General features: G+C 40.5%; 2 protein-coding genes across 2 annotated transcripts; one reads left to right on the top strand and one right to left on the bottom strand.

Moving 5' to 3' along the window:
- Nucleotides 1–10132: 10132 nt before the first annotated feature.
- Mmp12 (matrix metallopeptidase 12) lies at nt 10133–20035 on the top strand. The gene is made up of 10 exons (NM_053963.2): nt 10133–10266; nt 11268–11515; nt 12401–12549; nt 12705–12830; nt 15385–15546; nt 15935–16058; nt 17144–17277; nt 17734–17893; nt 19185–19288; nt 19586–20035. The coding sequence occupies exons 1-10, from the start codon at nt 10141–10143 to the stop codon at nt 19684–19686; spliced, it is 1434 nt and encodes a 477-aa protein (NP_446415.2). The 5' UTR covers nt 10133–10140; the 3' UTR covers nt 19687–20035.
- A 6144-nt stretch (nt 20036–26179) lies between these two features.
- Nucleotides 26180–34606, bottom strand: Mmp1b (matrix metallopeptidase 1b (interstitial collagenase)). Its single transcript, XM_039082796.2, has 9 exons — nt 34380–34606; nt 34138–34286; nt 33808–33933; nt 31745–31903; nt 31529–31643; nt 28921–29054; nt 27733–27895; nt 27132–27235; nt 26180–26839 (listed from the first exon to the last, which is right to left on the bottom strand). The coding sequence occupies exons 1-9, from the start codon at nt 34583–34585 to the stop codon at nt 26739–26741; spliced, it is 1257 nt and encodes a 418-aa protein (XP_038938724.2). The 5' UTR covers nt 34586–34606; the 3' UTR covers nt 26180–26738.
- Between the last annotated feature and the right edge of the window lie 16270 nt (nt 34607–50876).

A 50876-nucleotide genomic window follows, 5' to 3' on the forward strand; every position in this document is an offset into this window, starting at 1 on the left:
AAAAGAAAAAAGAAAAGAAAGTATAAGCCAAATAAACACCATTTTTGCCTAAAAAAAAAAAAAAGAAGCCACTTAAGGAACTGTTCTCACTCCCACGTAAAATATACCAGTTAAGAAAATCTGTGAGAATGTAAGCCAATTCATTCTGAGTCTTCTGCAAAAGAGGAAGAGAAAATAAGAAGTCTTCTAACCTCAGAGCATGACTTAGACTTTTTCAGATTATTTGGGAAGGTGTGGGCAGCTTATTTTGCTGTAAATTTTATTGTGGTTTCAGCAATACATTCTGTGTCTGGGAATGATATCATTTCCTTCTTGATGGTCAGTAATGGTCACATTAAAGTCAAGACAGTGAAAAAACAAACTGTCTGCAGAAAACAAATCAACTCTTCATTGCACAATAACATGGGACCAATTTAGTGATTAGTTTTGTGTAATTAGCACAAAGATTGTATTCTCTATGTATCAAATTGCCCCCATATATGATGCCAATCTGGTCACAGAGGCCCTGTTCTATGTTATGTGGTGCCATGCATTATATTAGTTGTAAATCGGGAGCTAGAGATACTGCCGACTGTAGGGTACTTGTCTAAGATGTGTGAGCTCTGCAGTTCAACGCACAATACTCCCCAAAGGCAAAGAAGAGAAAATCAATAAGCTGATTCCATTAATGACTTTCTGTCACTGGATATGACAGCATTGCATTGGCTCCCAATTCCCTGGACCTTATCTGACAAAGTGTGAACTGGGTGGCTTCTGGACTTGAAGAAAAAAGCAGTTGCCTGGGGAAAGGTACAAAAATCTCTGTTTATGCAATGGCTGGTATTAGGATAGCATCAGATGAGATGGGCGAAATTTTTATTGATGAAAAATAGGAACTGGGTTCTTTCCTAAGAGACCCCTCTTAATTTAAATAAATCCCATTAATAACCAATGATTAGGAAAAACCACAGAAAAATTTAAAGTTCCTGATAAGTGTTACTACCTAAAAAAAAGCTTAGTTATGGTTACATGGGCATATTCACCTTTGAAAATCCACTGAGATGAGTACCATGATGTGCATATTTTTCATTCTATATATGATATATAAAAATATTTACCTGGAAGCAGTTCAGTTCCTAAACTAGCTGGTTGACTACACTAAGTTCTGAGTACTCACTGATCTTCAGAGTGTTCATATGCAAAATTGAGACAATACCAACAATTAAGCATCATTAAAGTTAAATGGAATGCGAACAAAACAGTCCATTCCAATGCTCGACATTCAGAAGGAGCTCCTTCCTACTGAGTCCCTGTCATCTCTGTAGCCCTGTTCCACATTTCTATAAGCTTTTCTAGGCTTGAGTTTCCCAGAGTCCAGGCAAGATTTACTGCACTAAACTTGTTGAAGGATATAAAGCAGAAAAGACTGTAAAGTTATCCCTGCCACAGTGAGGAGCTGAGCCAGCAAAGCCCTGGTTCCTGGGTAACACTGAATGTGAGGGATCCCTGTCATAGCTGAAACCTGCCAATCCTGCAGCTGAAGTGCCAAGGATAATAAAAGAGCTTGCAGCTGAAATCACAGACTTTGTTCATCACAGAGGTTCTTCCCATAGGAAAATGAGAGTCAAGTCAAAGCCCAGTAATATGAAATATCAAAACAGTGGGATTCCCCATGGATGGTCAGAGGAGGGAATTCAGATTTTCTTTTCGGTACCAGTCTTACAGGAATATTTGGTTGACTCATTAAAACCCAATCAATGAGTCCTTTCAGATGGGTTGTTTCTGAGTTGTAAAAACTGGAGACGTTGTGAGGTGGGTAGCAAACGGCACTGGCTCGTCCTTCCTAAAATTACATTCCCTGGAGTTCCCCATTCTCCACTGTTTTGTGGTCCAGGAAATCTGCTTAAAGTTCATCTAGGGAGAATATTTTCTGTGATCAATAGCTCTAAAGCTATAGGAAGACGTCTCCTCTCCTGGCCCTAGCATCCAACCACAGGTTTGCTTTTCTGTGCCCTGGCAGGAGGCATAGACATGACTGACATGACTACCTTTGAGATCCTTCTTATCACACACAATCAGTTCAGTGTTCCCCAAGAATACTAGACAGCACTGGGCACACTGTGGTTTCCATTGTATCCCTCCAGGCATGTATTTTATTCTCCTTAGAATTTTTAACATGCAAAGTAACAATCTCATCTACCTGCATTTACAGATCATGACATTTATCATTTAAAGCAGTGTATTTCTTAATCTCAAAAGAGTCTTGCCTCCAATGTGAAACTGCATATGATGTTAAGGTCTAGCCTTGACACAACAGAACATCTGACTGTGTCTGCCCTGATGCCTTGTGGTGGGAACCAGCTTCTAACTGTTAGGTTACAGAAAGCAGGGCAGATGCAGGAAAGGCTAAACTCTGTGCATCCAGTACCTTGAGTTTGTTTCTTTATAGTTGCTGGTGTTCAAACAGGCTTCTAGATCTTCACCTATCAGTGTGTTGATATGGTACCATGTTTTTATTTGTTATCTGTCTGCTTTTGTAGCTTGTGCTTGCCTTGAACATGCTACCATGATACATGATATACTGTGTTCCTAAACCCTATAGAATGTTCTTTCTACGCCATGGAACATAGCACAGCATATGTGAGTGAGTGGGGACAGGAGTGAGGAAGGTGCTCTTGGCTGAAAATTGGACTTGATTTCTTCCTTTGTTTCTATCATTGGCTGAACTAACAAGTATGATGCATGTAGAGGAGTCTGAGAAATTTCTGTAAAGGGATTCTGTTCTAAAGAGCAAAGCATGAGGGACGTCCTTACTTATTACACACATATGTGTGTGTATACAATTGCATGACTATGTGTGTAAACAGAATAATCAAGGAGAATCCTGATCGTAATTAGATAGTTGATGAAGAAGAGGCAGAGAGCAGAAGATAATGAGTTATTCAAGGTCAGGACCGAAGGGGGAAACTAGAACAAACAACAGAAGGATCTACTTTGTTGGAAATGGAAGGTGTCTTCTGTAAGAATCATAGATGTGATGTGAACTTTGTGCCTCTGAAATAGTGACATGTGTACATGTGCATAATGTAGTCATGGGAGATGATCCATACACAGGTGAGGGATCTCACAGCTAAATTGCAACTGCGTTTCATTCTTTTTTTTTTTTTGTGGTTCAGATATTTTATTGATGGTGTGCATTATTTAAGCAATCAAAGAAAATATTTAGAAGCTTACAATGAGAAAAAGAAAAAGTCATAGCAAGATAAAGGAAAAAAAACCTCATCTTAAGGTAGCACCCCACATTCTCCATGCATAATTCTAATTACCCTCAGAAAAGAGACATGGAAAACGTGTGAGCTGCACCCCTGTCATTCACCCTAGTTGCAGACTCAGTGAGGACATGGCATGCATCACGTACATGCTGAAAGGGGTGACTCTGTGGAGCTGTGTGGTGAAGTTAGGCCTTCAGCGTGCTGCTTAGGGTCTCTGGTGCTAATGCAAGGGACACAGAGACAATAGCTGCCTGGATGCTACTTGAAGACAAGAAGTGGTCATGAGGTGAGTTTTCATGGGAGTTAGCATGCTGAGACCCTGGAACACAGGCCATACTTGGACCGATGGATGGCAGGATATTCCTTTCCAGAAGTAGGGAGAATGTGCATGAAGACCCTGTGAATTTCCTTGAATTATGTCTGGGATAGCCCTTAAACATTTGAGACAGTTTGCATTTATAAACGGACTCTAAAGATGACTCACTCTTCTCTGAAGAGCTCATTAATCATCTCACTAACTTGGTGTGAAGAAGGAAGTTTCTGATTTTCTCCTCAGAGTGAGTCCTGTAGAACTGACTTGGGTTGGAAAATCCCAAAGCTTTGCTGTTCCTCCTGAAACTAAGTGAGAAACCCGAGCTCAAGAAAAGGCTTGGTGCTCTAAGTAAGGGTGGGCCTCTCTGTTCATCTGTGTGTTGTCTGAGGTGGGTGAGGTAACTAACTGAGGCAGACTTTGCTTGTGATGGGTGGCTCAGCCCCACAGGTTCCAGTCTCCTTCCTCATTTGTGCTTACTCTTTGTTTCCTCCCTCCTCTTCTTCGAGTCTACCAACCTCTCTTCCTTAGCATAAGACTAGGTGCATCTTCTTTTGTGGGAACTGCATGGTCTAGATCTGGTCAAGACAGTTGCAAAGAGGCAAACTGGGACAACAGACTGTTTGCAGTGAAGAATACTTATTTAAAGGGTGGTTTGTGCCTCAAGTATTCACAATATTCCTGGATCTTCCATTATCGTCTGAGAGCTTCCAAGTTTTTCAGTAGATGGTGGCACCTCAGTACCCAGAAGCTTTGTTTTTCTGGGTTCACTACAATTGTGAATGTGCTCATGGCCCACACAACTTGGGGAGCCATCGGGTAACCGCTGAGTGCAGCAGAGAGAGGTTTCAGAGGGTCTCCCTGAAAGCGCAGGTTTGCTTGGGAAGGAAAGACACACAGTGAGCCAATGAACAGTGGGCATTTTATAACTTTACCTTAGATTACTTGTGTACCTGGTTTGACTGTGTGTGTGAGAATAGGACCTGGATGCCCAGATGCATGTGTGCATGGCTGGTCTGGTACATCGATGCCACATCTATCGGGTTTTTGTTGTTGTTTTTGCTTTTAGCTCGTTTAAAATCAAACAACTAGTTGTTGCTTGCCTACTGGTACTGTTGCTTTGTGTCTTTGAAGGCTAAACACTTATTTACCATCATATAAGTAAATCATAATCATATAAGTTGAAAAAGGATGCACCTCGGTCACTGTGGTATTTTGCCTCTTCCTGCTGTTCCTCCAGCCTCTGGGGAAATTTTGTCCCTGTTTCTGTGATTTCTGCTTCCTGTCATAAATGCTTCGAGAATGTTGGCTGCACTGGACCTCTGGACCTCACTTTCTTGCTGCCTCCTATGGTCATTCCTCTGTGGTGACTCCACGTCCTCAGGTACTGCCATGGGAGGTGCTCCTTCATGGTGCCGGAACCCAGAGCCCCTCCAGTATGGGTTCAGCCTAGGAGGACTTCCTACCCTCCTCTCCTTTCTCCCTCCTTCCTTCCTTTTCTCTCACCCTTCCTCCTTCCTCTTTTCTTTTCATCCTTTCTTCTTTCTTTTGCCACATGGGCAGTTGAACCAGGGCCTAGTGAATGTTAGGCAAGAGCTTTGCCACTGAGTTGTATCCCCAGTCTCTAAAAAGTCACCTTTTATCTAAAAATGTAGATTAAACACCACTAGATTCAGACTCCTGGGAAGAAGATTGTAAATGTGCTCATGGTCACAATGTTAAGTAAGATATAAAGAGCCTACTAGCTGCTTGTGAGCAGATTAAAGAGAGAAAAATTGTATGAAAAATTAACTCAATTTAAAACCTATCTTGGTTCATTCTTATGGAGAACTTTTTATTTCTGACTTAGTCTCTCCTCTCTAGCTATTGCCTTATTTTCTGAGTCTATCTGACCAACAGATATAGCTGGCCAGTCCTTCCTGAGAAGAATGATATTCTTCAATGACATAACCCAGATTTCATGGCAACATAGATATTGTCTCAAAACTTTTAAATTATCCCCTAGAGAGAGTCTGCTTAAAACAAGGGGTTTTAACCTGGGCAGTAGCAGAGAGCCAGACATCCTCAAGAGGTCCACATCATCTTTGGTCAGGTAAAAATTGATCATTAGAGGCCAAACAATTTAGTTCATTCTGCCTGAAGGAGGGAGCACATCTATCATACCACCTGGGCATTGGAGCAATAACTAAATGTTTTAAATACCATTTATGAGAAGTATTAATAAAAGAAATGTCAAGAAACACTGCTCCATGTGTAACAAGGAAGAAATGGGTCAGACACAATGCTGACCAGTGTCTTGTCTTCTCTCATCTAATCCTCATAATAGTCATGTATAGACAGGGAAATTGGCCTTAAATAACTCAAGAGAAACCACACAGCTTGCAGGTTACATAGCTGAAGTTTGAGACCAGATCTGAACCCAGCTGCAAAGTCAAAGTCAGTCCACATATATGAGTCATGAATCAGTGCCCTTATATGGGCACAATAAAACTTCTTTCTCTAAATTATAACCCCAGTCCTGGTATAAAATTTTTTCAATCTTCTCCAACAGTGGACACTTGCATATATATCCACATCTCTGTGTTCTTATGACCACTACTTCCTGCTGTATTTTGTCTCGTAGCTTACATTTATTTGCAAGCAAGTCATTTACTAAGGAAGAAGACACATGGTGCTCTCTGAATCTTTCCACTTCTGTCTATTTTATTTCTGTGGACTACAACAGTGTGAGTCCTAAACTCTACACATTCCAGATTTTTCCCAACACTCTTTAACTTCATATATGGGAAGACTGACTTCATACTAAAGAGCTCTCTGGTACAGTCTTGGGAAGAGGCCTTATGCAGAAGGCAGTAGATGTGCCTTTGAAGTTGGTCCCACATCCTATCATTTACAAGGACAGATTGAGGAGCATGTCCAGTCCAATCCATTCCCTCAGAAGGGCTACAGGAACCACAGCCAGCAGCAGTAGCTGCTGTGTGCAGAGGCGTGCTGTTCCCCTGTTGGTGACAGATATGCTTGTGTTTGAGACAAACTCAGCAAGACTGGTTTTCCTAAACTTTTCTCAAAACCTTCCTGTTAAAGAAGGCTTTAAATAGTTATATTTAACTTGTTATTTTGAAGAACTTTTCTCCATTGCAAAAAAATTTGAAATGGATAAAGAAGGGAACAGTAGCAACAAAGTGGACACAGTGAGGTGACCCCCAGAACGCCTCACGGAGGTACACTTCCTTTTCCAAGACTCCTGTTTCTTCATGCATTAATGGGGGAAGATGAAGCAACTGAAGTTTTCTTTCTGTATGAATAAGTCATCAGTGTGTGAAGGAACAACAAAGAGATTTGTCTGTGTATTTTGGGAACTTAGCTCCTTTCTGGTCCTTCCTGCAAACCATTCTTCAATTTGCCTCTGGATTCCTGGGGAATAACACTACAAATGGTTACCGATGTCACTGGTACACCCTCAAGTGTTCTGATGTCTGTCTAAAAACGAAGAATGACTATAGACTCATTTGGCAACTTTATGCTATAAAATATGCCTTCTACTTAAGAAAATCTGATGAGCATGAAAAACATAGGAAGCAGCGTTTTGTTTTTCTTTTTATTTCATACACATGTTCTTTGCATTGCACATCATCGATAGCCACTAAATTCTCACTCCCTGTGGTGTCTCTCCTGTGTTCCTCAGCTTTGAAGCTGAGCCTGGATCAGGATCTTATTATAGCTCCTTCTAGGAGGAGCTGAGCTGCAGTCAACCTTCCTCTTTGTCGTCATTACTAACTTTAAAAAAAAAAGTCTTACGTTCGAGTACAGTAAGAAACCATGAAAAAGCATTGCAATCACAGAATGTGTGTGTGTGTGTGTGTGTGTGTGTGTGCATGTGTGAGTTTGTATTTGCGTGTGCATGTGAGTGTACATATGCATGTGTGTGTGCACGAGCGTGTGCGTGTTCATGTGTGTGTGTGTGTGTGTGTGTGTGTGTGTGTGTGTGTGTGTGTGTGTGTTTAAGGATGACAATGACAAGCTGAGATTGGATAAGGTATCATGGGATTCATCCCCAGAGAAAACGTATTCTTTTTCTTTCCGCAAACATGAACTAGCTTTTTACCTAGAAGCCTCGTGGTGTTCCTCCACCCATGTTGGCATGTCACTGGTGTAGAAATTACTCAGGTCTTGCTTAGGTGACCATATTGTTGAGCTTCCATGGGTGCAGCTTTGCTGTCCCATATAGAAGGCACCATCTCACAGCAGGGATCCTGGGCCTCTGACTCTTACAATCTTTTTACTCTCTCTTTTGTAATGGTCCCTGAGACTTAAGTATAGGGGTTGCTTTGTAGGTAAGCTTTAAAATGTTCCAGGCAGCTGACTGAGTAGTTTTCCCTGTTATTTAATGCAATATTTATAACCGTTCTTGCTGTAGAAACCATTTTTACTCCAACTTTACAAATGAAAAGCTCATTTTGAAGAGATTGAAGTGACTGCTTGAGGTCATAGGACACCATAGCTTGACGTGTCAAGTGAGTCAGCCTGCGTATAGGAATTGACTTAGCAACCTCTGTGGTGCCTTGTAGTTGCCCATGTAGCCCTTTTCTCCTTACACTTGACCAGATTGGAGCAATTGGGGAGCAACTGGTGAGCTGAGACACAAGGAAACCAAAATGTGGGTGTGGCCATTTATTCTTCCTTCTGCTCAGGGCACTCTCTCACTTCTTATTGTCTGTGTCATCCCCTTACATACCGTATTCTGTATTCATGAGACATTTCCTGCAAATCTTCCAAGAACTGAGTTCTGCTTTGCTGTGGATGAGACCACTCCTTGTTTTCCATGAACCAGGAACAAACCCTCCTTTCAGTGCTATCGCTACTACCAGGGAGGTTCACTTTCAGAATCCTTCACGTATTCCAATCAGACTCCAATCAGACTATTACTTACTGAGCACCCACTACCCTTTAGGTAGTTTTCAACTTGAGGAATAGTTCCAAAACCTCTATTTTCCCACTTTCTAGCCCAATACAGTTGTGTTCTTCTTATGATTCCTGGGCTGTACTCAAGGTTTGAAAGGATTACCTTACAATGCTCACCACATGATCATTCTCTTTTTGAATTCTTGAACTTCACCTACTTACAAACTTAATGCTTTTTAGTCCCTGTTAAGGACAAAGGAAGGGACTGCATAACAGTGAACAGCTTTTTGTCGCTAGCACGTGTAACCACTGTCTCATTTAACTGTCACAGAGCGTAAGGAGGTTCAAGAGTATTTTTCTCATCTCAAGTGGATCACGTAGGGATCAAACCACAGACACAAAAGGGGAAAGATTTGGTAAATATCCAAGGATATTGCACAAGGAGGGGAACTCCTCTTCCTAGCTGAACAGAGTCCAAACCCTAAAGATCTGTAGGAAAAAAGAACAAACATGCAGGAACCACAGGACACCTATAAACCTTACTGGATCTGTTGTTCTGCATGATAACCTAAAAACAAGTATTTGCTTATTTGCTTCTTTGTTGTGCATGTCTTCATGTGTGCGTGCATGGCATAGTAGGCCTGTGGAAATCAGAGCACAATTTCCACTCATCTGTTCTCAAGTTCCATCATGTAGCTTCCTGGAGAGCAAACTCAGCTCATCAGATTTGAGAGCAAGTGTCTTCGGCTGCTGAGTCATTTTGCAAGCCACTAAAAGATTAATTAAAATTAACACTAGGAAGTAGCCAGCGTGTCTGAATCCAGGGAAATTGGATGTCTAAATTATAACCCACTCGTACACCCATGCACTAGGCTTTTCATATAGACTCTGCTTGTGGTGGGATTAAGTGAATGCAGAATAGAGCCTCTGCCCACACAGGAGCCTCATTCCAAAATTCTACTTTGGGAGTTTTAATCCTTGATTTGTGAATGTTCCTATTCTTTAAATACTTCCTGGGGAAGGAGATGAGAGGCTACAGAAGGGAAATCTTTCATCACATAGCAGCAAGTGCTGAGCTCAGGCAGCATGAAAGATGAGGAACTGAGCTCCAGAATATCTCCAGACAACCAGTAGGGATTGGATTTCAGCTCCCGTGTGTGAAGGTCTCAATCCGTATAAGAACCTAAGCTTGCACACAGAGAAAACATCAAAGCATGCTTGTGATATGAACTTTCTCTGGTATTTAAACAAATAAAGGATTCGTGTATTCTAGCAAGACAAAATATTTCCTCCACGCATTCTTTTAAAATTTACTTTAAAGTACTTCATCTATATTATAAATTATAAAGAGCATTGGCAATACCAAGCTTTTCAAAACTCTGCTAATGGCGTTCTGTTTGTAATGTTGGTGGCTGTGCTGTTGGTGTTGTCTTGTCTAGCCTTCATATAGACGTAGGTAGAAGTTAAGGCTCACTGGTGATGTATGGGAAACACAGAGGTGCAGAGCTGAGTGATGACTTAGACAATGGTTTGACCCGCTCTTCACGTGGTTCTGAAGTACCTCAAGGGATGACATCAACAGTGAGTCATATTGAGGATTTCACGTTCACATATCCTGGCTCTAGGGTTATATAAAGTGGGACTTTAAGGGAACTTGCAGTGGGAGGGAGCAGGTTGATGAACTGGACTCTGTTGCTGAAAGGAGCTGGCACAATGAAGTTTCTCCTCGTGCTGGTGCTGCTTGTGTCCTTACAGGTATCTGCCTGTGGGGCTGCTCCCATGAACGAGAGCGAATTTGCTGAAGTAAGTATGACAGGGTTGCTCAGGTCCAGCCAGATTGTGTCTTTAAGAGTTGCTGAATTTGCAAGTATTATGTTGAAAAGGGTGATTTGATTTGAAAATCAGTAAAGATTCTCTCTTATTATGTTTTGTTTTCTATAGAGGATTATAAAAATGAAAGAATGTCATTAAACTGGTGAATAATTGTACCATCTACAAAAAACTCAATGTAATTAGCTTACATTTCTGACAGAGTGTTGCGTGGTCTCCCACCCCATTTGTCTTTTATTTGTGGTAGTAATTTAATGTCCATTAATGATGTGAGACTTGGGCTTTGCTTAATCCCTGTGACTACTTCAAGATTTATTTAGCATGCTCCCTCTCTACTCATTTATCTCATATATTTATTCATAAGTATTTTAAAGTAAGATTTGAAAAAATCTTGCATTTCTCTAATTAAACAACTTGAGCACCTATTTTCTAAAAATATATGCATTCCTTTTTGAGAGAGTCCTACTGTGTTGTCTGGTCTGGCCTTGAACTTGTGGGCTCTAATGATCCTCTAATGATAGCACCTGGCTCTATTTTCTAACATTATTTTTACTTTGAATTCATCCAAGTTTTCTACTGTGTCAAGATTTTCCCCAGTGTTGGGGACTAATTCTAGACCTGCCAAGATGCTAAGCAATTGCTCTACCACTAAATTACCTCCCCCGATAAAGTGCCCTTAAACACAGAATGATAAAATGGCTCTTAAAAACCTAGAAGCAAGTCTGAAGAAACAGAATAACAGATAATTTTTCCTCTGGAATTTTGGTAATCTGACTAATAATTTATAATGTTTTAAATAACATAGGAAGTTATTTTCTCCTCCTTGTAATAGACTCTCTAGGTAATAATAATAATGCAGCCTGTGATTAAAATACCTGGCTCAGGAACATCAGTATGCTACTGACCATGTTTGCAGGATTCCCAGCAGAAACCTGGCCGCATACAACTGTGTGCAATGCTTGTGTTTTGTCTAGTGGTACTTGTCAAGATTTTTTGACTATCAAGGGGACAGAATTCCAATGACAAAAACAAAAACCAATAGAAACCTCCTAGAAGAAAAACTCCAGGAAATGCAGCAGTTCTTTGGGCTAGAAGTAACTGGGCAACTGGACACCTCAACTCTGAAAATAATGCACACGTCTCGATGTGGAGTGCCTGATGTACAGCATCTTAGAGCAGTGCCCCAGAGGTCAAGATGGATGAAGCGGTATCTCACTTACAGGTAATGTCATTGGAGAACTCTTCTACTTGCCTATGAGTGTAGCCTCTAGAACCCTAGAACATTTAGCTACAACGAAATTCTAAATCCAAGAGTAGCCTCTGCAAATTGTTAATACAAATGTGTTCATTTTCTCCAGACTGGGTTGATGGCTCAGTGGAAAAAGCACTTGTCATACACTATAAGGGCCAGAGTTCAGACCACAAGAAGCCAGGCATGGCGGCTGCCTATAATCCCAGCACATGGGAGGAAGAGATGGGGATGCCTAGGGCAAGTTGGCTAGCCAGATTAGTAGAATTAGGGGTCTTTGGCTTTGGTTGAGAGAACTTTCCTCAATAATGAAAATGGTTTGGAGAAGACACCCAAATCAACTTCAGGCCTCTACACGCGTACAAACACACATGCACACCCACACACATGTGAACATGCATATATACACAGTCAACCCTCCCCTCCCCACACACAATTTATTATCTCTGTGAGGAGAGTTGCTCACTGAAGGAAGACTTTAATTTACCTTGTCAGTACAGATTAGAGAAGCAGCAGCAGATAGAATAAAACTGAGTTAACACAAAATAGAAGGCAGAAGTCTGTACAATATTAAAGATACGTAAATGTGAAATTTTGGCACAATGGGTCTTTACATCTGTGAAAGTAAATGCTTCACTGTAATTGCTAGTAAATTATAAATAAGAGGAAATTAAATTACACTGTGATTGATAAAAAAGTTTCCAAAGGAAAAATGGTTTTTGAATTTCAACACATTTTTCTTCCCTAGATGGTCTGTCTGTGAGGCAGTTCTCCTATAGGCATGGGTGCAGAACTGAGAGACTTGGACAAAATTAACCAATGACATAATGCTTGTTTCCCTTCCTTTCTCCAACATAGGATCTATAATTACACTCCAGACATGAAGCGTGCGGATGTAGACTACATATTTCAGAAAGCTTTTCAAGTCTGGAGCGATGTCACTCCTCTAAGATTCAGAAAGATTCATAAAGGCGAGGCTGACATTACGATACTTTTTGCATTTGGAGGTATACAACTTATGTTTCACCAGTGTAATTCATCACACTATATGACACCATCACTCACCATGTGATGCCATGATGTATGATGTCCTGTGATGCTGTCATTTGTCATGTCTTGTGACAGATGCAGGTTACTAATGACTTTCTTTCATTTTACAAAGATCATGGAGACTTCTACGATTTTGATGGCAAAGGTGGTACCTTAGCCCATGCTTTTTATCCTGGGCCCGGTATTCAAGGAGATGCACATTTTGATGAGGCAGAAACCTGGACTAAAAGTTTTCAAGGTAGGAAAGAGAAAAGAAATAAAACTAACCTTAATGAAATCTAAGATAGGTCATGATCTCATAAGAATATGTTCTGACAAAAGATTACATTATATTCTGAAATAACAAACTCTGATTATATTTGTCTCTAAATCAAAGTTAAAATTTTGAATATGTAGTGTTATTTTCCCCTTTGTACATCAGGGATGTTGGATGTGATTGTGATAGAGGTCATTTCCAATGACCACTAAGATTCTATGAGTACTGTAAACTCTTGGAAATGTAAAAGCTTTTAGTTGGGTTTTGGCCAGGAAAATCTATAAACTTAAAAGAAACCACTAATTCTGTGTGATCCATCTTATGTTGGCAATTTCTTAGTTTCACAATGACCCAAAAAGATAACTGTAGAAAAATTAGAGATCCCTATGGATCTCTGTGTACAAGCTCATGTGTCATCCCAAAGCCTTGTGTGATCTTGAGTTATCATTTTCAGAATGTCCAATCAATTAGTTGGGACTGTAACTCACTATCCCACTCAAATAATGGGGAATGAATGTACATTATTATTATTATTATTATTATTATTATTATTATTATTATTATCATCTCATCATCGTTGTCATTGTTGTTGTTATTGGAAGCAATCCCAAGAATAAGAACATTTAACCCATCATCTCAGTAATAACTCTTGAAAATCTTCAGTTATACAATTTATTCATATGGAATACATAGGGAGAAATTTGAGAAAGTGGTCTACCTACTCTGAATCCTCCTTCTCTGACTGATTTTTCATGTGATATGTAGCTATGTAATTTGCATACCCCATGTCTACCAGAAAGGCAGACACATACCCTAAAGCTTATCAAAATTTTGATAAGGACATCTGAAGGCTGTAAGGTGCATCATGTTGGATTTACTACTTGCTGAACCACAAGTTCTTAATCAGACATGTCCATATGTCTGAGGTTTCTCCAGGGTTATTTGGGGATTGGTTGTAAGCTCTTCATCTCCTGAAAATGTTTTAGAATCTAATGGACCCTAGAAATAAATGTACATCAGTGCAGCTGCTCTCATCTGAGCAGGAGAGCAAGCAAAAGTTGGTGACAAGCTTCTACAAAAAGGCAAGGACTAGAACACGTTCTATTGTCTCCTGGCCTTATTGTAAAAATTAACTTGACTCTTTTTCAAAAAAGTTGGCTTTGAAATTTTTATTAATGTGGCCCTGGCCTTGATCTCATGGTCCTAAGTCATCTTCCTGAATCAATGAATGAATGATTAAAATAGTTTCCAACTCCCAGCACTCCATTCTAATTTTACTGTTTATCAGGTTTCCAACAACATAGAAAATATTTTGGAAGCACCTTTTACTAAACTCAAGGGTCATAAACACTGAGAAATGAACTGTACCCTGTGTTCTCCTCATTCAGCTGCACAGAAACCACTGTGCATTTCACAAGTGAGGAAACAGGATCCACAAGGTGAACCAAACAAATTAAGTGGTTGAACTAATATTCATATCCCAGATGCTTGGCTCTAGAGTTCATTCTTTTAAATTACACATTATTAAAACTAAAGTGGTACCTTCAATCTTATTTAGAATCAGGTGTAGAAATTTTCATACCAGAATATATTTGTCTGCCAGTGAAATGGTCCATAACTGTAGACAATTTTGGCACAATTTTCAGACACTTTTAGTCAAAAACAGAATTGGTACTTATAAAGAGTGGTGTGACTAGAGATCCCTACCTATGAAATACGATTGCTCTGACAATACTTATCTAGCCTATAGTATCAACAAAATTGGGCCTGAGAAATGTTCTTTGAAAGAGTGGGGGAAATAAGTAAAGGATTCTCAAATGCTCCCTTTTAGTGTGTTAGACATTGTATCATCTTTTTCAATGACAAAGCAATGGGTTGGAGAAATGGCTCAGAGGTTAAGAGAGCATGCTGATCTTTTAGAAGATCTGAGCTCTGTTCCCAACACCAAGGTTGGACAGCTCAAAACTGCCTGTAACTAGCTCCAGGCAGATCCAATGAGTCTGTCCTCTGCAGGTGCCTGCACTCATGTGGCACAGAACCGTGACATTCACAGTGGGATGACATTCAACCACTAAAGGTTAGACTCCTATGGCATGGATGGAACTGTGTTCTGTGTAAAAAGGAAGATCTGTACCCCCATTATCTTATTCAAATTGAGACATGAGAAAAGTTATTCTCACAAATATTGAGAGCAGAGTGGTGGTTGAGGAGAAAGGGGAGGTGAGGTGGGGAATGGTTAATCCATTGGTACTAACCTACAGTTAGGAGCCTGGGATTCTGTTCTTGGCACTGTGGTATAGTAATACACCTATAAGCAATAATAGACATTCAAAGAAAGAATGTTGAATGTCTCTGCCACAAAATGGTATATATTTGAAGAGATAGATATAGTTATCCTATCTTGAACATTGCACAATAAGTGTAGGCATCAAAACATCACACAGTACACCATGAACATGTAAAATTTCATGTGTAGGTTAAGCAATATGTGATAGTCTATTTCACAGATTTATTCTTTTTCCTTGCTACCTCTTAGGCACAAACCTGTTCCTTGTTGCTGTTCATGAGCTTGGCCATTCCTTGGGGCTGCCGCATTCCAATAATCCAAAATCAATAATGTACCCTACCTACAGATACCTTCACCCCAACACATTTCGTCTCTCTGCTGATGACATACACAGCATTCAGTCCCTCTACGGTAAGCTGAACCTCACCATTTGCCATGCACTTTTATAAATAATCTCGTGTCTATATTTGGAAAATGTTACTATCTCATTTTGAGCCCTGTATGCATGCACTTTGTGAGTTAATCATCATAGAACTATCTTTACTTTGTATCACACTTGAAGTGTTTTCTAACAGTGGCACTGCTGCTCTGTTGGGGGAGTGGCCTCCAGAGAAAGAAAACTCAATTTTTCCCTTCTGTGATGCTGCAACTAAGTATGCTAAACTCCTCCAGGCATGCTTCTCCTGGATTTCACAGGAAACAGGACGGTTTTGTTTTTTTGATTAAGAAACAATATTTAAATTGAATAGCTCTTCTTCTTACAAAATTCTCCCAAATGAACATCAAAATGTATTTTCAGGAGCCCCAGTGAAAAACCCATCCTTGACAAATCCTGGAAGTCCACCATCAACTGTGTGTCACCAAAGCTTGAGTTTTGATGCTGTCACAACAGTGGGAGATAAAATCTTTTTCTTTAAAGACTGGTAGGATTATTTTCAATCTAACCAATGCTATGGGCTGGGTGGTTAAACTGTTCATTTGTTGAAGATACTTGAACTGATGTACAACAAATCTATAGGGCAGGCACTTCAACTCGATTCCCAAGGTTTGGAGAGATCTTAGACTTTTGAAGTAGGAAATTCTGTGATCCTGCTTGTGTTGACTAGAAATTCAGTCTGGAAAAATCAGTTTGTAGTGGGAATCTGGTTGGGGAACTCAAAGACAGGAAATGGAGAAGCCCAGCTGTTCTGTTTTTAGGTAAAAATGCTAAGGGCTCAGGGCTTGGTGAGATGGTTCTATCGGCAAAGTTCTTGGTGTTCAAACTTGAGGACCTGAGTTTAAATCTCAGCAAACACAGAAAGTCCAATGGCAACTGCACTGACCAAACCTCTGGGCAGCGAAGGACAGTGTGGTTGCTGGGGCTTTCGGAATCCAGTGTAAGTGAATCAGAAAACTCCAGGCTCAATGAGAACGCGTGTCTCAAAAGATAAGGTGGGTGGTGACTGAGGAATAGGCCTGAAGCCTCCACCCACAAGTGCACACATACATATATACATGTTCATACACACACACACACACACACACACACACACACACACACACACACACAGTCTAGAGTTAAGGCTTTGAAAGCTCCTGTGTAGTCTCCCTTGAGGACATGGAGAATTCCAGAATTACTCCCTGTCTTGGAGCAGAAATGGAGACAGGTGTTGGTTTAGGGGAGGGCAGTGGAGAGGGTTAATGTGTGGGAAGTAGGACAGATGATCCCATATTGAGATTATAAAACAGTAACTTCTTCCATTTACAATCCAGCTTGTGACACGAGACTTGAACTGTAGATCCATGGGGCCCAGACATTGGGCAGTTCTTTTCTCAGGTCTCCTGAGGAAGTCACTCTAGTTATCTGAATTCATTAAGGTTCTCTTGCATGGTGCTGTCACAGAAATGTGTGGAACAGAGTGTGAAAACAGAGAAATACTCAACCACTTCCCAAGTTCTTCCCATTTGCAGTCCAGAGAACACGAGTCAACAGTGATTTCTCACATATAATAAATGTATTTCATGTCAGGTTCTTCTGGTGGAGGCTGCCTGGGAGTCCAGCCACCAACATTACTTCAATTTCTTCCATGTGGCCAACTATCCCATCTGGTATTCAAGCTGCTTATGAAATTGGAGGCAGAAATCAACTTTTTCTTTTTAAAGGTAATGACAGTACTTAGTTCTGCCACTGAGAATGCTTTAAGGAAAAGGATAAGTAAAGGAATTGGTACCACCTTTATAAATAGAGACTGAAAACAGCACTCTGGACTTCCATAACAATGGCTCTGAGCTGTAAGTTAACTGTATAAGCCCAACTACACAGGAAATGCACACCTTTAGGAAATGTATATGAACTATGAAATAATAGTAGTTAAAAAAGCTGTAGAGCCACAGGAAGTAAACCAGCGACTGAGGACAAAAACAAGATTGGGTGACATTTCTCAGTGACAAAGACCCTACTTACTATGGACGAGCCTTTGTTTTTGCCCCCAAACTCCAGTACAAACAAAGGAAAATTAATTTTAGAGCTCTGCTCAAGAGAGATGTTTTATGGTAAATCATTGTCTTTATTATCCTTTTGGTGTGACTCTATTGTGCCCTTTCTGTTTGTTCTCATAGATGAGAAGTACTGGTTAATAAACAACTTGGTACCAGAGCCACACTATCCCAGAAGCATACATTCTCTGGGCTTCCCTGCATCTGTAAAGAAGATTGATGCAGCTGTCTTTGATCCACTTCGCCAAAAGGTCTATTTCTTTGTGGATAAACAATATTGGAGGTAAGGCTTAATGGCTGGCACTTTGCTAAGATTTGTAAAATGGGCACAGGATGGAACCTTTCAGAAGGCAGTTTTCTATGAAAGTTTCAGACACATTTGTCTTTATGGGAGAGGCAGCAGGAGAATATAGGTCTGAAATAGTTACTATCAACCTGCTTCTTTTCTCTGGACCTTCAGTTTCTGATATAATTTCATTTTAGAAAGTATCCGGACTCCAGAACTCCTTTCTACAATTGGCAAACCCAAAAGGCAAAATGAGGAACCTATTTTTTGAGTGACAGAGAGCCAGAGGGAGTTGTCATCAAAGTGGTTGTCTGGTTCTGTCTTACTTGTCTCACTTGTCTAATGTTGAAGGAGAAGTAGATCATCCCTATCCCCTTCTGAGAAAAAGTCATGAGCCTCAGTGTTTGCACATGTGACACAAGACAAAACAGAATATGCTAAGAGCCTTTATGTTTCTTGAATATTTAAAATTCAACACATACTTTCAACTGAATGCCGCATGTTTGTGCTATAAATTGGGCTGCCAATTTTAATCTTGTTTGAGAAACAGAACTTGTGATTTCAGCAAATAAGATTTTCTGGAGAGGTAGAAAACATGTATTTAATGTAATCTGATACTCTTAACATTTGTCTGGCTACTGGCTCCCTTTTTACACTTCCGACCTACAGAGGAATTTTCTTTTCTTCAACTCCAGAGTGTTGGTGTCAGGCAAGCAATGTCTGCAGAACTAAACTGAGTGAGAAATAAAGTAAAAAAGCATGTTCAGCTTTCCCTTGGAAGTCTAGAGAAAACTGACTCTTTCCACTCAGTGGTACGGAAACACAAGGACCTCACTCTCCAGCATGGACGTGAAGTGTTTTATGTTTCCTTTCTCTCTAGCATAGATGTTCAAAGCCCTTTCATCCCATAGCTCTTAAGTTGCCCTTCTTTTCATCATGGGAGAAACTTACTGATTTGTCTCTTGCTAGAAAAAACATTGAAAAATGATGATTAAGTCAGAATGGCCAGTGAGGGTTGTCACACGCCAAATCTTTTCAATGCTCGGCTCTATGGGAAAAGACCAAGCAGCCTCCTAGCTGGGAGGAAGTCTGGGAAGATGCTTGACTGGAGTCCACAAAGTTCAAGTTTTCTGATTCCTGTGGTGTCTTAGTAAAAAAATCAACCAACTGTTTATGTCTTTGAATTTTTCACCAGGACATTTAAACACTTTCAGGAACGATGAGTGTGTGCTTCATGTTGTGTAGTCCATTTTCTCACTGTGATTCTACTGGCTGTTTTCTCCCACAGGTACGATGTGAGGCAGGAACTCATGGACGCTGCTTACCCCAAGCTGATTTCTACACACTTCCCAGGAATCAGGCCAAAAATTGATGCAGTTCTCTATTTCAAAAGTAAGTAGGCTGGGAACATATTGGAAATCACATTTTAAAGTACAAAACTGTAGACTGGAATTATGGGTGGGGTGGAAGCTACTCCAGTTTATAGTGTGAATATGATCAACTTCAGCACAAAAAAACTTGCCTGTCAGTGACACAGCTGCACTGCTGTGCATGTAACATTCAACAAACCCAAAGTACTTGGACCTCTGGAATTACACCTTTTGTAGTCTTGATAATCTTTAAAAACAGCCCCGAGTTTTAAAGAAACACGAGGTAAGAATTAAAGAATTGACTTTGTTTCCCTTTTAGGGCACTACTACATCTTCCAAGGAGCCTACCAATTGGAATATGACCCCTTACTGCATCGTGTCACCAAAACATTGAGCAGTACGAGCTGGTTCGGTTGTTAGGAAGAATGTAGTGAAGGATGCTTGCTGGTTTTTGTTTCATAAACATTTATTACATATCCACTGTATGCTCAGGGTGTAACTACATGGCAATGATGTAATGTGAAATGAGGCGAGATATACAAGCCACATACACATAGTTACACAGAAAAGTGCTTTTACAAAATTAAAGCTCTTTTGGTAAACTTTTTTACTTGATTCTCTTCTTAATTTTGAAAGCAAATGCCTCCAAAGGCCAACTTTTTTATCTGTAAGTTGTTTCTAACAACCTTCAAGTAGGAAAATTAGAATTACTCCCCTATCTTTACTGAAATATACCATTTTTCTTAAATAAATTTAAAGAAAACATTTAGCTATTATTTTTTCTTTAAAAGACGTGTGTGTGTGTGTGTGTGTCTGTGTGTCTGTGTGTCTGTGTGTATTTATGCACCACATACATGTAGTCCTGGTAGAAGCCAGAAGAGGATGTCAGATCCCTAGAAATGGAAGTTACCTGGTTATGGGCAGCATTGTGGGTGCTAGGGATTAAACTTCGTCCCCTGAAAGAGCAGCCTGAGCTCTTAACTTCTGTATCATCTCTCCTGTCCTGGTTATAATATCTTTCTTAAAAAACAATCAATTTTGAAAATAACTGTGGACTTCCAAATACAGTCTTTCTGTGACTGTACCAAGGACTCAGTAGAGATGTGATAGGTAGAAGTTGGAGCTTGGAGTCTTTTTGATCACTTGTGTATGAACAGCAGTCTAAACCCAAGACAAGAAAGCATTTTCCAGCCTGCACATGACCCAAAGGGTGACTGCAGCATATGACCACAAGACTGAAGAAGAACCAGGAGGAAATGGGACTTCTATTCTTGTTAGATGAGTTGTGTGGCTCATTTCACATCAGTAAGTGTCTTGTGACTTTGCTATATGACCTTACAGGACATTAAATTGAAGCCTCCTTAAGCACAAGCAGAACTGTGAGTAGCACATTTCCCAGTCATGGGAGAGTCACATTAGGTTTTGTTTGCTGTGGGGGGTTAAAGAAGGACAACATGATGAACCTGCCATGACTCTGTCCTGATTTACCTACCTTTTATCAGTTTTATTTATTGTCTGACATCTTGGCTCTCTATCTTCCACATTGTGTATGCTGTAGAGCTCTCACTTAAAGCTTATGGGTTTGTGAAGTATGTCCAATGTTAAAACCAAATGTGTATTGTCCAAGAAACTGAGAGCTCTTCATAGCGGATTGTCATTTGGGCGTTCTTAGAGAGTGAAGTGAACTGAAATAGAAGGGGCATGAGGAAAGGGATCCTTAGCCTTTGTGTGTTAGATGTAAGTGCTAACCTTCATCATCAGCTTCCTGGGATCTGGGGTCCTGTGAGGGACATATGGGGACTATTTCATAGAAGGTCAATGGTAGGAAGCATTTCTACCTTCAGGGTGGGTAGCAGATTGACAACAGTCCCACAGGGGAAGGACAGTATTTTGTCCTTAGTAAGCTAGGTAATTAATTTTGGTTATGAATCTGCATTTCCTGTACGTAATGCTTCTGCCCAAACTATCACCCATGGACTTACAGCACACCTTACCACCATCATAGTATCCCTTCCACACAGCATTGTTTCTGCCCAGGGACCTCGTTTCCCAGGCACGGCAGAGTCACATTCGGCTGGTGTTCATGCTGATGCTCATAGCCTTCACAGACCCAACACAGGAAGAACACTTGCTTCTAGGCTGCTGGAAACCTTTGACTAATTTCTAGAATATTTTTCTTTTCAGTGTTAGAGATTAAACCCAGGACCATGTGTATGTGTACAAAGCATGCTCCCTTTAAGCCACACCCTAGCAGTTAAGATTTTGAAAAGGTTGGTTTTTGCCAGTTTGGGGCTGACATTTTGTTTCTATGAAAAAGAATATTTTGATTATTATTTATTTAATCACCCCACATGCCATGGCTTATAAATGATTAATATTAGTGTTGAGAGCAAAGAGACATTTAAAACCTTAAATTGATGCTACTATTCTTATAATTCTTTCAACATAGATTTTTTCATATGTATTATTTACATTAAAATGTGATCTAGCTAACTCAATAGCGAGATATTTTCATAACTTTTATTATGGCAAATGTTTCCTGAGACAGACTAACAAGTAAAAGCTCTTCAAAGTCTGGATGGCTTTTTGGGATAGAAAGGAAGCTATGGCCCAAAAATTTGAGAACTTCCTATTAATATTTTAGGTGGATTAACTTAAAATTCTAAGATGATTTTTATTTAAAGGCATTTCCGTTGCTCACTCTTTAGGCCCACCTTTGCTGACTCCATTTTCTTAAGACTGTCTTCGAGCTCCAGATTTTTACTTTTAAAAAGCCCAAAACAGTATATAATATTTAGGCGCGTCGTTGCTTAAGGATGGTAGTCACAATCCACCCAGGAGCACATCAGCACAAGTCCTTGAAAAGGTCAGCACTATTAGCAGTTTTACTTTGGAGAGTAGCATCTAGGTAAAGTCTTACACCATGGCTAAACAGAAAGAAGACTTTCTGTTAATTCAGCTTCTAATTCTGAAGCAAAATTCTGTTCTCTCCTTGTACCTCGGGGATTGATATCAGGTTATCAGGCTTGACAGCATTGCCTTTATCCAGTGAGCCAGGTCTTAAATAATTTGACTTCCAAAATTGCATTTTTTTTCACCTCGATGGTTCTGCTTACAAGTAATAGAAATGTCATTATATTTTGTTGCTTATTTTGTATGGTTTAAACCCAAATGAAAAGCATATTGAGTAAAATGGGGCACTTGCTGCTTATATCCACTCTGCAAACTTTTGTATAATATTTGGATGGAATTGAGACATACATGTGTACACATGTCATGGGTGCATAGGGTTTTAAATGTAACAGAATCCTCTTGAAATAATCGGTGTTTATAAAGTGATCATTTAAAAGACATTAGCATAAACAGATATTTAAATGGACCTTAACTTTGTTAGAATTAAGTTTCCTGAGTAGCCAAGGGCCTGACAAAATCAGCAGAAAATAAATTATCTTTATTTTAAAAAAAAATAATAAAAAAAAAATAAAAAGCCCAAAACATTTTAAAATGAGCTCCCTTTTGTTATAGTTCAGAACACTAGACATTTAAAAACATGTTCCATTTTGTGAATTTCCTATTCTGAAAAAATTCAGTAATTATCTCTCTCTTTTTTAAGATTTATTTATTTATTATACATAATTACACTATGGCTGTCTTCCAACATACCAGGAGAGGGCATCAGACCCCATTACAGATGGTTGTGAGCCACCATGTGGTTGCTGGGAATTGAACTCAGGACCCCTGGAAGAGCAGTCAGTGCTCTTAACTGCTGAGCCATCTCTCCAGACCCAGTAATGATCTCTTTTGTAGTTTTTTTTTAACTCAATCATCTTCTTCTAAGACTCAAATAAAAAAAAATTCAATCTTCATCATAGCCTCTCTTCTAAGTTCTTCATTTTATTTCACTCTGATATTCTTTGGGCCAGTTTTCACATCTGTCTTCAGGTTTAGTAACAGTCTCTTCACCTGCTTGCAATCAACTCTTTAAAAATACATCTTATTTGTTTATTTTATTTTATGTGCATGTTTATTGCCTCAGTGTGTATATGTGACCATGTACATGCAGGGCCTACAGAGGCCAGAAGAGGGCATCAAATCCCCTAGAACTAGAGTCACAGAAGGTTGTGAACTGACTAACATGGATGCTAGGAACTGAACTCTCAGAGCTTCTATCGTAGCAACCAATGATCTAACCATTAAGCCATCTAGCCAGCTCTATACTCTTTACTGATTGGCCTATGTATTCCAGCTTTACAGTTGAGCAAAAAGTGTCATTTCCAAAGTTTCCACTTGATTTATTCTCAAAGCATTCTGGTTATGACTTATTTTCTTATTTGCTCATCTTTGTGTTTTTTTCTTTCTTGCTTTTTATATTTTAAATGTTTCATTATCTGAAAAGGATTTGATATTAAATATTTAAATATTCAAAGACCTTGTAGATCAAAGTCCAATGTTTGTTTTTCAGTTGGCTTTCACTGGTAGAGTCTTGCGACTTTATATATTAGGAGCTTTGTGAGCTCATTTTTAAAAAATCCTAAACAGTGCCTTTTGAGACAAGCTCTCCCTATGGAGTTCAGAGTAGCTTTATGGTTAGAGCAATCCACCTGCATCATCCTTATGATTGCTTAGATGGCAGATATGAGTCACCAGACCCAGATATGGTTTTACTTACTGTGTTTAACATTGTTTCTGATGGGAATCAGAGATTTTTTTTCTCACTAGAGACTTCCTGGTCTCTTTTTAAAATCTGTGGTAAAAAAGCTTAGCTATGAATCCTTCCCTAACTTGCAATTTGTTTAAGTAGGGTATACCCAAAGTCCTCTGCTGCCAGCTTCACCCTTGAGGAATGTCGTGTTCTCCTTGGCTTGTGTGTATGTTCTCCTTATTTTATGTGTGTGTGTATTGCCTCACTTATGCTTACTTCAACTTCAGTTCATTTTTGTACAGATATGTGTGCCTGCAGGTGTGTGTTTGCCTGGACACAGGAAAGCCCCTGAGATTCCCATAGTCACCTTCAAGCCCAGCAATGCACTGAGAAGGTTTTTAGAAGACTGTAGTTTCCTCTAGATGGGTCCTTGAGAGTTTACCAACTGCTATGCTGCAGAGAAGGTGTGGTTTATCCTTTGCTATTGCAAATAAGTTGAAAGGCAAAGTTTGGGTCACTAACTGGTGCATAGAGAGGTCCACGACACTAAAAAATAAGAAGATATTTTTGGTGACTTACTGTGAAGCAGAAACCATGTGAGTTGACCTCACATAATGCAGTTATGATCTGAGGACCGCACAGGTGAAGCCCCAAAACTTAGTAGGTACTTAACTGGAGCTTGGGTATTCCTATTCAAACTTCTCCTTGATCTAAAATAGGTTTTGCTCCCTCCTTTCTTAGTTAGCTTAACTGTCAACACAGCTTAGGATTAAGTAGGGAAGTCGCTGTTGAATAACTGCTTCTGTCAGCTTAGTCGGTGGACATGTCTTCACTGTTAATTCTGGGCAGCTGATCCTATAGTTCATTAGGCCGAGCATGAGCCTAAGCCAGCCTGAGAACACCCTGGCACGCGGCATCCTCTGTGGGAGCACGGCAGGTCCATGCCTGAGTCCCTCAGTGATGGACTTGACCTGGAAGTGTAAGCCTAATAAAACCATCCCTCCCCAAGCAGAGGTTGGTTATAAATGGTCTGAGAATGGAACCAGAACATTGCTCTGCAGGCGTATCAGTTACTTAGGAATCACTTTCACTTGTGGAGAAGGCAAAACGCCAAGTATCTCCACTTTTCTCTAATACTTCCCTCCTGACATCCTACTCCAGATCACCCAAAGTTAGAGAATCCTCCCTTCCTTACTCTTCCTCCTCCTGCTCCTTCCTCCCTTGTTCCTTATCCCTTTGTTTTGGGAGAGGGTGCGGTCACAAGGTCAGGGGTGTGGACATAGGAGGACTGGAAAGTATGTTTGATTGGGGTTCATGATGTGAAGCTCCCAAATAATCAATAAAAATATTATGCTGAGGGAAAAAACAAAGAAAAAGAAAGGAAACGAGCAATTCACTGATCAGCACAGAGCTGGGCAGTCTAGACACTAGGGTTCTGCCTGAAGACTCTCACCCCAAACCCATGTTCTTTTTCTCATGGCTAAAGAGGCATGAAAGGAGTATGTTGTCTGATAGCTATTTAACAAACAAGGAGCATGCTCCGATTATTAGGCACACAATTAAATGGTTCATAAATGATCCATGTCAAAATCACAATCCTCCTCTGCACTTTTTGGAGCAGTTATACTACTATAATCAATAATCATTCTCAGAGTGCAGTGTACATAAGTGAGGCCCAAGAAAGCATGCTCAGAGTTTCTCGTATGTAAGTGAGTGCCAAGGACCAGCCTCTCACTGACTTGGTGGACTTTGAGCTTCTCAGGTTTGTCTACTCACTATTCGGCTGGGCAATGTGCAGCCTTGCAGCCTTCTCCTGAATCGATTCTGACAGTTACCATCTCTCAGCTCTCACTTGGGTCTTGACCTGGAGACTTGGGATTTCTCACTTCTGCACAGAACCCACTGGCTGCCCATCACCCCCAACCCCAGCAGTGTCCAGAAGTACAACTTTGGGAAAACCTCACTCTCCCATTTGTCTAAGTGATGAAGCAGCATCAACTTAGAAAAAATCTTTCGTGCTTTTGCTTACTTTGCCTTTAAGCCATGTCTAGATTTCTTGTCTGGGACAAGAGGAAAAGAGAACCAAATCATTTCTACATAGAACAAACTCTAAAGAATTGTAGAAAATTCAAAATTTTGGAAAGACTCATCTTGTCATGAGAATTTTTTCATACTGTTTGTTTTCCGTTATAAATGAGGAAAAAAAAACACCTAATAAGTTAAACTTTACAGTCAGAAATTAACATAATGAAATAGAGAACTTATAAAACATTAGAGACAAAAGTGGCTTTATTTAAATGTCAAATACTTTTGGACAGGAAATGCTTCTTATCTGGGCACAGTACTCATTACAAAATCCGAGCATGTGGGAATCAGAGGTAGAAGAGATCAGAGTCTACCGAACTGTAAGATCTTGTTTTAAACCCCAAAACCAAAGCAGCAATGTGTTTCCTCTTCGTATCTATTCCTGAGATCAGAGTCACTTTTACTTTGGGAAGAGCTCCTCTGTTGACCCTCCTGTCTCAAAAGGAGATGCCCAGGACCACAGGGAGAGTCATCCAGTGTACAGATGCCTTTCTTCAGTGACTCATCCACCATGAACATGGCCTTCTTAGGCTAATAACTGTGGTACTAAACTGTTTCAGTTCATAAAATATTGTACTATAAATTGTGAAATTTGCAAAATAAAATTAATTTGTACTTAGTAGCTCTGTGTGTCAGCACTCCTAGAACGTATATAACATAACAAGATTTGGATCTTCAGAAAAATATCTTCTTTAAGATTATGGAATATGTATGTTCATTAAGTTGGTAATGGGTCGCCAATGTTTTAGCAGTTGAACCAGGAACTAGAATCAGGGGCATCAACAATTTTTCTTGTTTGGAGGTTAAAAATGTGTTGAGTTGATTGGTGAAAGAAATAGAAATTATCTGAAAATTAAAAAAGATATTCATTATATAATACATGTAGTTTCCAGAATTTGACTCAGGTCTGAGTACCGTGTGTGTGTGTGTGTGTGTGTGTGTGTGTGTACACTTTTACATTTACACTGTTTGTTTTCCACTATAAATGAGAAAAAATACCTTATAAGTTAGACTTTACAATCGGGAAATACCATAATGGAATAGTATATAAATATATATATTTTGCATTTGCTGTCTAAATAGCACAGCTGTTATTTTTAATATGGTAAAAAATGGAGAAAAATATATATACTCTTACCCTCTTTCTGGAAAACATCATCAACTTTATCATCAATTCCAGGAAAGTCTTCTGCTATTAATCTAGGGTAACCTGGATCCATGGACCGTGTATTTTCATCATACCTGATCAAAAAGTGGTTGAACATATCAGGACCTTTGACTAAACATGAAGATTGCTCAAGTTATTTACAGAAAACACAAGAGCATGGATGGCATAAAATTTTTAGTTCTTGAAAGTAGAAAAGAATGAATTGGGTGAGGAAATATAGAATGTTGGATATATCAAAATATGCATCAGGTCCTTCTAAAAATCCAATGAACTACACAGATATTCTCTTAAGGTAAAATGTTTTGTGAATGGGAGATTTAGGCCAAAGAAGCTCAAGAAGTTGATTGCCCTTACTCCCCCACCGTTCCATAGCACAGAACAACACAACACGCTCATTGGATTCCCTGTATGAGCACCTTGCAATGCCTGTTGGTCCACCGACTAATGGATTCTCAATGGTTGCAGACATTCAAATAAAAGCCAGTTTGACAATGTCATTTGAAATGTGTTTAAGAATCTTTCCATATAGAGAGAACTGGAGCCCTAACATTCCTCATATTTTAGTCTTTACCTCCAGTACATGTTGTCAACGAAGAAGTATGTTTTTCCAGTCTCTTCCTCACAAACGGCAGCGTCAATGTGTGTCACACTGCTAGGGAAGCCAAAGAAGCTGTGGATGTCTGTGGGGAATCCTCTCAGTACATTCTGTTCCTGAACAGCCCAGACTTTATTGCCTGCCAATCAAAAGGCACAGATGAACCTCCTTGCCTACATTTCCATCTAAGCCTCACAAGCTAGAACAGTGTCCTAGCCACAGACTGCAACCGTGCCAGGAAGGGCTTAGTGTCTTCCTTTCTGTTGAATGTTGATATTAGGATCCAATCTCAAAGCAACTGAATGAGTTTGACTTTTGTTTCTTTGGTGTGTTTTTGAGACAAGAAACTTACACTGCAACCTAGTTGGATCTTGAATTCTCTGCATAACCAAGCCTGGCCTCCAATTTGCAGCAATCCTCCTGCCTTAGCCTCTTCACTATTAGGATTAAAGGCATGAGTTGCCAAGCCTGGTTTATATGAGATTTTCTTTTCTTACCAGGCCATTCTAATCTGTAACATGCCTTGAAAATTATGCCCTGCTCTCCTCTGCCTTGCAGTTGAAGTCCCTTTCCAAAGCCAGACCCTCAAACAACTATGATTTTTAGTCCAAATTTCAACAGCATCCTACAAGGTAGATGTGTAAATTTATGCAGATTCAAGACTGTCATACACAATGATATCAATGAAAAAGTTCTGGGATGACAGGCAGGGGAACATGTTACCACAGGAACATGTTACCGCTTTACTAGGAGAAATCAGTCAGCAGTGCCTGGTTTGCCCACCTGCTGATGGCTTTCCCCTCTCAAGAGGGTGCTTCACCTCACAATGGGGGTCAAGGAAATTGCATACACAAAATCTTTTGATATCATATTTTGTAGAGTTTTGTCATGACTCTCAATTTTATTTCTGAGCACTCCCAAGCATATGGAGGAAGTTTAAAGCACAGTAATTGATTGCAAGGTCTTGAACAAGTCTAAAGAATTAGAACTCTAGTCATTTACATCTTAAGAAAAATAATGCTGAATAAACAATATAACTTTTAACTAAGCTGATGGGCTCCCATGAACTTACTTGGAGAAGCTTGAACATACCCCTTTATCTCATTCTAAAACTGAATGAAGATTTAGTTTATAAAAACAAAGAGAAATAATTAGAAATGTTACCTTTGAAAAAGCGGAGCTCATCTACCAAACTAGCTTCATAAGCAGCATCAATTTTACTTGGCAAATCTGGCCAGATAAGATCTATCACATTGATCAAAGGTTTTGGCAGGAAGCTAATTACACGAATGTAGAACCTGATTCAAAAAGAAAAGAAAGTGGGTCAGTGGGTCTCCCAGCAATCTCCAGTCTCTTCTCACTGCAGTGCTCCTGTGAGCAAATGTCTATTGTCTCCCTGAAGAAGGGGTCAGGCATGATTTCTGCTTGACCTACTTGTTTCTTGATGGAAATACTCATTCTGTGGCAAATTTTGAGACTGACTGTAACACATCACATGGGATTCCCATCATTTGGACACACAAATGGCATAACCAAACTCAAGAACATAAGGAGTAATATGTATTGTGAATAGGAGAGGCCTGGAGCAGAGTGGTGAAGTGGTGGCCTGGCACACGTGAAACTCTGCATTTAAGCCTCAGTCCTATCGACAGCCTTCAGTGAAGGTGATCATAAAGCAATGCTTTATTTCTGTTACTGGTGATTCTAGGATAATTTAATTTAACTGTTGTATTGGCCATCATTCACAACCAATTTCCACAAACTTTCCAAATATATAGTCAGCTTTAGTGAGCCATGAGGAGCAGGCTGTAGCATGTGACCAACATCCTGTATTTAGTATCCTGTATTTAGAGAAGGTCATTATCTCTGCATCTGTGAGCGTGCATGGATACTCCTGTGGACACCCACACCCAGGGAAGATTAAACTCATTATAGGAGGTACAATTTTCAAGATATAATTTATGAGGCTACCACCACAGGCCCCTCTATGCCACATCCAACCTCTTCACCCAGCAAGATCTTCCACATCTTTCATTATGGTCTAGCCCATTAGGTTTCCCTGATCTTTTCCAATCTCTCAGATTTAGCCAGGGTCCCACAGCCAGCATCCCAGATTTTTCTGAACACCACTGCATGAACCACAAACTTTTAGGCAACTCTATCTACCTATCTCAAACCCACAGGATCCACCCACACTATATCCAACTGTTCCACCCAACCACACCTACTCCTATACTCCAGGGGGGGACCAAGAGTCACATCATATCCATTACCCCAGTGCCTTCTGTACATTCTACCCAAACCCTTCCAACCTTTAGGCCCAACCCATTCACACGTTCTTTCTTCTGCCCTTACCACTCTATCCATATTAGGTTTAGAACTATGAAAAGATGTCTATGTGCCCAGATCTTATTGAAAACATAGAAAATGAAAGCTCAAACCATTTATTTTCTCTTCAAAACCCATAAATCCTATAGAAATGTTTGCTAGGGAGGTTTTTTTCCTAGATGAACCTAAGGCACATAATTCAAAAGAACAATCATAAACTTCATCAAAGAATAAAAGGTATTTAAGAAGATGCAAAGAAACAACTCAATTAAATGAAGGAGAAAGAATTTAAGGAGAATAAATGCATGAGTGATACTCAAGAAAATGTAAACATAAAACTGACTGAGATGTTAAAAATCTCTAAAGGAAATGAAAATGGAATGGAAGAATCCTGTAGCTCAACTAGAAAATGCAAAGGAAAGCCTTCCGATTTTATTGATGCTTCAGATCCAACCCAGTCCTTTGTGCATGGCCTAACTACTAAACTGCATTCCCAGCCCGTGAGATTTCCTTTAGGGCTATGTTTCCAAGCTTCCTGTCACACAGGATCCAACCTTATCTTCCACTCTCATAAGTAGTAAAGAAGATCCTAGAAAGCACTTGGACCAACATCTGAACGTGGATGTGGATGCAGCCATAACGTAGCTGAGAAGAGAAGCTGGAGGGACCCAGGGCTGTGGATTTCCTATGTCATGCTTGCTTTTCCATGGGGAGCATCAGTTATGTTATTATGTTTCCTGTCCATTAGGAAATTACTGTGCTGTGGACGCAAGTGTGGTCCTTCTGTGGAAGGGGACCAGCAGGCTTTCAGGTCCATACACTGAGGGAATTTTACTGCCCTCCTCTGAGGAGGGATGCACAGCATCCTGGCTGCCCTTCTCTGCCTGGGGGAAGGAGCTATGGACTCAGAACGCTTCCAGGAATGGCTTCTTCCCTGCTCTTCCCTGAGACTCTAAAGGCAGAGAGATCTTTCTGGAGCAGAGCAAAGGACTTAGATGGATATGCTGTTCAGAAAATGAATCTTAAAAGGACTCACTTCTCTTAGTCAAGTACCATTCTATTCATCAACACACAAAGTGACATCATATAAAGAACTCCAAATTTGAGGCAGGGCACGAATATCTCATATACCACTCATGGGCTATTTGTTCCCAGAAGAACAATCTTTATTCCCTTCTGTAATTTGCAGATCTATAAAATGACATCTTATTTTCAGGTTTTCCCTACAGTGACACTTTCTCTGAACAGTTGACTTAATGTATGTGGAAAATTAGAGTTATTATAAGTTGTGAAGATAGATAGACAGAAAGACAGACAGACAGATACAGAAAGACAGAGACAAAGAGAGAATCATTTGCTACCACATACTTTACTGATAGTACAAAAGCCACATTGGTGGCCTACAATAGTGAATAAAGAGGCCAGGGAAAGACAAGGACCTTACCTGTCTTTAAAGAATATCACCTCCCCCCGATATGTCGTTATAGCATCAAAGGTCAGACCACTACTACATGGATCTGGTGTGGCATCTGTTGGCTGGATAGGATTTGGGGAAGGCCCTGAAGAACAGTAGAGAGCTAGAGTTAGATTCAATGGTTCTGAAAGGCCACCTGGAAGATGAAAATGCCTTCGACCGTGCAGCTAAGCCTGGTTCACGTACCATATAAAGCCTGGATTTTACTAATATCGTCCTGGTTTAGTACAAAGTCTTTATTGTTCCATGTGTAACTGGGGAACATTAGTGCCTCTTCATCCTTAGAATGGGAGAGTCCAAGGGAGTGGCCCAGTTCATGAGCTGTAACGTAGAACAAGTTGAAATCTGGAAGGACAAAGCAAGCCATCTAAGTATTAAAAATGGTTTTGCAGAGGCAGAAGGAACACCCATTCAGAGCCTGCCCCACATGTGGCCCATACATATACAGCCACCAAACTAGATAAGATGGGTGAAGCAAAGAAGTGCAGGCTGACAGGAACCGGATGTAGATCTCTCCTGAGAGACACAGCCAGAATACAGCAAATACATAGGCGAATGTCAGCAGCAAACCACTGATCTGAGAACGGGACCCCCGTTGAAGGAATCAGAGAAAGGACTGGAAGAACTTGAAGGGGCTTGAGACCCCATATGAACAACAATGCCAACCAACCAGAGCTTCCAGGGACTAAGCCACTACCAAAAGACTATACATGGACTGACCCTGGACTCTGACCTCATAGGTAGCAATGAATATCCTAGTAAGAGCACCAGTGGAAGGGGAAGCCCTTGGTCCTGTCAAAAGTGAACCCCCAGTGAACGTGATTGTTGCGGGGAGGGCGGTAATGGGTGGAGGATGGGGAGGGGAACACCCATATACAAGGGAAGGGATAGGGATAAGGGGGATGTTGGCCCAGAAACTGGGAAAGGGAATAACAATCGAAATGTAAATAAGAAATACTCAAGTTAATAATGATAAAAAAAAATGGTTTTGAGGCATTTTAAGGAAATAATCTTCCAGGGTGAATGTTCACATCTTCTTAGTCACCTTTCGAACTATACATATGCATATACAGTCTTTTCCTGATGGTGGAAGTCTGCATTTATAATAAAGGAGCACAGCCACACCTACACTCTAGGATTACATTGTACAATAGAACTCTCACTGACTTAAGGTCCAGCTCAGATGATCCGTGCTAACCCTGAGCTGGGACAAGTTCCTTCTCAGAGGAGCAATGAACTCTGCTAACACTTCATACTTCTCATTTACAGAGCTGATGAATACACAGTGCTGTGAAATTTGCAAAGTACAACAACGTGTTCCAAAAAACACCTTTTCATTCAGTTTTCCAAGTTTAAATACAAATTTGTTAAGTTTCATTGTATCATTCCTGTAAGGAAAATTCTGGGTCCATAAGTAGGACATTGACATTCAGCATTTTCTTTCTTCTGAAAATAAAAGTTATTATGTTCTTTATTTATACTATCTGTGTTTGTTCATGTGAGCATGTGCACAATGCACATATAAGCATGTATGTATGGCCACATGTATGCATGTAAGCACAACGTGTACATGGGGTGACTGTGTAGAAGAAGGCAGACAACAGCTTAAAGGACTCCATTCCCTTCCACCAAATGGGTTCTGAGAACCAAAATGAGGATTTCAGATGTGGTATCTCACCATCCCTCTGAATCTTTCTTTCTTATTTATTTTTTATTCTTCTCTCATATAATGTATCTTGACTGTATGGCAGCCTTTCTGCCCTTCACTCCTTCCACCCATTGCTTGACTTCCTGTCTCTCCCATACCTTTTCTGTTTCCCTTTAGAAAAGAGCAGGCTTCCCGTTGATATCACAGCACAACAAGATGCCCTAAGACAAGGCACAAACCCAGGTCATGGCTTGATGAGGAAACCCAGTAGAATCAAAAGGTTCCTGAGCACAGGCAGAAGGCAGAGACACCCACAGTCCCACTGGTAGGAGCCCCATGAACATCTCAAGCTAAAGAACCTTGTCACTTATGCCGAGGGCCTAGCGCAGATAAGAGAAGTTTTAGAGTGACCCGTTTGCCACCAGGAAGATGATATACCATCAGAAAACACTCCTGACACGTTTTTCAATGCACTCCCAATTCTCTGAGTGGTGATAGACTGTCTGCTTCCATAAATGCATTTTGTCCATTCAATAAACCAGCACTGCCATGAACTAGGAAGGGCCAGGTGAACTGCAGGAAGTGAAATCAGTGAACTTACTGTCACTGTTGTTGGTCCACGTCTCATCCAGATCATAATGAACATCGCCCCCCAAACCTGGGCCTGGCGGAAAAGCGTGGGCAAAGTGGGATTTAGATCCATTAAATGAGTAAAGGTCACCATGGTCTGCAAGAAACAAAAATTAAACAAAAGACTCCTTTAGTTCTCCTGTCAGTTAACTCAGAGATTGGTTGAGCAGTCACTGAACTTCAGTTCAATGTGATATTATATTCCTCCTCAGCTCCAGAAAAATCAATAATGTTCTTCAACAAGGAAGTCTTCCTGCAAATCAGAGGAGATTGAAAGGCAAGGGGAGGTTGAAGAGTTTACCTCCTTGGTGGAAGGAGAGCACAATATCTCCTTCCTCCTCAAAGACCCTTTCGAATGTTAGTGGTGTCACATCACTCCAGACTTTAAAGGCTCTCTCAATGGCATCTTCCACAACTTTTCTTGGCAAATGTGGTGTGTAGTTTAAAATGCTAAGAAAAAATAAGATGGAGATAGATTGGACCTTGTTTTCCTCTGTTCCAATGGGTTAGGTTTGCCCCAATTTTGATACCCCAACTATTTACCTGTAAGTCAGATGTGTTTTGGTCCACTGAGTATTGTTATAAGTAATTGAATATGGGGTCACATCAGGCACCCCACACATGGGTGTCTTGATAGCACTCGGGGTTTCAGAATTTGAATTTCCTGTCACTTTCAGCCCAAATGACTGCTCCATTTGTCTCAGCTTTTCATCCATCACCTCCTTGACATCCACGTTTTTAGCTTGCATGTCTTCACCCAAGTTTTCCAGGTATTTCTGAGAAAATATAACATGAATGAACCACTATGGGGCTGGAGAGATGGTTCAGTAGTTAAGCAGCTGGCAGAGAGCACAGACTCAGGTGATCTGAAGATCCTGTGGTGGATGTACACGTGGCACACACATTCATAAACATAGGAATAGAAAAATATTCAAAGTTACTGAAACACTCAAAGGAGAAATGGTTTTCACGGTTTAAAAAAAAATGACTTCCTGACAATTTAGCCAAAATAGAGAATTACTTTTCAAGCTTTGATTAGGCTTTCCTTCCCTCCCTCGTTACCCTAATTATTTTAGAGCAGAGTTCTCCCAGCATTAACTACTGAAAAGTGTGAAGTTTGTGCTAGAACAAGATTTGTAGGAGAGGTTCTCACTCTGTGGCAAATCCACATTTATAGAGGGAGCTGTTGCCCCTCCTTGTTTTGGTCCCCACTCCCCCATCCAGAAAGAGGTATCTAGATTAGCCTATATACATTTTTGATAAGGTTACATTTGACAAACACCATTTCTCTTAGCCAGCAATCCATCCACACATGCCATCATGCTATAGTAGAAGGATGCAAACTGAAGACCACATGTGTCATGTAGTATTCATTTACCCAGACTGTCTCCACATTCTGCTGGGCTCCATCCTGAGACACAGGGAGACTGTATGAGCTGGTAGCCAAGAGAAGCAACAGCAAAGGAAGGCTAAGCATGCTGAAGCTTCTCTCTGCGCAAGATCACCAGTGGCCTTCTTCCTGCCTGCTCCAACATCCTATCCAAGAACCTCCACCTTTATATAGAGAGTTTTTCTACTTCTAGAAAACCAGAGGCTATCTGACTCAAGCTTTGTAATATCCTCTTCAATGGCAGAGAAGAAATTAGAATCTGGGACCCCCCTAGGAGGTGATTTATGCTGGTTTGGTTCAGCTATTATAGGATTGTACCCAGCAGTACATATGTGAAAGTGATGGTCTTCAGCATTTACTACTGATTTCTCTGGCTCATGTCCATTGTATTTGAAAAAGGTCCCGGCCTATTAAATCCATAGACACAGCAAAGTCCAAGGCTGTGTGTCTGCCGGTCTCTGTGTGATTTGGCTGTGCTGTGAATGAATGTTTCTCTCTCTCTCTCTCTCTCTCTCTCTCTCTCTCTCTCTCTCTCTCTCTCTCTCTCTCCCCTCTCTCCTCTCTCCTCTCTCCTCTCTCCCCCTCTCTGTGTGGGTTTGTGTGTGTAATGTTTGTTCACATGCTTGTATATGTGTGCATATTTGAGACCAGAAGATCATCTTAGTGGATCTTCCTCAGTAGCCATCCATTTTAGCTTGGAAAGGGTCTCCCATTGTTCTGAGTTCACCCAGCAGGTCACACATCCACAGGGCTGGGACTATAAGCATGTAACATCATATCTCACTGTTTCACATGAGTTCTGGGACCAAACACAACCCCTTCTTAAGAACCCTTGCACAGCCAGCCCTTCCCCAGTTGCACCATCGCTACAGTTCTCTGTGTCCCTTATTCTAAGCAGGTTTTACTACACAGTTTTCCAGCTATCTGTATACACCTTGCTCCCAGGACAGAGGATGGGATCACTGACCCCAAGGGACAGCCAATGTTCACTGCCCACACTTTTGAAAATCTAGGTGATGCAGTTTTACTTGGTTTCCCAGGTCTCCTTCTGCCTTTCAAAAACTATGGTCATAAGATTTTAACAGTACCATGGCCTTTCTTTATCTTTATCCAGGCTTAGGCTGTGAGAACCTGACCAAGAAGAATTCTAATTCAAGTTTGGAGAGGAAATATGAAGATATACATAGATCCTCCTTATCAGCATCACAGGACAAAAAGGCTCCATCTCTAAAATCTGTCTAAATGTAGAAGGTAAAACAGGCTCGCAAGAGACCAAGTGTGATTCTAGGATCATTGCTCACTGGAGGTAGGCTACATGTGTTAATACTACACACACACATGCACACACACACAAACACACACACACACACACACACACACACACATTCATGCATGCACTTATATGTTTATTCAGTAGGTCTCTCAGAGCTCTCTACGTAGCAACTACACGGATCACTTTGTACTGAAAGGTGCACTGGTGTTTCACGTACAATTGAAGTGGGTGCTGACTCATGGCATCTGCATCCCCATTAGTGAGACAAGGTGGTCTGTTTCTAGGCTGCTCTACTTCTATCCTTTCTTACCTGAAAGGAGCTCAACACTACAGTGCACTGAGAATCACTAACCTCCTACCTGAGGTCAGCTTCCCATGGTGTCAGTCCCATCTTTGTCATGGTACCAAGGTCTGACTTCTCAGGATTATTTTCATTTGTGGATGTCTGTCCTCATGGAGAAACCAACAATAACTTATTCATAAACAATGCTTTGATAGATTTGGATTCTTGGATAGATTTAAAAGTACTCATTTCCAGGGGTTGGGGATTTAGCCCAGTGGTAGAGCGCTTGCCTAGCAAGCGCAAGGCCCTGGATTTGGTCCCCAGCTCCGAAAAAAAAGAAAAAAGAAAAAAAAAGATTGCTTCCTTTCTAAAAGCACTCATTTCCTCTCTCCATTTAATCACAGCTTCCGTGACTAAGAGGAGTAATACATGAGTCAATCAGCATAGGAGGAAACTGGGAGAAGAGCTCACAAAACAAACCCTCCCTTCATGGGCATCATATGAAGGGTAGGTGTGCATGCGAAGGCTTCAGCGGGGTGACTTCAGCTCAGGCAAGGAACACAGTGAAACCGTTGCCATCAGGAGTCAGGCAGGGGCAGTTCAAGGTGGATGGCAACTACAATGCTCTTGTCATGTTATTTTGTATTTAAAATGTTATTCTTATAGAATATATTCCGAACATAGGTTGTTTTCTCTCATACCCTCCCCACCTTCCTACCCTTCCTTCTGACTCCACACTTTCTTTCCATCTCTTAAGAAAACAGACACACAAGTAAAAAGACAAGGAGGAAAGAAAATGAACAAACAGAAAGAAAAAGAAACAAGCAACACACACACACACACACACACACACACACACACACACACACCACAAAAACATAAAATCAGAAACCAAAAGACAAGTAATATTATAAAAATGGCCAAAGTAATGAGACCCTTAAAATTTTTCTAAAAATACCATTGAGTTCATTTTGTATTGGCTCTCCACTCCTGGGCATTGGATCTACATTTATATTGTAATTTGTATATCTAGTGTGGCTCCCATGAAGAAACTAATTTTCTTTGGGAGCAATTATCATTTGGGTGTCATTTCTTGGTTGTGATGTGACCTTGAAACTACTTCTCCATTTTAGCACTGGAACCCCATCCAGTTTGGGCCTGTGCAGACTCCGTGTATTCTATCACGCTCTCCATGAGTTCATACTGCGTCAGTTCTGTGTGTCCAGAAGGCATTGTTTCCTTGGTGTCATCCATCCCCTCTGGCTTTCACAATCTTTCTGCCTCCTCTTCCGCATGCATAGTTCCTTGATCCCTGAGGGAAGGGATTTGATGGAGATGTCTCAGTTAGAACTAAGCCCTCCCTCTCTCTCCACATTGTTCACTGGTGGTATTCTGTATTAGTTCCTGTCTCCTCAACAAGAGCTTCTCTGATAATGACTGACACACTGATCTATGGATATAGCAGAATGTCACTAGGTGTCATTTTATTACTATGTTCCTTTAGCAGAATAGTTGGTTCAACTCTATGTCCATTGTCTGTCTAATCTCAAGTTCTTGGCATGAAGTATCAGGCATGAGTTTCCTCTCATGGAGTGAACATTAAATCCAATCAGATTGTGGTTGGTTACTCCCACGATACTTCTGTTACTATTACACTAGCATCTCGTGCAGAAAGGTCACCATTGTAGATCAAAGGGTTTGGAACTCAGTGTTTAACTTTAAACTTTGATTGTATGCTCAATATCTTCTAGTACCATGAACACTAGTCAATAGGAGTCAAGGCCTTCGGAAAGCATCAGTTGAACTGTTCTGTGGTCAGTGAATTATGTAGATGCTGTCTTCAGCAACAGGGTCTTCACATCAATTTTCGGAGAGCAACCAATAACATTCGTAATAGTCTGAACTGTTTTGGAATTTCTATTGTGCCCTTTCATAGTTAGTGTTTTGTTGCTGTGAAGGGACTACATGGTCAAGACAACTCTTTTAAAGGCTTCCATTCAAACATGTGATTTTATGGGAGCCAAACCTATTCAATCCACCATATTCAATTCCTTGATCCCATAGGTTTTAGTTATAACAAAATGCAAAATGCATTTAGTCCAACTTCACAAGCCCTTATAGTCCTCATTAGTTCATTAGTGTATAGAAGTTCAAGGCATCTTCTGTCATGCAATCTCTTAAGTATAATCCATTAAAAATTAATTTTTTATAAAACATATCACATACTTTAACATTACAGGATATACATTACTATTCAAATTGGAGCAGAGTGAAGAAACACTAGATCAAGCAAGACCAGAAACCAGGTTGGCAAACTCTAAGTTTTAAATCTCCATGTCTGATGTCCAACATCTTTTAACTTTGTTGACTGCAACACAATTTTTTTTCTTGGGTTGGATCCACTCCCTGTTTTTCGCTTTCCTATCCAAGTATCCCAGAGGTCTCACATCTTTAACATCTGGGGGTTTTGTCCTGGTTTGAATATGCTTGGCTAATGGAAAGTGCTACTAATAGAAGGTGTGGTCTTGTTGGTGTAGGTGTGGTTTTGTTGGAGAAAGTGTATCACTGGGAGTGGACTTTGAGGACATATGCTCAAGTTCAATCCAGTGTAGGAAAAAACCCTCCTTCTGGCTGCCTGCTGAAGACACTCTCTTCTGTTGCCTTTGAACCAAGATGTAGAACCCTCAATTTCTCCAGCATCATGTCTGCCTACATGCTGCCATGCTTCCTGTCATGGTGATAATGGACTGAACCTCAAAAACTGTAAGCCACCTTCAATTATCTGTTGTCCTTTATGAGAGTTGCTTTGGTTGTAGTGTTTCTTCACAACAATAAAATCCTAAGACAAGTCTCTAAGGAAACTTCAACTTCACAACTTCTTTTTTTTTAATCTTTATTAACTTAAGTATTTCTTATTTACATTACCCCTACCCCTCCCCTTCTATATGGGTGTTCCCCTCCCCATCCTACCCCCATTACCGCCCTCCCCATCCTACCCCCATTACCACCCTCCCCCCAACAATCACATTCACTGGGGGTTCAGTCTTAGCAGGACCAAGGGCTTCCCCTTCCACTGGTGCTCTTACTAGGCTATTCATTGCTACCTATAAGGTTGGAGCCCAGGGTCAGTCCATGTATAGTCTTTGGGTAGTAGCTTAGTCCCTGGAAGCTCTGGTTGGTTGGCATTGTTGTTCATATGGGGTCTCAATTCCCTTCAAGCTCTTCCAGTCCTTTCTCTGATTCCTTCAATGGGGGTCCTGTTCTCAGTTCAGTGGTTTGCTGCTGGCATTTGCCTATGTATTTGCTGTATTCTGGCTGTGTCTCTCAGGAGAGACCTACATTGCCTTCATTTCTTTGCTTCATCCATCTTATCTAATTGGGTGGCTGTATATGTATGGGCCACATGTGGGGCAGGCACTGAAAGGGTGTTCCTTCTGCCTCTGTTCTAAACTTTGCCTCCCTATTCCCTGCCAAGGGTATTCTTGTTCCCCTTTTAAAGAAGGAGTGAATCATTCGCATTTTGGTCATCCTTCTTGAGTTTCATGTGTTCTGTGGACCTATGGTAATTCGAGCATTTGGGCTAATATCCACTTATCAATGAGTGCATACCATGTGTGGTTTTCTGTGATTGGGTTACCTCACTCAGGATGATATTTTCCAGTTCCATCCATTTGCCTTTGAATTTCATGAAGTCATTGTTTTTGATAGCTGAGTAATATTCCACTGTGTAGATGTACCACATTTTCTGTATTCATTCCTCTGTTGAAGGGCATCTGGGTTCTTTACACCTTCTGGCTATTATAAATAAGGCTGCTATGAACATAGTGGAGCATGTGTCTTTGTTACATGTTGGGGCATCTTTTGGGTATATGCCCAAGAGAGGTATAGCTGGGTCCTCAGGTAGTTCAATGTCCAATTTTCTGAGGAACCTCCAGACTGATTTCCAGAATGGTTGTACCAGTCTGCAATCCCACCAACAGTGGAGGAGTGTTCCTCTTTCTCCACATCCTCGCCTGCATGTGCTGTCACCTGAGTTTTTGATCTTAGCCATTCTCACTGGTAACTTCACAACTTCTTATTTCAATGTTTAGGATCCATAGAAAATCTTCTGGGCTCCACCAAGGGGCTTGCGTCACCTCTTCAGTTCTGCCTTCCATAGCACTCTATGCTCTGGTTGTCTCCAGTCCACTACTGCTGCTGTTCTTGGTTGTCATTCCATGGCACTGGCATCTCCAATATGTAGAGGGGGTCTTCTGATGCAACTAGGCTTCACCAATAACCTCTCTCTCATAGGCTCACTTCATGTTGCCAAGTCTCAATTTCTTTACATGATCCTTCACTCCTAGATCTTCAACTGCCACTGAGGCATCACTTTCGTCAATGGCCTTCTGGTCCTCTCACAGTACCAAGCCTCTGCTGTTCTCTATGATCCCTTTCATACCTTCAAACCAGCACCACCCAGGTGATTCTTACGTAGTACCAAGTCCAGCTACCAGGATGATGATTATTTCCAGAACACAGTTTCTTTGTGTTCTCAGAAAATACTTCCCAGATTTTACCTCAGTAATGCTAATCTCTTCTTAATCACAGCTAATTTCTTAGCTCCAGTTAGTCAGCATCAATTGTTCTGGTAACCTCTTCTATTCTTGAATCTAAAGCCAGAGCCACATGACTGAAACTGCCAAGTTCTTCTGCTTGCTGGGGCTGGAACATGGCTCCCTTGTTCTATCACACCTTTACCATCTTCCCATTGTCATGGTTTCTTCACTTGGTCGTCCCAGAACTTGCTTCATAGACTGACCTTGAATTCAGAGATCTGCATGGCTCTTGTCTCCTGAATACTGGGATAAAATGTGTGTACCTCCACACTGAACCTTTTCTCTACCAGGAACTCGCATTGTACCAGGCTGGCCTTAAACTCAGAGATCAGCTTGCCTTTGTCTCCTGATAGTAAAAGCTTGTGCCACCATTCTGGGACCTATGCTTTTCTTTAATTTCTTTTAAAAGATCTTTATAAGTTTTAGATTGTAGTCCATTCCAGATATAGTCAAGTGGACAACTGCAAACAGTCATTATAATCAATCTCTTGTTAATCTGACACACAATCATATCTCATATCCAAATGAAAACAAAAAACAAGTCATAGTAAGACCTAACATGATATAACTATCCCTTGTTCAATTGCAAATGAATACATAATAAGCTCAACTGGGTGGGATCTTAGCCTGATGTCATCACTCCCTTAGTTCCACTTAATATCCTTGAACACAGAATTTAGCTCCATTGCATTTCCTGGTGCCCCTTTAATACTTCAACCATACGGTTTGTATTTTTTCCTTTCTAAGCATGTTATTCTTGATCAAAGTGCTCTTTATGAGAATAAACCAGAGAACAAAGTCTGGGCTATTTTTGAGACTTCCTTTGCCAATGCAATTAATCTGAATCTCTTCACCTTAGCCTAAAGCAGACTCTTCAGACAAGGGCAAAAAGTAGCCATATTCTCCACCAAAATATCACAAGAAGTGTCTGTAGTCCACATATCAAAATTCTTCTCTTTTGAAACACCTAGAAACAGGACCCCACAATTCAAATCATCCTGAGCACCATTGTCTTCGATATTTCTACCAGTATGTCCCATTAAGCCCCCCTTAAAGCAGCCCACTGCTTTCCAAATCCAAAGCCCCCATTTTTCCAAACAAAAGCATGGTCAGTCCTAGCACACCATACCCCACTCCTGGTATCAACTTCTGTCTTAGTTTGGGTTTTGTTGCTATGAAAAGACAACATTCTTATAAAGACAAACATTTACTTGGGGCTGCCTGACAGTTTCAGAGGTTCAGTCTATTATTATTATGGTGGGAAACATGGAACATGCAAGCAGACATGGTGCTGTAAGAGAAGCTGAGAGTTCTACCTCTTAATTCTGAGGTGTCCAGAAAAAGGCTCTCTTTTGCCCTGGGTGGGGCCTAAGAATAGGAAGAGACATCCAAAACCCACCCCACAGTAACACACTTCTTCCAACAAGACTATACTGCCTCCAATAAGGCCACATTTCCTAATAGTGTCACTTCCTTTACAATGGGCCAATATATTGAAACCACCACACTGAGGATGATCTTGAACTTGAGATTCTATTTTACCTACCAAGTGGTAACATTACAAGCATGACTCACCATGCCTGGTTTTTGCAGTGCTGGGGATCAAAGCTAGGGTCTTATGACTCTGAGTTACATCTTGCAACACTTTTCTCTTTTCTGAAAGAATAATTATGCTACCTGTGTGTTTTATGAACATGTTATACATTCTTAGAAGACTCAGAGATCCCGGCCCATAGCTCCCTGCTCCCAAACACTGTGGGAGAAAGAGCTCACCACCCAGAGAGGTGGGCACTCCTGAGACTACAGGGCAGGAGAGACCGCAAGTACTGCCCACCCCTGCCCACATCCATGGCCCAAGAGGAAACTGTATAGGGCCTCTGAGAACCAGAAGATAAGGGCACTCAACACTGCGGTCCAGACACTGCCTGGATCTGAAGGCACCCGATGAAACAGCTGCCTGCACCCAAATTCCATGGGAGGGAGACCTAGACTTCAGAGGGGCAGACACGCCTGAGAAGCCAGAGGAGACTACCCTCTGCCCACTTTTCTGACTCTAGAGGAAAACACCTAGCACCATCTGGGCCCCCTCTGCACAGGGTCCCGAGCAAAGGCAGGGCAGGCCCTTCTGGTAGATGCCTTAACAGAGAGTTGACACTCAGCTCTGAGAAGCAACTCCAGGCCTGAGACTAGATGTAAGACCAATTTTTCTGCTCCAAGTGACCTGCCTGGTAGACTCAGGACACACACCCACAGGAAAACCTGAAGACCAGTAGACACACCTGAAAGCAGAACACTCTGTTCCCATAACTGGCTGAAAGAGAGCAGGAAAACAGGTCTACAGAACTCCTGACACACAGGCCTATAGGACGGTCTAGCCACTGTAAGAAATAGCAGAACAAGGTACACCTGAGACAACGTGATGGCAAGAGGCAAGTGCAGGAACCCAGGCAACAGAAACCAAGACTACATGGCATCATCGGAGCCCAATTCTCCTACCAAAGCAAACACTGAATATCCAAACACACCAGAAAAGAAAGAGCTAGATTTAAAATCATATTTGATCATGAAGATGGAGGACTTCAAGAAAGAAATAAAGAACTCCCTTAGAGAAATGCAGGAAAACAGAAATAAACAAGTAGAAGCCTATAGAGAGGAAACACAAAAGTCCCTGAAAGAATTACAGGAAAACACAATCAAACAGGTGACAGAAATAGAAAGGAATTAGAAGCAATAAAGAAAGCACAAAGGGAGACAACCCTGGATATAGAAAACCAAAGGAAGAGACAAGGAGCTGTAGATACAAGCATCACCAACAGAATGCAAGTGATAGAAGAGAGAATCTCAGGAGCAGAATATTCCATATAAATCATTGACACAACTGTCAAAGATAATGGAAAATGGAAAAAAACTACTGGCCCAAAACATACAGGAAATCCAGGACACAATGAGAAGATCAACCTAAGGATAATAGGTATAGAAGAAAGTGAAGACTCCCAACTCAAAGGATCAGTAAATATCTTTAACAAAATCATAGAAGAAAACTTCCCTAACCTAAAGAAAGAGATGCCCATGTATGTTTATACAAGAAGCCTACAGAACTCCAAATAGATTGGACCAGAAAAGAAACTCCTCCTGTCACATAATAGACAAAACACCAAGTGCACAAAACAAAGAAAGACTATTAAAAGCAGTGAGGGGAAAATGTCAAGTAACATATAAAGGCAGACCTATCAGAATTACACCAGACTTCTCACCAGAGACTATGAAAGCCAGAAGATCCTGAACAGATGTCATACAGACCCTAAGAGAACACAAATGCCATCCCAGGTTACTGTATCCTGCAAAACTCTCAATTAACATAGATGGAGAAACCAAGATATTCCATGACAAAACCAAATTTACACAATATCTTTCTACAAATAGAGCCCTACAAAGGACAATAAAGGGTAAAGCCCAACACAAGGAGGCAAGTTACACCCTAGAAAAAGCAAGAAACTAAATGTTTTGCAACAAAACAAAGAGAAGACAAGCACAAACATAATCTCACATCCAAACACGACTATAACAGGAAGCAACAATCACTATACCTTAATATCTCACAACTTCGAAGGACTCAATTCCCCAATAAAAAGACACAGATTAACAAATTGGATACACAGTGAGGACAGCACATTTTGCTGCCTACAAGAAACACACCTCAGAGACAAAAACAAACACTACCTCAGAGTAAAAGGCTGGAAAACAACTTTCCAAGCAAATGGTCTGAAGAACCAAGCTGGAGTAGCCACTCTAATATCAAATAAAATTGATTTTCAACCAAAAGTCATCAAAAAAGATAAGGAAGGTCACTTCATATTTATCAAAGGAAAAAATCCACCAAGATGAACTCTCAATCATAAATATCTATGCTCCAAACACGAGGGCACATACATGCATAAAAGAAATCTAACTAAAGCTCAAAGCACACATTGCACCTGACACAATAATGGTAGGAGATTTCAACACCCCACTCTCATCAGTGGACAGATCATGGAAACAGAAATTAAACGGAGACATAGAAGGACTAACAGAAGTCATGAACCAAATTGGCTTAACAGATATTTATAGAACATTCTATCCTAAAACAAAAGGATATACCTTCTTCTCACCACCTCATGGTACTTTCTCCAAAATTGACCATATAATAAAACAGGCCTCAAAAGATACAGAAAAATAGAAATAATCCCATGCATCCTATCAGACCACCATGGGCTAAAGCTGGTCTTCAATAACAATAAGGGAAGAATGCCCACATATACAGGGAAGTTGAACAATGCTCTACTCAATGATAACCTGGTCAAGGAAGAAATGAGGAAAGAAATTAAAGACTTTTTAGAATTTAATATAAATGAAGGTACAACATACCCAAACTTATGGACCACAATGAAAGGTGTGCCAAGAGGAAAATTCATAGCTCTGAGTGCTTGCAGAAAGAAACAGGAGACAGCATATATCAGCATCTTGACAGCACACCTAAAAGCTCTAGAACAAAAAGAAGCAAACACACCCAGGAGAAGTAGAAGACAGGAAATAATCAAATTCAGAGCTGGAATCAACCAAGTAGAAACAAAAAAAGATTATAAAAAGCCTCAACAGAACCAAAAGCTAGTTCTTTGAGAAAATCAACAGGATAGATAAACCCTTAGCCAGACTAATAGAGGACACAGAGAGTGTGTCCAAATTAACAAAAACAGAAATGAAAAGGGAGACATAAAACAGAGCCAGAGGAAATTCAAAAAGTCATCAAATCCTACTACAAAAGCCTATACTCAACAAAACTTCAAAATTTGGAGGAAATCGACAATTTCCTAGACAGATATCAGGTAACAAAGTTAAATCACGAACAGATAAACCATTTAAACAACCCCATAACTCCTAAAGAAAAAGAAGCAATCATTAAAAGTCTCCCAACCAAAAAGAGCCCAGATGGGTTCAGTGCAGAATTCTATCAGACCTTCATAGAAGAACTCATACCAATACTATCCAAACTATTCCAGGAAATTGAAACAGATGGAGCGCTACCGAATTCCTTCTGTAAAGCCACAATTACTCTTATACCTAAACCACACAAAGACCCAAGAAAGAAAGAGAACTTCAGACTAATTTCCGTTATGAATATCGACACAAAGATACTCAATTAAATTCTTGCAAACTGAATCCAAGAGCACATCAAAACAATCATCCATCATGATCAAGTAGGCTTCATCCCAGGCATGCAGGAATGGTTTAATATACAGAAAACCATCAACATAATCCACTATATAAACAAACTGAAAGATAAAAACCACATGATCATTTCATTAGATGCTCAGAAAGCATTTGACAAAATTCAACACCCTTTTATAATAAAAGCCCTGGAAAGAACAGAAATTCAAGGCCCATACCTAAACATAGTAAAAGCCATATACAGCAAACCAGTAGCTAATATTAAACATAATAGAGAGAAACTTGAAGCAATCTCACTAAAATAAGGGACTAGACAAGGCTGCCCACTGTCTCCCTACTTATTCAATATAGTTCTTGAAGTCCTAGCCAGAGGACTGGCTGATTAGACAACAAAAGGAGATCAAAGGGATACAGATTGGAAAGGAAGAAGTCAAAATATCACTATTTGCAGATGATAAGATAGTGTATTTAAGTGATCCCAAAAGTTCCACCAGAGAACTACTAAACCTGATAAACACCTTCAGAGAAGTGGCTGGGTATAAAATTAACTCAAAAAATCTTCCTCTACACAAAAGAGAAACAAGCCGAGAAAGAAATTAGGGAAACGACACCTCTCATAATAGTCCTAAATAATATAAAATGCCTCGGTGTGACTTTAACCAAGCAAGTAAAATATCTGTATGATAAGAACTCCAAGCCTCTAAAGAAAGAAATTGAAGATCTCAGAAGATGGAAAGATCTCCCATGCTCATGGATTGGCAGGATTAATATAGTAAAAATGGCCATTTTACCAAAAGTGATCTACAGATTCAATGCAATCCCCATCAAAATTCCAACCCAATTCTTCATAGAGTTAGACACAACAATTTGCAAATTCATCTGGAATAACAAAAAACCCAGGATAGCTAAAACTATCCTCAACAATAAAAGGACTTCCGGGAAAATCACTATCTCTGAATTCAAGCAGTATTACAGAGCAATAGTGATAAAAACCGTATGGTGTCAGTACAGAGACAGACAGATAGACCAGTGGAATAGAATTGAAGACCCAGAAATGAACCCACATAGGTGTATGGTCACTTGATTTTTGACAAAGGAGCCAAAACCATCCAATGGAAGAAAGATAGCATTTTCAGCAAATGGTGCTGGTTCAACTGGACGTCAGCATATAGAAGAATGCAGATTGATCCATGCTTATAACCCTGTACAAAGTTTACGTTCAAGTGGATTAAGGACCTCCACATCAAACCAGGTACACTCGAACTAATAGAAGAAAAAGTGGGGAAGAATCTCAAACACATGGGTACTGGAGAAAATTTCCTGAAAAAAACACCAATGGCTTTTGCTCTAAGATCAAGAATCGACAAATGAGATCTCATAAAACTGCAAAGCTTCTGTAAGGAAAGAAGACTGTTGTTAGGACAAAACGACAACCAACAGATTGGGAAAAGATCTTTACCAATCCTACAACTGATAGAGGGCTTATATCCAAAATATACAAAGAACTCAAGAAGTTAGACTGCAGGGAGACAAATAACCCTATTAAAAAATGGGGTTCAGAATTAAACAAAGAATTCACAGCTGAGGAATGCTGAATGGCTGAGAAAAACATAAAGAAATGTTCAACATCTTTAGACATAAGGGAAATGCAAATTAAAACAACCCTGAGAATCCACCTCACACCAGTCAGAATGGCTAAGATCAAAAACTCAGGTGACAGCAGATGCTGGCAAGGATGTGGAGAAAGAGGAACACTCCTCCATTGTTGGTGGGGTTGCAGACTGGTACAACCATTCTGAAAATCACTCTGGAGGTTCTTCAGAAAATTGGACATTGAACTACCTGAGGATCCAGCTATACCTCTCTTGGGCATATACCCCAAAGATGCCCCAACATGTAACAAAGACACATGTTCCATTATGTTCATAGCAGCCTTATTTATATTAGCCAGAAGCTAGAAAGAACCCAGATGCCCTTCAACAGAGGAATGAATATAGAAAATGTGGTCATCTCCACAATGGAATACTACTCAGCTATCAAAATAATGACTTCATGAAATTCATAGGCAAATGGATGGAACTGGAAAATATCATCCTGAGTGAGGTAACCCAATCACAGAAAAATACACATGGTATGCACTCATTGATAAGTGGATATTAGCCCAAATGCTCGAATTACCCTAGGTCCACAGAACACATGAAACTCAAGAAGGATGACCAAATGTGAATGCTTCACTCCTTCTTTAAAAGGGGAACAAGAATACCCTTGGCAGGGAATAGGGAGGCAAAGTTTAGAACAGAGGCTGACACTACCTAAAGACTATACATGGACTGACCCTGGACTCTGTCCCCATAGGTAGCAATGAATATCCTAGTAAGAGCACCAGTGGAAGGGGAAGCCCTGGGTCCTGCTAAGACTGAACCCCCAGTGAACTAGACTATGCGGGGAGGGTGGCAATGGGGGGAGGTTTGGGAGGGGAACACCCACAAGGAAGGGGAGGGGGGAGGGTGATGTTTGTCCGGAAACCGGGAAAGGGAATAACACTTGAAATGTATATAAGAAATACTCAAGTTAATAAAAAAAAATAAAATAAAATAAAAAAAAAAATAAATAAACTCACCCACCAAAAAAAAAAAAAAAAAAAAAAAAGAACAGAGGCTGAAGGAACCCAGGTTCAGAGCCTGCCCCACATGTGGCCAATACATATACAGCCACCAAACTAGATAAGATGGATAAAGCAAAGAAGTGCAGGCTGACAGGAACTGGATGTAGATCTCTCCTGAGAAACACAGCCAGAATATGGCAAATACATAGGCGAATGCCAGCAGCAAACCGCTGAACTGAGAACAGGACCCCCGGTGAAGGAATCAGAGAAAGGACTGAAAGAGCTTGAAGGGGCTTGAGACCCCATATGAACAATAATGCCAACCAACCAGAGCTTCCAGGGACTAAGCCACTACCCAAAGACTATACATGGACTGACCGTGGACTCTGACCTCATAGGTAGCAATGAATAGCCTAGTTAGAGCACCAGTGGAAGGGGAAGCCCTTGGTCCTGTCAAAAGTGAACCCCCAGTGAACATGATTGTTGCGGGGAGGGCGGTAATGGGGGTAGGATGGGGAGGGGAACACCCATATAGAAGGGCAGGGGTAGAGGTTAGGGGGATGTTGACCTGGAAACCAGGAAAGGGAATAACAATTGAAATGTAAATAAGAAATACCCAAGTTAATAACGATGGAGGGAAAAAAAAGAAAAGGCACTTAAGTTAGGGATTTAAACATCTACATTCTTCTGATTTTCACTTAGCTATCATCATCTTAATAAGTCACTTTTTGTATTTCACTTGTTGGATGTATAAAATGAGATTTTTTTCTTGATTCACAAAGCAGTGATCAAATTGAATATAATAAATGGATCATCTCTGGAAAATAAAAAAGTAGAAAAAGAAGAAGACTCAGATTCAGCTCTCACCTAAGAATTCACTTTTCCTTTAACTAACAGAAAAGCTTATTCAAAAAAGCACCCAAATTTGTTTTTAATTTTATGGTCATGAACAACAATTAAGTTATTGGATGATGAATGTTCAGGGTCCTGGTCCCTTCTTCACACAGTGTGGGTTAATGAGGAATCTGCTGGCACACAACACCAGCTCCCTGGAGTTTTGAAAGTGAGCTTTGCCTTGGGATACATCCAAGTGTAATTTTGGATGTTCCTACAACTCAAACTTCCATTCTGTCATTCTTATATAATACGATCCATTCAGAGGATGTGTCATAATTAACAAAATCATGACTCAAAAGAAGATGAGTTCCCTCAGAGCAATGATGAAGAAATCTGTAAGATTTGTCAATCAATGAACAGTACTGATTACAGGTATTTGAGAGAAGAAATAAAAAACAGGAAGAAAGCCAGTTCCTACAATAAGACAATTATGAATTACATTTAAAATGTTAACACTCAGCCAAGGGAGTATTCTAGACATTCTTGTAGGGTAGAAGTGAAAAGGGTGTGCAGTTAATACACACCTCTGCCAGTGAGAGACTGGATGTATACATAGACAATGTCCAGGTTGTATGTTGAAATTTGATCTCCAGCCTATAGTAAATTCCCAGGAAAGCAATTTCTTCATCTACAATAAAAGTCAGCAACTATATGTTCAGGCTTGCAGAAGGATGGACTGCTAACTGCCACGCATGTCAGGATTGTATGCCACAGTTACTTCTAACATTTGTCTCCAGGTGGCCAGGATTTTACTGATAGCTGAGAGGCCCCTATGTTTTGACTCACCTT

Source organism: Rattus norvegicus, chromosome 8, assembly GCF_036323735.1.
Source record: "Rattus norvegicus strain BN/NHsdMcwi chromosome 8, GRCr8, whole genome shotgun sequence".
NCBI lineage: Eukaryota > Metazoa > Chordata > Mammalia > Rodentia > Muridae > Rattus > Rattus norvegicus.

Coding starts and splice junctions, on each gene's coding strand:
- Mmp12 (NM_053963.2), top strand. CDS start 10,141: ATGAACTGGACTCTGTTGCTGAAAGGAGCTGGCACAATGAAGTTTCTC. Junction 10,267..11,267: donor ACGAGAGCGAATTTGCTGAA/GTAAGTATGACA, acceptor TGTTTTGTCTAG/TGGTACTTGTCAAGATTTTT. Junction 17,278..17,733: donor TCAACTTTTTCTTTTTAAAG/GTAATGACAGTA, acceptor TTGTTCTCATAG/ATGAGAAGTACTGGTTAATA.
- Mmp1b (XM_039082796.2), bottom strand. CDS start 34,585: ATGCAAGCTAAAAACGTGGATGTCAAGGAGGTGATGGATGAAAAGCTG. Junction 31,644..31,744: donor TAAAATCCAGGCTTTATATG/GTACGTGAACCA, acceptor ACTGTTCTTCAG/GGCCTTCCCCAAATCCTATC. Junction 29,055..31,528: donor GTGATATTCTTTAAAGACAG/GTAAGGTCCTTG, acceptor TTTTTGAATCAG/GTTCTACATTCGTGTAATTA.